The sequence below is a fragment of the Cervus canadensis genome, chromosome 22 (genome assembly GCF_019320065.1).
Source record: "Cervus canadensis isolate Bull #8, Minnesota chromosome 22, ASM1932006v1, whole genome shotgun sequence".
Classification (NCBI taxonomy): Eukaryota; Metazoa; Chordata; class Mammalia; order Artiodactyla; family Cervidae; genus Cervus; species Cervus canadensis.
The window spans coordinates 1,472,169-1,535,383 of NC_057407.1; the positions used below are offsets into that span (position 1 = coordinate 1,472,169).

The 63,215-nt window shown below is 53.4% G+C and overlaps 1 protein-coding gene across 1 annotated transcript; it reads left to right on the forward strand.

The window, feature by feature from the left end:
- Positions 1–17,519: 17,519 nt before the first annotated feature.
- Positions 17,520–60,746, forward strand: RAB7A (RAB7A, member RAS oncogene family). Its single transcript, XM_043441899.1, has 6 exons — positions 17,520–17,653; positions 50,071–50,131; positions 51,962–52,088; positions 56,223–56,441; positions 57,731–57,859; positions 59,500–60,746. Exons 2-6 carry the CDS (start codon positions 50,079–50,081, stop codon positions 59,593–59,595), a joined length of 624 nt encoding a protein of 207 aa, XP_043297834.1. The 5' UTR covers positions 17,520–17,653; positions 50,071–50,078; the 3' UTR covers positions 59,596–60,746.
- The last annotated feature ends 2,469 nt before the right edge of the window (positions 60,747–63,215 follow it).

A 63,215-nucleotide genomic window follows, 5' to 3' on the forward strand; every position in this document is an offset into this window, starting at 1 on the left:
CAGCCCGCGTGTCTCCCGAGCGTGGTGGGCGGGCGCCCGCTGAGCTGGCTGCATCTGCTGGGCACGCGCAGTGCGCTCTCCAGAACGGCGTGCCTGAGCTCAGCCAGCCAGCCAGCCATGTCTGCCTCTGCGACCCAGGGTTCCAGGGTCCCAGGAACGCTTCAGGCCCATCAGGAATTATATCTAAAAAGACAGACATTGAAACGCTTATACACTGCTGGTGGGAATGTAAAACAGCGTGGCTGCTGTGGGAAACAGTGTGAGGTCCCCCCTAAAATTGCCTACAGAATGTCCATATGATCCAGCGATTCCTCTTCTGGGTGTGTTGCTAAAAGAACTGGAAGTAGGTACTCAGACGGGTATTTATACAAGCATGTTCACAGCAGTGCTCCCCAGGTGGCTCGGTGATAAAGAATCCGCCCGCCAGTGGAGGCGCAGGTTTGATCTCTGGCTTGGGAAGGTCCCCTGAAGGAGGAAATGGCAGCCCGCTCTCTTGCCTGAGAAATCCCATGGACACAGGAGTGTGGCAGGCTACAGTCCAGGGAATTGCAGAGTCAGACACAACTGAGCGATCGGACATGGACACCTGGGGCAAGCAGTGAGAAAAGCAGTTGAGAGGGACTGCCCTGAGGAGCAACCTTGGGGTCAGGAAGGGCTGAGGCGGCTGGCTTTTACTAAAGGCCTTTAGTACTACTATTTTTTAACCATATGCATGCATTGCTTTGATTTTTAAAAGGCTTCAAAACCATGCAAAAGATCACACTGCAGAGTAACATGTCATCTCTGACCCCATTTTTAAAGCGAGACCAAACCCCAACAGACCATCCGTCTGTGTACAGAAGATCATCTGAGCACTGGGAGTCGTGGAAGCGGGCGCTGGTGCCCGGGAGGCGGCAGCAGAGGATGTGGGAGAGACCCTCACCTGTCCTCCATGCTGTGCTGTCTGACTTGACCATGGACTGCTTAGGTCACTTTTTTGTCTCTATCATTCCTTCTCTCTAAACCACTTGAGAGTGAATTGAAAACATCTTTGTTTAACCTCTAACTTCAGGGTTTATTTCCTAAGATCACAGGCTGTTTGTTGTTCAGTCGCTAAGTCCTGTCCTTCACTGTCTCCTGGAGCTTGCTCAAACTCATGTCCATTGAGTCGGTGATGCCATCCAACCATCTCATCCTCTGTCGTCCCCTTCTCCTCCTGTCTTCAATCTTTCCCAGCATCAGGGTCTTTTCCAAGGAGTCAGCTCTTCTCATCAGGTGGCCAAAGTGTTGCAGCTTCAGCATCAATCCTTTAAATGAATATTCAGGACTAATTTCCTTTAGGATTGACTGGTTTGATCTCCTGGCAGTCCATGGGACTCTCAAGAGTCTTCTCCAGCACCACAGTTTGAAAGCATCACTTCTTCAGCACTCAGCCTTTATGATGGTCCGAGTCTCACATCTGTACGTGATTATTGGAAAAAACATAAGCTTGACTATACAGATACAGACCTTTGTCAGCAAAGTGGTGTCTCTGCTTTTTAATACACTGTCATAGCTTTCCTTCCAAGGAGTAAGTGTCTTTTTAATTTCATGGCTGCATTCACCATCTGCAGCGATTTTGGAGCCCACAAAAATAAAATCTGTCACTGCTTCCACTTTTTCCTGTCTATTTGCCATGAAGTGATGGCCCGGGATGCCATGATCTTTGTTTATTTCATGGTGAGTTTCAAGCCAGCTTTTCCACTTGCCTCTTTTACCTTCATCAGGAGGCTCTGTAGTTCCTCTTTGATTCTGCCATTAGAGTGGTATCATCTGCATATCTGAGGTTGTTGCTATTTCTCCCAGCAGTCTTGGTTCCAGCTTGTGAGTCATCCAGCCCAGCATTTTGCATGATGTGCTCTGCCTGTAAGTTAAATAAACAGGGTGACAATGTACAGCCTTGTCATACTCCTTTCCCAATTTTGAACCAGTCAGTTTTTCCATGTCTGGTTCTAACTGTTGCTTCTTGACTTGCATACAGGAAATGTAGATGTCTCCTGTTTCTCAGGAGACGGGTAAGGTGGTCTGGTATTCCCATCTCTTTAAGAATTTCACACAGTTTGTTGTGATCCACACAGTCAAAGGCTTTAGCGTAGTCAGTGAAGCAGAAGTAGATGTTTTTCTTGATCTCCCTTGCTTTCTCCACGATCCAGCAAATGTTGATCTCTGGTTCCTCTATCCCTTTGAGGCCTAGCTTATATATCTGGAAGTTCTCAGTCCACATACTGCTAAAGCCTAGCTTGAAGGATTTTGAGCATAACCTTGCTAGCATGTGAAATGAGCACAATTGTGCAGTAGTTTGAGCATTCTTTGGCATTGCCCTTCTTTGGGGTTGGAATGAAAGCTGACTTTTTCCAGTGCTGTGGCCACTGCAGAGTTCTGATACAAAACCAGAGTACTATTATCAAAATCTAGAAATTGGACACTGATAGAATCCTGTTATCTAATGTACAGCCCACGGTCAGGTTCTCCCGTGTCACAAAAAAGTCCTTTCTGGCCTTTTTTGACTCCTGGTCCAAGATCCATAGGGCTTCCCTGGTAGCTCAGTTGGTAAAGAATCCACCTGCAATGCAGGAGACCCCGGTTCCATTCCTGGGTCAGGAAGATCCTCCGGAGAAGGGATAGGCTACCCATTCCAATATTCTTGGGCTTCTCTTGTGTCTCAGCTGGTAAGGAATCCGCCTGCAGTGTGGGAGACCTGGGTTTGATCTCGGGGTTGGGAAGATCCGCAGGAGAAGGAAGCAGCTATACGCTCCAGTGTTCTGGCCTGGAGAATTCCGTGGACTGTGTTCCTGGGGTCGCAAAGAGTGAGACAAGGCTGATTGACTTTCGCTTGCAAGATCCATTCGAGGACCATGTGTTGCATTTCGTTTCCATGTCCCTTAAGTCTGTTGATCAGGAACAGTTTCTTAGCCCTCCTTTGACGTTCTGACCTTGATATTTGTAAAAAGCACAGGTCAGTTACTTTTTAGACTGTCCCTCCTCATGGGTCTACCTGGCGTCTCCTCCTTGTTACACGCCGCCTTTGCACCTTCAGCAGGAGCGCTGTATGTGATATTGTCTGTCTTCGTTCACCTTGTCACGGGGCCCTGGTGCCACTGTACCCCGGTACTGCTGATGTTCGGTGGGGTCACTTGGTTACGCTGGAAGTCCGCCAGCCCTGTCCACTGTAAAGTTCCTGTCTGGTGATGAGTGAGTGAGTGTGGGGCTAAGTTGTTTACGTTACTTTATTTACAGCATGTTAATTTCTGCTGTTCAGCAAAGTGATTGAGTTATACATACATATACTGTTAATATTCTTTCCCATTATGGTTTGTCCCAGGATTCTCATACACAGTAGGATTTGTGGTTTATCCAGTCTGTATACAAAAGCTTATATGTCTACTAACCCCAGTCTCCCACTCCCTCTCCCTCGGCAACTACACATCTGTGATGCTGTTTCCGTTTCATAGATACATTCATTTGTGTCATAGTTTAGATTCCACGTCTAAGTGATAGCACACGGTATTTGTCTTTCTCTTTCCGACTGACTTAGTATGGTCATCTCTAGGTGCCTCCACGTGACTGCAAATGCCATTATTCATTCTTTTTTATGACTAAGTGGTGCTCCACTGTATATGCACATCACATCTTCTGTGTCCATGCCTCTGTTGCTGGGACGTGTAGGTTGTTTTTCGGTTTTGTGTACTTATTTATTTATTTTGGGTACCTGGACAGTGACTTGAACCCTGGACCCTCAGAGTAAAACTCTGATGCTCTGCCGACTGAGCTGCCCAGGCATTCTCTCAGCATGTCTTTTTTAAGCTAGGCGAGAATGACAAGGAAGCACTTCAGAACGGTTTGGTCAAGGCCAGCATCCAGAACCTGCCACCCTTCCCGCTCTCCCGGTCCCTCGGCCACCGCTCGCATCCCGTCCACCTCTGCCCTGGGTACTGCAGAGTCAGGGTCGGAAGGAGGCCCTGCACATAGTTCTTCAAGCCCGAGGCCTCAGTGATGCGAAGGCAGTGTTCCTCCAGCTGTTGGGAGGATCTAAGACGGAGGAAACAGGTGTCGTTTGGGTTGGAGGAGAGCGGAGCTGCAGCCGAGCCCGGCAGAGGTCCGCTTCCCTGCGGGCCGGCCCGCGGGTCCCCAGCCGGCTCCCTGAGCCCGGCGCGGGAGGCGTGCCCGCGCACTGGCTCCTCAGGGGGCTGGCTCCCACAGCTCTGAGCCCGAGTCCTGGGCCGCGCGGGTCCCTGGCTTTTGAGAAGGGACTCAGTCTGTGCTCAGGCAGCCTCCCAACCCCCGCACCACCCCAGCTGCACTTTCTCTCTTCTTTTCCTGGGATATTAACTGCAGCCTCGAGAGGAGGCCGAGAAGCCGAAGAGACTCAGACAGGCCCCTGCCTCCTCTCTGCCGCTGAACCTGAAGGCGCCTGCTTCCTTGTGGCCTGCACACTGGAGGAAGCGGCCAGCGTGGATGTCCAGCCCCCAGACCTGGCACCTCCCCTGGGTGCTCTCTGCAACACACCAGCCCCTTCGAGGGGAACCAGGACCTGGGGGATGCGACAGCCACAGGAGGAAGTGGCCTGGAAGTTTCTCAGTTCTCCAAAGTGTGTTTCAGGGTCTGCCTATGACAAATACGGTGGGGGTGGGAGGGGGCCAAGACCGCAGCAGCCAGGGAAGAATCCCCACTGCGTCATGGCCCGCTGGCAGCCATGTGACACTGACAGGTCACTTCAGGCATCTGAGCCTCACTCTCCATCCTAACGTGGGGGCAGAGTTAAGCAACCCCTGCAGTTGTCACAAGGACCAGAGGTCATCTCGCGGTGGGACTTCCAGATCTTAGGAATCAGCATGCCACCTGCATAACTCCGGCCATCTCTTCATGCCACTTCTGCTATTATTTCCCTAATAATTCTCTGTAATTGGTTTTCCTTTCTAAATGTTCTAAAGAAATATTGCTCATGAAATTTGGTTTGTTTCACATGTCATATTTTCCTACTCCACCTTAAAGTAAGTAGATAATGATTAAATTTTAAAAGTCCTCTGTGGTCCCCAGTGGGGTCCCAGGTGCAGCGTGGGGGCCCCTCCTCTGTGCCCCGCACACCAGCAGTCCCCCCAACAGTCCCCCGGAGGCTCTGATCGTCTGTAGGGACAGAAAGAGGCGCCCAGTCTCCAGGACGACAGGCGTTTTAACGCACTGCATGTGCTGTGGCAGACTCTCATCGGGCCCAGTTGTGACTGGGACGGGATGGCCCTCACCCTGTGTGTGCAGAGGTAGCCCGGCAGCAGCAGGGTTTCCGCAGCACAGGCTGTGTCTGCTCGCCCTGAGCCCCCTCAGAGGGGGCCTGCGCGCCACCGGGGCCGGCCAGGTCAGGGGAGCTGTCTGATGGGGGTGTCCATGTTGCTTCTTCGGCGTTACAGCAGGAGGCCCTCCAGAATGCAGGCAGAGCCTGGACGTGAGCCACCTTTTAGGTGGAATGCGGCTGAATCGCCAGCTCTGACTGCAGGCCTCTGTGTCAGTCAGGGTCCACTTAAGGAAAGAGAAGCCATTCCCGCAATTCTAATCAGAAAGGGATTTAACCCAGGGCGTTAGATGCTTCCGGAGGCACTGCAGGGCCTCCAGGGGTCTCTTGGGGGTGGGGGGGGGAGGGCGGGGGCCCGGCCAGCTGGGCGGCAGGGTACTTGGAGCCTAGTGCCCTGACCCCGGGCCGCTGACAGAGGAGAAGGAATCTTCTGTCAGGTGCACATGTGTCTTGGTTCCGACAGAGCAGCTGCAAGAGCGTCCCGATTATTCCTGGTTCGGAACCACGCAGTGACACGAGCCCTGCTGTCTTGTAGACACGACTTCATCTGGAGGCAGCACGGAAACCCGAAAGGCAGCGCCCGCTTGTGACTGTGTGGGGCCGGCGTGTTCTTCCTGAGTCTCTGCAACAGGGAGGTGGACCCAGAAAAGACCCTCACTGTGTAAAACAGTCAACGATCTAGGAGGTCGTATGTGTGTTTTACTCTGTCTCAGGCTTTCTTGTGGCAAGGTAGCCTGTTCCCAGCCTGTTTCAGGGAGGGTTGTCTTTTTTAATGTATTTAAAAAATTTTAAACTATTTTTTACTTATTTATTTATTTTTGATTGAGCTGAGTCTGTTCTGTTTGTGGGCTTTCTCTAGTTGCAGCAAGTGGGGGCTACTGTCTAGTTGCAGTGTGAAGGCTTCGCCTTGCAGTGGCTTCAGTAGTTGCAGCTCCTGGGCCCTAGAGAGCAGGCTCAGTAGTTGCGGCATGCAGGCTTAGTTGCTCCATGGCATGTAGGATCTTCCTGGACCAGGGATGGAACGTGTCCCCTGCACTGGCAGGCGGATTCTTAACCGCTGGACCACCAGGGAAGTCCTGTTCCCAGCTTTAAAGGAGTTTCAACAAGGTACAGAAAGCTCATTCCATGACAATGTTCATCACCGTGAAATATTGGAAATGATCTAATAATAAATCAACATGGGAGAGATTAAAGAAATTCATTAAGTCAAAGGAAAATTGCATGCATTAAAATAACGACAGTTATGTGTCAATGAATACCGTGCTTTGAAGTTATGCTAAATCAAGAAAGATTATAAAATAAGACTGTTGAGTCTTAGAGATACACAGATTAATAAAACATGGTCTTGGGCTTCCACAGTGGTCCAGTGGTTAAGACTCTGTGCTTCCACTTCAGGGGGCAGAGGTTCAATCCCTGGTGAGAGAACTAAGATCCCAGATGCCACAGCAGCCAAAGAAAAAAAAACTCATGGTCCTGTTGTGGCTCTCCGCTACGAGACCTGCAAGCACTGGTATGCAGTGAAATACATAACCAGCTGCTAGTCAGTTGGGAGTGGGGGAAATATTTTGTAATTTTTGCCAATTTCTGTGGCGTGAGCATTTCCCCCATGGCTGATTTCCAGCTACCAGTGGAACCTTACTAAACGGGGAATTGGGAAGACATGTACACAAGGGGCTCTTGAAAGTCGATACCAGCTGGCTCCTCGTGTCCCGGGAGCCCTCCACCTCTTTTTGTGGACCAGTTGGGAGGGTATTTTAAGTACATAATAATGTATTCATATAATGGAATGCTAATCAGTCCTGAGAGGATGATTCTTTGAAATAATCAGTCATATTTGAGAAAAATTCAGGTTTAGTTGCAAGTTTAAAACACAAGCAAGCGTGAGCGAGATCAGTGAAAATGGCAGTGTAAGGATTACAGACATTGCCTCCTCCATAAAATCAACCAGAAAATGGGCAAAAATTGTCAGAATCAACTTTTTGAAAAGTGTGGAAATTAGCCAAATTGTTGAAACAGCCTGGAGAACATTTATTCAAGAATAAGGTTGAACAGAGAGTGTGCTGACATTTGCCTTTGCCCCAGACTCATCCTGTGTCCTCCAAGTCCACAGTCACCTCAGCAATAACAGCTTGCATTTCCGGTGCTGCCCGCCAGCTGCCAGAGGGACAGGAGTGGAGCTGGAACCCGCTCCAGGGCACGCTCTCAGATGGGGCCCTCGTGTGGCCTGTCCGGGTTCCCTGGAAGCCCTCGGGGGCCAGGCTGACCCGGAGCTCACTCAGCGTGGGCAGGCTTCTCGCTACAGAGGGCATTTTGGAGAAGCCATCACAGGGCTTCCCCGCTGGCTCAGTGGTAAAGAACGCACTGCCAGCGCGGGACACGCAGTTCAGGCCGCAGTCCGGGAGGAGCCCACGCGCCGCCGGGCAGCTAAGCCTGCGCCCTGGAGCCCCGAGGCCGCAGCTCCGGAAGCCCGTGTGCCCTGGGGCCCGCGCCCCGCCGCAAGAGAAGCGCGTGCGCCGCACCTGGAGAAAAGCCCGCACAGCCGAGGCCTAGCGCAGCCACAGATGAAGAAAATTAATTTAAAAAATGAACAATTACAGACAAGCGTCTTAACTGTGTGATTGTTAGAGGCAGCAGATAAGAGTCCGGTCAAGCACCAGACCTAAAAGAAAGAAAAAGCTTGAAAGAGCAGGTCAGGGAACAGAGCCCCTGAGGGCTTTGGAGGCCCTGACCTACTCTGGGGCGCGTGGTGGCCGTGCTCAGCTGTGGGTCTCTGTGCCCAGGGGTTGCACTTGCTCAGAAAAGAGCTCAGAAGGCCCTCCGCGCTCACCTCCGGTTGACCCCAAAGCCTTGCACACACAGGCAATGAAGCCTAAGGTGGAGCCGTAAACTGCCTGCCTGTACCCCGAAAACCTGTCCGAACACGCACTCTGAGCCCCGTGGCAAAGACTGGGAGAACTACTTGTTCCAGGCATTTAAAGAAGACTCAGTCCCACGAGCCGACCACTAACCTAACTGACCAGAGATGGTAGCGGCCTCATGTGACAAAGGATACAGACACTGTAGAGTTAGTTCAGCATGGTTACTGGACAGACAACCGCGGCAACAGCAGGAGTGGTAACAGACCTTGGGGACGGAGAAGGTCTTATTTCTGAAGCTGTACATTCAGTTGCTTAAAACGTTCAGTTTTCAGCAACAACAAAAGGAGAACACTTCCCAGCTCATTTTCTGAAGCCAGCACTACTCTGACACTGAAACCAAAGACACCACAAGAAACTACAGACCAGTATCTTTTGTGATTTAGATCTTGTTGTTGTAATTTAGTCGCTAAGTCGTGTCCGACTCTTTGTGACCCCGTGGACTGTAGCCCACCAGGCTCTTCTGTCCTTGGGATTCTCCAGGCAAGAACACTGGAGTGGGTTGCCATTTCTCGAAAACTGGATCCAGTAGCATATAAAGAGGATTATACATCATGGCCAACTGGGATTTATCTCAGGATGCAAAGCTGGTTCAACATACGAAAATCCAAATTGATCTACATATTCAATGCAATCTGTATCAAAATCCAGCTGCCTTATTTTTTTTTCAGACATTGACAGGCTGATACTAATATTCATATGGAAATGCAAGGGACCCAACATAGTCAAGACAGTCTTGAAAATAAGGACAAAGTTGGAAGACTTCATACTCCCCAGTTTGAGAAGTACCTGTAATCCAGGCAGTGTGGTGCTGGCATCAGAGTAGACATGTGGATTAATGGAACAAGTTGGGGAGTCCAGAAGTAAACCCATACACCCGTAGGCAACTGTTTTCAAGAAGGGTGCCAGGCCATTTACTGGGATCAGAACACGCTTGTCAACAGATGGTGCTGGGGCCACCGTAAGAGAATGAAGTTGACTCCCTAACCATACTGTGTACAAATGTGAATTCAAATTGATCAAAGGCCCAAATGTAACCACGGACACTGTAAAACTTTCAAAAGAAAACATAAGAACTCCCTGGCGGTCCTGGCTGGGGCTTTTGCTTTCACTGCCGAGGTCCCAGGTCCAGTCCCTGGTTGGGGAGTTGGGATCCCACAAGCTGCATGGTGTGGGCCAGAAAACAAAAAAGGAAACATAGACGGAAATGTTTTTGCCTTTAGAGTACACACTGGTTTCTTAGGTATGACATCTAAACCACAAGCAGCCGAGGATAAAATTATTGGGAGTTCATCAAATTTTAAAAGTTTCATATGTCAAAGAACACTGGCAAGACAGTGAAAAAATCCACAGAATGGAAGAAAATATTTGCAAATCATATATATGCAAAAGATATAATACCCAGAATATATAAAGAACAGTTACAACTCAATAATAAGACAACCCAGTTGAAAAATGGGCATAGGATTTGAATGGACATTTCTCCAAAGAAGGTATATAGAAGTTCAGTAAGCACATGAAAATATACAGTTTTATTCATCACTAGGAAAACACAAACCAAAATCACAATGAGAAACCATTTCACACCCACTGGGATGAGTCAAGGAAAAGCAAAGTGGACAGTAACAAGTGTTGTCCAGGATATCAAGACACTAGAACTCTCATTCATTGCTGGGAAGAATGTAAAATGTTGCAGCAGCCTTGGAAAATAACTTGGCAGTTCCTCAAAAAATTAACATAGAGTTACCACATGACCAGCCAGGTGTATACCCAAGAGAGTTGAAAACATAGGTTCACAAACATGTGTACATGAATATTGTTAATAGCAGCATGATTCCCGTTAGCTGGAAAGGAGAACAGATGACCATGGACTGATGACTGAATGAACAAAATGTGTCCATCCACATAGTGGGGCTTTTCCCGGTCATAAAAAGGAATGACGTACTATAACGTGGATGAACCTTGAAAACATTATTGCTAAGAAGCCGAGAACAAACGGCCACAAAATGTATGCAATCCATGTGCACACATATGTGTAATACCCTGGTATTTCATGTGTGCATTTATGTGCAATATTCAGAATAGGCAATGCTTATAGACAAAGTAGATCAGTGGTCTCTGGGCTGGGAAAGAGAGAACAGGAGTGGCTGCTCAGGCAAAGTTTTCTATAGGGTCTTGAAAATGTCGTGGAGTAAGCAGTGGTCTTTCCACAACCCTGTGAATATATCAGAAACCACTGAGTTGCACACTTTAAAACTGGTTTTGTGGAATATGAACTGTCTCCAATGAACAAAAAACAAGTAGGCCTCAAGACAGTCTTGCCTGTAAGTGGTTGGTAGGCAGCCTGCAAAGTGACCCCCGAATGGTTTTCTCCCCCTGGTGTATCCCTCACCCTTCGGCGCAGGCCAGATTTAGCGATTCACTGGTGTTAATAAGACGACAGAGCAGAAGTGGTGGAAGGTCGCCTGTGGCGTTAAGGTGAAAAATGATGGAGCCTCCCCATTGCCCTTTCTTTCATGCACATCCATCCCCCGGGGGGGCAGCTCCACGCCCTGAGCCCTCTGTGGGGCTCCTGCTGCCTCCGACAGGCCGGCTCAGCCCCGCCGCCCGCCAGCAGCCACGTGGGTCAGCACCCAGGGGTCCTTGCCCAGCCAAGCCGAGAGGTGGTCACAGCTTCAGCCAACACTGCGGCTGCAGCCAGGTGACTCGTAGAAACCGTGAGAGCTGAGTGCTCATCTTTTGTAGCTGCTGAGCGTTAAGGTGATTTTTTATATTTTCTGAAGTTAACTAATATGGTATGTTGTGTCAGACATAGACAAAAGACATGGCTGACAAATACTACTTATTATTTTACCAGTTATCTCTAGGTAGAATGATGGTTGGTGCCTCATTTTCCTCCCCACAGACGCCCGATTTTCCTAAAATGTTCAATGATGGACCTACACTGTTTACAGAGTCAGAGAGAGGTGAAAGTGACAGCTAATTTTAGGAGACTTTAGGGACTATTTGGTCACATAAATACATCTGGTACAACATTAGGTAAAATAGGCAGTATAAAAATGGTCTGCATGGAATTCCCTCGTGGCCCAGTGGTTAGGACTCTGCACGCTCATTGGCAAGGGCTTGGGTTCCATCCCTGGCTGGGGAACTAAAAACTCACAAGCTGCTCGGTGTGGGTCTGTATTCTGTTATTATTGCATAAAAATTCCATCTGTGTATGATTGAGGCCTGAACAGGAAACATCAAAACATTTAGTTCTTTTGGAGTCTCTATTTTAAATAGCAAATGCATTGTTAATTGCGATGTTTAATTATTGAGCTGCATTAGCCATAACATGGAAAGTAAAGAAAGCTCCCTCTGGCAGACACTGGAGGGAGACACAGTGGACTCCAGCCCCAAGCGGCCGGGGAATGGGGATGCCATAGGGAATGGGAAGGTTGGGGTTTGGAATGGACCGAAGGATGAACCCGGGAGAGGACTAGGAGAGGACAGCTGGGTCCTGGTGCCTGGCTTCACGCGAGGACAGAGAGATGGTCCAGATAACTGCCCCACACTTGAGAACACAGAAAAGGAAAACGCAGTATTGATACAGCTTCCCCCACTGTTTGAAAGTAAAGCATTCCTAAGAAACCTTTCATGAGCCAAGAGGCATAAAGGGAAGAAGCAGTCACCTTAGGACACATCTTGCTCTCAGATGCACAGAGAAGTCAGGAGCAGACGCTCGCAGACACAGCTCCCAGCTCTGGCGGCTGACTCTGAGATGCTGAGTGCGGCTCCTGGGAAGGACCTGGGGGGCGGGTTGCCGCTCCTGCGGCTCAGAGCTTGCGCTGCCTCTAACAGCTCGCAGCGGAACTCACAGGAAACGCTATTTCCACTTTTTGCCTTTTTCTTATAAAAGTGAAAATCCTCTTTGGATTTCTTTGGTTAGTAAAAACAGGTACTAACGTAGGGCTTTCTTAATATCGGAGTGGTATCAAGCGACCTTTTAAAAAGTGGGGAATACCTGTATCAGTTCATTTTGAAAGTTTTACGTGACTGTCTGTGTTCTGTTTGCCTTGTTTCTTCCAGGAACAGATTAGAGACCTGGCCTTTTAGGGTGCTCACCAGTGCATTCAGAGGCGGAGAAACATGTAACCACGAGATGATGGTCATTAATATTCAATGACTGTCCAAACAGTCAGTGCTGTTCATTAATGCTCAGACTCCTCTCCTTTCAGGGACGTGGGGAGATCCTGCTTCCCTGCCTCCTGGACGTTGCTGTGACCCGGGGTGGGGAGGGGGGAGTGCAGGGAGGCATCGCGGTTCACACGTGGGTGGGGTCTCCAGGGGGCAGCACAGGAGTGGGCCGCACCGCACGTGAGACGCAGCTGGCAGGCGGCCTGCGGTTAGAGACGCCGCAGGGGTGGGGGCTGGCACCCTCGGCCCGGATTCCTGAGATAAGAGTGGCGTTGAAACACAGTTGGGTGACGGTGGATACACAGACCTGCGCGGGGGATGCACTTACATAGCACACGGCGGGCACACACGTGCACACACACGCAGAAGGGAGTACAGGGAAGACTAAGGAGCTCAAAACACCACCAGTGTCAGCGTCCTCAGAGTGATGAGCTGTAGCTTTGCAAATCGCCACCCTTGGGGGATGCCGAGTAGAGTGCAGGCCGTCTCTCTGGACTACTCACACCTGCATGTGGATCTACAGTTAGCTCCAGAAAACCAAAAAGTGACAGAATTATCCCTTTTCCAGTAGTTTTCCAATCTTTCCGATCACCTCAGGGAGAAATTCTTGGTATGCTGGCAATGTGCATGTCGCATTTCTCTGAAACTTGCAAATATGCATTTTGAATAGAGAAAGTGTAGGCTTCCTTCTCAAGACTTTCAGCAGACAACAGCTAGTTATAAGCCAACAATCTTATTTTTGTGATGCTCGCCTTGCCAGTTGTCTTCTCTGTTTGGCAAGAGAGACTCATCCCCTTATGATGCTGATACAAAGGTTTATTTACAAAAAGTTTAAATTTAAAAAAATCAACTCCCTTTCCATAACTAGCAGTATTGATGGCATGGGGTATATCAAAAAAGTCATGAAGATGGTATACAAGTGATAGAATTTGAGGGAACACAGATCCCTTGGGAAAAAAGTGAAGTTTTAAAAGAAGTTTATTGTTAATTGGTTGAAGAATCTTAATGTCTGGTAACATAATTTGAAATATGCCATGAGTTCGATCCCTGGGTTGGGAAGATCCCCTGGAGGAGGGCATGACGACCCACTCCAGTATTCTTGCCTGGAGAATCCCATGGACAGAGAAGTCTGGTGGGGTATGATCCACAGGGTCGCAAAGAGTTGGACACGTCTGAGCAACTTAACACACAAGTGCCATGGGTAGCAGATTTCTTAATGACATTAAATATTTTGAAGTGTTACACATATATGAAAAAGCATTCAAATAATACATAAGTGTACAACTCAATAAAATTCTCCCCACGTGGATCATAAATGCCATATGATTCCAGTCTATAGCAGAATTTTTATGTGGAAATTGACAAGCTGAGTCTAAAATTTATACAGAAATGCAAAGGGCCAATGATCGTGAAGGCCTTCCAGAAGGGGAGGAGGAGAAAGTTGGAGAACTTACCCGCCAGATCTCAGGACCTCCCATGTAAGTATAGTAATTAATCCAGTGTGGTGCTGGTATAAAGTTGGGCAGACAAATCAATGGAACAGGACAGTCTAGAAATAGACCCATAGATCTACAGTCATCTGACTTCTGGGAAAGGTGACAGCCGAGCACCATGGAGGAAGGGCCTCTTTTGAACAGATCCTTCAGGTCGTGGGTGCTTCTCTGTGCTCTGGGAGCCTCGGCACCTGTGCGGGGACCGCACTGTGTACGGGCCATGGGTGAGCTACCCGCAGAGCTCCATGGGCCTTCCCCTCGCTTGGGTCCATGGTGGGGTAGAGACGACCAGGCTAGAACTCTTCTGCCCCTCCAGCTCACCCTCCTCGGGTGCCCTGTGCCTGGCCAGCCCTCCCAGCTGCAGAGCCAGCAGGAGAGCCGTGGTCTGCAGCCTCCACGACAGCCCATGATTCTCCCGCCAGGGGTGCACGCCCTTCTGTGGTCCTCGCGCCCTGAGTCAGAGCTACCCCATGTGAGCCCACCAAGTTCTGTGGAGGTGAGGACACGGGACTTGTGAGGCTCGGTCGGGTCAGAGGCTGCAGCATCACCTCGGCCTGTTGGGTGGTTTTCTCAGGAGGAAGCCAGCTGCCACATTGTGTGGACATCAGCAGCCCGTGCAAAGGCCATGTGGAGAGAAGCCCAGGTGTCAGCACCGGTCACCCGTCGTGTGAGCCAGCCCCAGGCGAGCCCTCAGCTCATCCCTCAGCCGAGTCCCTCTGCCGCGGCCCAGGCAGCGTGGAGGATACAGGGGTCATGCTCATGACCCCCTGTCTGACCTCCTGGCCCAGGAGTCATGAGATAAGAGATGAGCACAGGTTTACGGCACTTAGGCTTGCGGTGTTTGATTTGCAGTGACGGATCGCTGATACAGTGGCTCAAGCTGCTGCCCTTTGGACCGACCTCTCGACTCCAGGACAAGCCTACAGGGTGGCCTCGCCCAGGCCAGGCGGCTGTGCAGGCAGCCACCCTGCAGCCTCCTCTCTGCTTGGAGTCCTCTCCTGCCCCTGGCAGGGCGTGGAGGGCAGGGTCCACTCGGAGATTCCCCAGGAAAGGAGAGTCCCGTGGGTCCCGTTCCCCCCACCCCAGCTGTAAGTCTCACAGAGCCCTCTCACCTTGGTAACCAGGGTGGGGGGCAGCCCAGTGATCACCAGCGGCCCTGTGAATTTTCTCTCTCCCCTCTCCTCAGTGGGGTGGGGGAGGAGGTGAGCCAGGTGGTAGGGCCAGTCCTGCCACTTCCGTCTGCGCCGAGGCAGGGCTGGGTCTCACCCGTCTTAGCCGGTGTCCCAGTCCTCCTAAATGTCAGCTCCTCCACACCGTTTGTCCTCAATTGTGGATCGGGACTGTCGATAGCAGGAAGACAGGAAAAGGCTCCATCAACCTCGGGATCAAAGGCACTCAGGACACACCACCAGCCGGCCTTTGCGCGTGAGTTTCCTCAGGGCTCCTGCTTCCTTCCCTCCAACTCTGTTCTCCAGGAACACTAACCCGTCAGCAATTTCTGGAATGAGTTATGACATGCTCTCTTTTCTCTAAACCTTTGCACACAGCCATCCCTCCAGGGTAGTCACCTTCCTCTTGGCCCAGCAGGTTCTTATTCATCCTTCGTGAATCACCTCGGCACCACCTCTTCTGGGAAGCCCTCCTTGGCTACTCCATCTCCTGCACCGCCCTCATTCCTCGGCGTCCTGTATTCAGTGTTTTCCACGCTGCATCTGCGGCAGGCCAGACAGATACGACCAGGTTCATTCCCTCTTCCGGAGCGCAGAGCTGGCGCCTCGCCTGCCCCCTGTTTTGCAGGTCCTCTTGCATCCAGCTGTGCAGTGCAACTAGCTCTCGCCAGAGGAATGTGAGCAGAGGCGGTGTGTGTCACTTCTGCACCCAGGCGTTTAAGAAGCAGGTGTGCCATCTCTGCAGAACTCCTCCCCTGCTCCCAGCTCTCTACACAGTGCCAAGCCCCTTGTGAACAGTGTGGCTCGGGGTCGCCCAAGTCTGCGTGTGCAGGAGAGCCACCTACTTCTGTCTTGTTTGAAATCTGACTCCTTGGAGGCCTACTGTTAAAGCAGGTAGGGTTACCTTCTGAAATACAGCACCATGACTGCGTGTTTACTAATGTAATCTTGCTGGACTAGTCTCAAGGGAGTGGTGGGAGCTCCTTATGTGAAAGGAGAGAATTAGGGAGATGGCAGAGGAATGAATTTATCAGTTGCTCAGGGAATACTCAGTACCTGTCACAACTCAGGCAGCGTTCCAGGCATTGGAATCTCAGCATCAAACCAGGTAGACAAGGAAGTGGCCTGATTTTGGGAGACAGGGAGGCTGGGGTCACTCCCTACCCGCTGCCACTGCTGTGTTTCTCCTCGTCACACTTTTAAAACAAATATTTATTTATTTGGCTGTGCCAGGCCCTAATTGCAGCATGGAGGATCTTTTATCTTTATGCAGAATTTTTAGTTGCGGGCCACAAAGTCTTAGCTCTGGCATGTAGGATTCTTAGTTCCCCGACCAAGGATCGAGCCTAGGCCCCCTGCATTGGGAGTGGGGAGTCCCAACCATTGGACAATCAGAGAAGTCCCGGGATAGGACCTTTTGGTTGTAAAGCCTTTAGTTTTTATTCTGACCTATGGGAATAGTTGGAGCAGCAACATGACATGTTATTCTGACTGCTGTGTTGAGACTAGATAGGGAATGGGGTGGGAGCAGAAAGCCAAGTTGTTGCCATAATCCAGGTGAGAACGGATGGTGGTTCAGAGTAGGTGGTGGTGGCAGAGAGAGTAAGGGGTCATGTTCTGGGTATCTTTCAAAGGCTGTGGATGAGGGGTCCAAGAGAGAGAGCTTTAGTGTCCTGGAACTGCTGGTGGCTTAAAACAACAGAAATAGATTCTCTCAAATACAAAAGTCAAACTCAGCACCACCCCCCACGCCTTGCTGCTGGCATCCTTTTGATTGTGTCTACTCCATCTCCACGTGGCCTTTCCCTCTTCGTTTGTCTCTTGCAAGGAGTTAAACCAGGAGGGTCTCATCTCCAGATCCTTAATTACACATTCAAATACACTTTTTTCCAAATCAGGTCACATCCACAGGTTCCACGATGTGGACATACCTTTTGGGTCGTCACTATTCAACCCACTACGGTAATCAAGAATGATTCCATAGTTATTGTATCCAGCGACCAAAAGAATGAAGTTTGCAGTAAAAGGCTATGAGACGAGCATGTTGTTGCAGACGGAGCCAAAGTTCTGAGCAGCTCCTACGGTGTGCACGTGGAGCTAGAGCTGGGTGGGATTTCCCACCCTCCGCGGAGCTCTCCGGGTTCCATTTCTTCGCTCCTTTTGATCCTGAGCTGTTTAGGGGCTGAGGCTTCGGTGGGTGGGTCCAGCATGGCGCCGCCCTGCTCCCGGAGGGGCCTCCAATATGGCCGCAGTTACTGGGGGCAGACATGTTTGTGCCACGTGACTCGGGCCGGGGCAGGAGACGGCGGAACGTGACGCACGACTGGGGCGGAGCTCCGCCCCCGCAGCCCTGGCGTCGAGCGTCTCGTGACAGGTACTTCCGTTCGGGGCGGCGGCGGTGGCGGAAGTGGGAGCGGAGCCGGAGTCTTGGCCATAAAGCCCGAGGCGGCGGCGGCGGCGGCGTTGGAGACTTGGACAGGCCCGGGAGTCCGCAGGAGCCTCAGCTTGGACCTCCTCGCGCGCCCGTCAGCCCCCCCGTTTCCTCCTCGGCGGAGCCCTCGCGACGCGCCCGGCCCGGAGCCCAGCGAAGCGGCCGCGGTAAGCGGCGGCCCGGCCCCATCCCCCTCCTTGGCCTCGGTCGCCGGCGCGAGCCGTCCTCGTCTCGGGCAGGCCCGGCCCGGCCTCGCGGGGAGTCCCGCGCCCTCGGGCCCGGAGGCAGGCCGGCCGAGAGGTGGCCGGGTGTGACCGCGACCGGCCGCGACCCGGGCCGGCGCCGCGCACGCCCTCCTCTCGGGCCGGCCGGCCGGAGCGGCCAGGTCTGCGCGCCCGGGCGGTGGCCAGCCGGCCGGCCGCGGGGGCGCCGCCCACCCCGCCCCGATGCCAGGCCGAGCCGTGTGCTCGCCGTCCCGTCCGCCGAACGGCCGGCCGGCCGAGGGTCCCCGACGCCGGGAGTCCGCGGAGAGCCGGTCACGTGCTCCCAGCTGCCCCGGGCTCCCGGGACGCGGAGCTTTTTCTCTTAAACGCGTCGCGGGGAAGCCTGGAAGAACTTTGCAAACTTGCTGGGGGCGAACCGCTGCCGGGTGCAACGCCGTGTTAGGTCTGGACTGCGGCGGGGCCCGCCTGTGCGTTCAGCCCGGGCTTCCCGGCGAGGAACGGTTCGCGAAACTGGGCGATTGAGAATAAAGACAGCGGACACTGGGGCGCTTACTGTCTGTCGGGCGGCGTGGCGAGACCTCTGCACCGATTGTTATATTTGATTCTTAGCGGAGTCTTCTCAAGTACATTGCTGTATCCGCTGGTAGATAGCGAAGTCGAAGATCGAGGAGGTTAAGTCACTGGTCCAAGGTCGCGGAGCGGAGATCGGAGTGCGGGTCCCTGAAGCTTGGGATCTGTCTCTTGCCACCCGGTATCTGCCTCTCCACGTCTTTTCTTGTGATGTGACGTTGGCAGCCTTCTCTGGTAGCATTAGTTCTGCCTTAAAACCACAACATGTTCCGTTTTCAGTTGTGAGTTATAACGCTTTTTTTTTTTTTTTGGTAGTGTCGCGCCAGTCGATTGGAAATTCTAAAATTCTAGTAGAGTTGTTATTTGAGGTTTGAAAATTTTTGTCACCTTGGTCTCCTGTCAAATGAGTTGGGCTGGCCATCTTGCGTGTGGACCTTTCCTGAAGCCTTAGTGCATGGGTGTCCGGCCAGTTGGTTCTTTACTGTTGGAAATTCTGTATCTTCTCTTTGGATTCCAAAAGAACAGGCTCTTGTCTCTTCCTTGTGACTGAAGCAGCTGATTACCCGCATGACTTCTCATCCGTGGATTAATAAAGTCTCCTGTTAGCGTGCTTCTCTATTCAGACTTAGGAGAGTTTGTTCAGTTTTGAGTCAAGAGCTGGAAAGTGAGTCCTGAGTACTTCTCCTGAAGGTCCTGTTCAAGCTAGAAGTTGGTGCCTACTACTTTATCGTAGTCTGATTTCTTTTTTTTGGTTACCCGGTCGGATATATTGAAGTGAGTAATCTGCGTGGTTGCTGTAACTGTTGTTTGTGTTTGGAGCAGAGTAATGGTGATGAGTGGCTTTTCATCCATTCATCAGATGTTTTCAGTATGAACCGAGCATCAGGCATGGCTGAGTATTGACTCGGGGAGATAGGCCTGGTTCTTGTCCTCAAGGACGTTAAAAGCGATGAGTGGTCATGGCCAGGAATTCTCTCGTGGAGTGGCATGATGGTACTGTAGATGTTGAGATTTTTCATAAGGGAGAGTTATTTTTCATCTCAGCAAGTACATCTGTGGTAATCTAGACAGCATGGTGTTCTGCCCTAACTTGAAGGCTTTGTTAATTTTAACAGCAGCGTTTGGTTTGGTTTGCTTTTGAAGAGGGTGTGTAGAAGATAATATCACAGTTTCTAACTGATTGTGCTTTTTTTTTTTGATTGTGCTTTTTAAAGAGTAACTTTTAGCTCTAAACTTGTTCTTTTGCTCTGGGGCATTTGTTGTTCACTCCACATGGAGTTTGTGTCGCCAGAAGCTTCCAGGACGGGTGTTAGCTGTTGGGGGCTCTCTGAGCAGAGATACTCTTGTGGGGCTGAGGCGGCTGCTTTGCCTGATAGCACAGGTTTGATGTACCAGGGTCACCCTAGGTAATCTCCACCAGCCCTCTGGCTCCCTTGGTTCACGGGGGATGCGAGTTTTACATTTGCTGTAGGATTGCCTGAGTAAACAAGCAGAAGGGGGGAGTGGAATGTGGAGGACACTCTAAAAATAGCTTTATTGGTACGTTTTTCCAGGTAATTGTAAGCAATCTCCTGAGGCAGAAATATTTTTTGGTGCCAAACAAGTCTAAGCCACCCCTCCGAACCCCATAATCAAAGGCCATTGCTTTACAGTAAAGTGTGGCTTTGAATCCAGTTCCTTACTCTACCACCAAATAAGGCAAAAAAAAAAAAAAAAAAAGGTTTTGGTTGGTTATTTCCTTAGCTGTTAGTAAATTTCCAAAGGGACCTGTACTCAGTATATACTTGTTCTTTCATTTGGCATTGGTGTTTCTATGTGAGGGTGTAGCAAACCCAGATCCCACACGTGGGACTGTTGTTTTACGAACTGTTTCTCCGAAATTGACCTAAATGTTTGTCTTTACTTCTGTCTTGAGTTGTCTGGTTCTCCACCTAGCAGTTCACATATGACTGAGGGAACTGGACCAGTCACTGGACTGGGAGTTATACAAGCGGGTGTTCTGGGGAAGTCAGGAGGAGTCCCGAGCGAGGCCCAGATGGGGGTTCTCCCAGTGCTGCGGTCATCTGGAAATCGGCTCCCTGCTCCCCACCCCGCTTTGCAGCTCCTGGCTTTGTGTTGCCTCGTGTCTCCCCTGCAGGGTCGCCAGCATCCGCTCCTGTGTGTGATCAGACACACGTCCGGGGATGCCGTCTCCAAACTCTGTGCTTCCGTCTGCAGTTTGCTGCAGTGTGTTCATCTTCTCAGTTATTGGCTCTCATCTCTCCCCTCTGTTTTCTGCCTTTTCCTTCCCATGTACGGCATTAAATACAAAAATAGTTTGCATTTATGTTTTAAAACTTTTTAATGGTGGTTGTGGTCAGTGTGACTTGTGAGTCAAAGGTAAAAGTGATGCAGTGGGGAAATCAGGGCAGGCTCTTCAGCGCTGTCTCCCACTAGTTTCAATTTCAGTACTCCAGGCTGTGATTTCAAAAACAAATTTAAGAATAGCTACTTGCAGAATGCCTCTGTGGGGGAGGAAGTGAGCTCGGCAGCTGGTTCCAGGGGTGACACGCAGTCCTGGCCGAGCTCTCCTGCCTGGAGATGCAGCACTTAATGCAGGGGATCGCAGGCCTCGCCCGGCTGCTCTGTTTCGGTGATGTCATCACTGCTGAGGAGAGCAGTCTGAGTCCCTTGTCCGCTTCCTGGCCTTGCTGGACTGCTCGCTGTCCGGCAGAGCAGCTCCGAGGAGGCCTGTGAGGGGAGCTGGGGGCTGGGCGAGGCTTGCGTGTGAACCTGCCGCCAGGTGCCACACGCTGGCTTCCCTGGTCTCCCCACCCTGTCCGGTGTGAGCGGCTTGCTGCCTGCTACTGGCCTTCCTGGCCTGACCCAGCTCCGCTAGGGAGTCTCTGAAACATGACCCTGTGGACACCATCGGTTTCCCATTCTGGTATGCAATTTTAATTTTTAAAGGCTGATTTCCATTTGAGTTGTTTGCGAGTACACAACAAAGCTACTATGAATTAACCTTTAAAGAACTCGATCATAACAGCACAGAAATTTGGGAAAAACAGTGCCCTTTACATGTGTCTTTCAGTCAGGCTGCCGAGAGTTCTCTGGGCACTTATGGGTCCGGGGCCCCCAGAAATACCTCAGGGTTGCCCCGGCAGCCCGTAGGTTAAAAGACTCACTAAAATCCCCCGACCTGTGCGTTGCTGTGGGTGGTTGTTAAGAGCACTTCTGTGGAAACTTCGCTGCAGATACTCGTTTTGCTAGCATTTGGGTAGTGCGTCCAGGCCCACAGGGTCCCAGCTGGCGCCCGCAGCTGTCTGCAGGTTCAGGGCGGCTGAGCCTGGTGCTCAGGGGGCCCGGCTGCTTGTGCAGGTCGGGATCTCTTGGAACGCACTGAGGCTCTGACACCCCAGCCTGGCTTTTGGGTTTTTCATGATTGCTCTAAAGCCCTCAGCTCTCGACTCCTTATAAAAACGTTATCCTTCCTCCACTGAAAAGTGCTAGTTGCTCGGTTGTGTCTGACTCTTTGCGACGCCGTGGATTGTAGCCCGCCAGGCTCCTCTGTCCATGGGATTTTCAGGCAAGAATGCTGGAGTGGGTTTCCATGCCCTTTTCCAGGGGATCTTCCTGACCCAGGGATCAAACCCAGGTCTCCTGCATGGCAGGTGGATTCTTTACCAGCTGAGCCACCAGGGAAGCCTTACTTTTTATTTAAAGTGGTGTTTCTCTTTTGCTGATTATTAAACTAGTTGCTTCTTTAAAAAAAAAAAAAGCTAGGAAAATACAGAAGTGAAAAAGAAGAGAAATGTAATTCACTATCCGTAGGAAGACCAGAGTGTTAACTGGTAGTTTTACTCTTATGAACGCCTTCCTTTAATGAGATTGAGTTTTAAAGAGATGGTGTGACAAAGCAGCCGTGGGCATTCGTTGGCTCCTCTGACAGGTGGGGGAGCTGGGGGCCAGGGGACAAGCTGTGCGTCCAACTCTGTAGTGGCAGCCAGAGAAGAACCTGGTGAGTCCAGCTGGGTGGTGAGGTTGACTTGCCGTGCTGACAGTGGATCAGTACGGCGTTGCAGCTTGTCTTTTCTACATTTTACTAAACTCCGAATTTGCAGTGGGACGTATGAAGACTGTGCAAGTAAGTGAGAAACTTGGGGAGTTTTCATAGACTCGGAAGGCCCCTTGTGCCTCCTTGAGGTCATTGTCATCCTCTCTTGGTTTTTTCTTTAACTTGTAAGCACTGTGGGGTTTTTTGTCTGTGTCTCTGTTGGTCATACACGCTGCGCCCTCTTGTCTCTGTCTCCGTGTTGTCTGACACTCTCTGCTGGGTGCAGCCCCGACTCCGTTTCCAGTGTTCCCAAGTGCTTCTTCCCTTGGCCCACCGTGATGTTTGTGTTAACTTCGTGATGCGCGTTTGGGTAGCTTGTAGCGCGTGGCTGGTAGAAGTAATGCTGTACTGGGAGCTCCCTGGTGCTCCGGTGGTTAAGACCCCACACTCCCCTGCAGGCGGCCCAGGCTCCATCACTGGCCAGGGAGCTAGAGCAGAGTGGCCAAAAAGAAACTCTGTGTGAATAGTCCTGGATCCGTCTTCTGATGGGCGTGTGTGCACATTTCCATTATGTCAGTACTGAGGAGTGGAAAGGCTGGGTTCTAGCCGGTGTATCTGTAGATTGTTAGGCCACTGTAACAAAACAAACTTACTGGGTCTTAATTTTGGAGCCTGGAAGTCTCAAGTTTGAGTGCTGGCAGAGCTGGTTTCCTCGGAGGCCCCTTCCCTTGAGTTGTGGGGACCATCTGCTCCCTGTTTGCCCACCCTGTCTTTCCTCTGAAGGGTTCTGCGTCCTAACCCCCTCTTCTCGGGACCCCAGTTAGATCCATTAGGGCCCGCAGGACCTCGTCTAATCTCCCTCACCCTGTAAGGGCTCCATCTCCAGCTGCAGTCACGGTCTGACATTGTGAGGTGGTGGGGTTAGATCTGGAGTTGGGGGGCCACAGTCCAGCCACAACCGTGTGTGCGGTGCTGTGGTGGACCCGGCTCGGTTCCCACAGTCCTGCCGCTTCCACGCCCACCAGCCGTGTGTCAGGGTTCTAGATGCTCCGCATCTTTGCTGACGCACCTTCATTTTGCCCCTGGGGTGCTAGCGTTGCACCCCCATCTGGTGCTGGCATGGGCAGTGCTTGAGCGGGTGGGGAGGTTGGTTTTGGACCACAATGCGTCAAAATTTGAGACTGCCTCTTGTGAATGCTTCTTGAATCCACCGGGGATAGAAAAGCAGAGAGGCTTCAGTAGGGGAGCAGGTAGCCCTCCACACTGCCCTGTGGGAGCGTCTGCATTTATCATCTGACTCACTCCTGGGGGTGGAGCTGCCTTCAGATGGTCACCTGTAGGGTATAAAGGTAGCCCTAGGAGAGTTTTTCTTTGACCTGACACTTGGGTTCTTAAAACACTGGACTCCCTGATGTATGCTCAGAATAGGTCTGGATTGCGTGTTCTGACCGAGCACTTAGACGGTAGCTGGTGTTTGACCAGCAGCTTTCGGGCTGAGTGCTGGCTGTAGACCTGGGGTCCCTGGGGTAGTGTTGCCCCGCCCCTCCCCCACACTCACCTTGAGGGCAGGGGTGAGTCACGGCTCCAGGATGAGTTGAGACACTGCTCAGTAGCTTGATATTTCTCCAGTTCTAACTTTGCACACTGGGTTGCTATTTGTGGCATGTAAGTTTTGCTTCTGGGCCAGTGATGAATATGGATAGCCTTCCTGAATGATAAGTTACGCGCTCTGTGTTCGTTGGACGCAGTTTTATTGTCTGCTAAAACAAAGTGCGGCTGACAGCTGCGGGGAGGATCGGATAAGAAGCTCTGGAGGTTTTGGAGTCGTCGTAGAAATGAGACAGATGCCAGTCTCAGAAACGTTAGAGGAGGTCAGTGGCTGGCTCAGAGGGTGCTGCGCAGACGTCCGGGAGAGTACCTCAGAGGGGGGCCGGGGAGAGCCGTTGGAGGGCGCTAGAGGGAGTGGACGGGGGCGGGGGGCATAGGACAGGTGAGGGGCTGTGGCACTGGGACTCGGGAGTGGCCGTCTGTGTGGGGAGCGGACGAGCCCCGGGCACGGTGGGGGGTTGGCCGTGGTCCTTTCCCCTGACCCGCACAGCCTGGTGGGTAAGGAGGACGGTGTCTCAGTCACCCACGAGGAGTGGCTGTGATGGTCCAGTTCACCTAAAGACACACGCTCTCAGAGGTGAGCGGGGTTAGGACTGGAATACAGAGGGCACGCTTCAGCCTTCAGGGATGTACTTCCTCAGACGTGCCTGCAGCACCGTTAAAGTCAGGGGCTGGTTTGGGGGGATTGACTGGAGAAAGAGAGCAGGTAGTTCGGTTTTCTTCTATAGCCGCTCGCCGTGTGGGCTCTTCCGAATGGTTTACGGGTGGTGTTTTATTAGGTAAATGTCTGCAATGGTCTAAAGCTGATGGCAGATGTTCAAACTCCTGAAAAACAGTGTGTGTGGCTTCTCTTGTTTTCCAGTCTTCCTTACCAAAAAGAAAAAGGAAAGGCAGTCATTCCGGTCTCTTGAAAAGGACCCTTAGCTCTTCGTTTGGCACCTGCCTTTAGAACAGTGGGAGCATCCCTTTAAAGACTCTATTGATCAGGGCTGCAAAGTCCTTGTGACAAGAATTGCTTTCCAGGGAGCTTGACTCTCTGAAAAGTGGCTCCATGTGAATGTGACACCTTGGAAAAAAGTATGTGTGTGTGTCTATATATACACAGCCTCTTTACATTTTAGAGAGCTTAGCGCTCACCTTGAAGCAGCATCTGAGTTGTCAGCATCTGTTTCCAGATGAGAGACCCACCAGAAAGAACATGCTTGGTATCACGGTCCAGCGCTGCGTGTTCCAGGTCGGGACGCGTGTCTTTAACCCCAACAGCGCTGAGAACACCTCCTATGGAAGCACAGCCTCTGTGAATTTTAGTGATACGGTGTTGTGTTTATTTAAAAATGTTTTGGAAAGACGGATGCTTTGACAGGTCTGTTTCTTCTGAAGTGTAAATTTCACGCAGAGTCTGACTGAACTGGCTGTGTTGCTCAGCAGTAACACACCACCTCCGAGTGGCCGCAGACCACCGCTCGTTCGCTTTCTGCGGGTGCAGGTGCCCGCTGTGGTCTGCGCCACCCTCCCGCCGCTGGAGGGTCCCAGCCGTTACTTCTGGCTGGAGCGTGTCAGGGCGCCCGGAGCAGGAGGCCTGGGCCGTGCTGGGCAGTGGGGGAGGTTGACCGGCTGCTTCGAGGCCGCGGCTGCTGGGGAGGTGCCTGGTGTGCGGGTTCCCGTCCTGGCCTGCTGGCCTTTTGGGCGCCCGGCACCCCTTTGCGCAGTCCCTCTGTCTCCTTGAGCAGGAGGGCTGAGCTCGGCGTCAGGGGAAGGGAGCGGTGCGCCCGCGTCCTCCCTGCCGTCCGCGCTCTCCGGGCCCGCCCCATCCTCCCTGTCGCGTGCGCCGGTGGTCCTGGCCCTGCATAGCCGTGTCTGTGTCGTCCGGCCTGCCGAGCCTGCCTGCCCTGAGTGCGCTTTGCTCCTGCCCTCGGTCCGGCCCCACCGCGCCCCTCCTGTCCGCGCTCATCGCGCCTACCGCCTCGCCTGGTGCCAGCGGCCTCGCTTCCTAAGCGTTCTGGCCGTGTTCCCCTCAGTCTCACCTCTCACTGAATCCTCGGGTGGCTCTTAGACACCTGTCTTTCACAGGTTCTGTGGGTGCCGCACCTGCTCTCGAAGGCTCTTAGGGGAGACCCTAGACTGCTTGTTTAAACCAGTAAGCCTTTCGGGAGGGGAGCACCGTGCAGCTTGCGGGACCTGAGTTCCCTGACCAGAGGTTGCCCGCGGGCCACAGCAGGGAAAGCCTGGATCCTGAGACTAGGCTGCCAGGAGCTCCACACCCTAGACTGACCTGTGGGTTCCCCCAGAAAGTAGCCACCTGAAAGGAAGAGCTGAAATACATCCCCAAAGTGGCTTTTGATAGACACCCCCCGCCCCGTGGTGCTCCCTGGCTGAAAAGGAGCGCACACCTGTGACTGCCTCCCCTTGCTTGGAATCAGCGGGCCTGGAGCCAGGGGCATTGTCGAGGCTTCCTGAAGCAGCGCCACACGATGGCTCTGAGGAGAGTGGCTGAGCTTCGGTTTCCATGGCTGCACAATGAGAATTCAGCATCCCCCTTTATTCCCAGTTTCACTTTTTGCTGTTTCAGTTACCTTCTGTCAGCCACGGTCCAAAAACACTAGATCGAAGTTTCCAGATGTAAACCGTTGGTCATCTGACAGTGCGTGCTGTTGTCAGCAGCGTGACGGAGCCTCGCGCCCGTCTTGGTCCTCCCCACCTGGGGTCTCAGGCATCCAGGCTTGGAGCCTGCAGTGGGGTCCGCGGGTGGGTCGGGCGCAGGCCCTGCGCCAGGCGGGCAGCTCACCTCTCACCTCTCACGAGGAGGCGGGGGGCATGGTGCGGCCAGAGGCCTTGAGAGAGACCACACTCACGTGCGTTCAGTGCAGTGTGTCGTTAGTAACATTCTGTGCCTAACTTACACGTGACCACAGACGTAGAGGTATGAAGGGCCCACTGTGCGTGGGCTCCGGTCTTCTCCGTGGCTTCTGGCGTCCACTGGGGTCTCGGGGTGTGTCTCCCACGGACGGGGCCCGGACTGCGCACAGGCTCCTTCATACTTTGCCTCTTGGGCTCTTGCTCACCTGTGGTGGCTTTTGCAAGATGATGTCGCTGAAGTGCAAAAGACCCTTCCGGCCATTTGAAAAGCCAGGGCCTCTGTGGAGCCCTGCGCGTTCACTTCCTGCTGGGTGGGGAGGTCTTCCTAAATGGCGCAGCATAGGCGTCTCGGGGAGGGGTCTCCGTTACCCTTCTGGATTACTGGGTGCCCATGCTTCCAGACTCACCCTCTCCTCCAGAAGGGCTCGCTCCGCGCACACACGCTCCGCAGCTGCTTGTGAACCACCCCACCCCCCCCTCACGCAGCACTTTGCCTTGTCGTGCCCACTGCTGCCCCTCTCACACTGCCCACACCAAAATGTAACCGTCCTCTGGCCGTCTCAGTTACTTCCGCCTCTTCTCTGTAACAGAATCACGCACTCTCTGTCCACTTCCGTGATCATGTCCCTAAGATCCCGTGATTGTACGTCCCTAGAATTTGGTACTTGTTATTATTGTGCCCCCAGGAGGGTTGTGTAGTTAGCTATTTGTAGTTGGAAGATTCTATCTATATAGGTGTCACTTTTTTTAGTGGTTGCCAGTGTAACTACTGGGGAAAATTTTAAAAGTGCCTCATTGTTTAACATTTACCTTTCTTTGATTAATGGATAAAATTTTATAAAAAGGGGATTAGCTATTTTTCTTTTGTTATTTGGCTTTTCTTCTTGAAGGCCCAGGGGAAGGTTTTTTTAAAAAAATATATAACAAGGATGTTTTTATGTAATAGCTTTTAAGAGTATTTTTTGTATAGGAAGAACATGATCGGTTTTTCATGTTGCAGTGTTCCTGGTTTCTTTCTCTTGCTTGGTTCAGTTGACGCTGTGTTTTTGTCCTATAGAAAGTTTAAATAGTCACACCTGTTAACTTGTTTCATTTTCTGCATTCTGTTTTATCCTTCGGCCTTCTCCTTCCCTGTGCCAGTTTTTTCCCCTAGTACCTAGCATGTCTGAAAGTTCTGTGTAATGTGGTGTTAGACAGCTCTTTCCATATGTATGCTTGCTCCGGCATTTCACTGCACTGTCATCCTTTTTTCACCAGCTAGACATTTTTTCATCGCACACACTAACTTCCTCCCCACGCGTCTTTCCTAGGTGCTCTGTTCCATTCTTTGTTTCCAGGACATTGCCGCTGTCTTGCTGGCTTCTCTGCTTCGTGGTCCCTTTTGACAAGCTTGTAGTTGCCCGTCTTCATAGACCTCTGTTGAAGCTGTGCTCAGAGACGCGTCTGCTCCTGAGTACATCGGTGCTCCTCCTGCCGCTGTCCTCTGTCCTTGACTAGCTTTTCTGAGAGATTGATTCGTGGGATTGGGGGGATGGCCTGGTGGAGGGAGGAAGGACCGGCCCCCCGGGTCACGTGCCGGGTCTGCCGCAGGAGAGCACCTGGCTCCCGGGCCCAAGCACGAGCCTCAGCCCGGTGTGTCCCGGTCGCCTGGAGAGATGGCCTGGGACGCAGGCGGCCGGGCTTGGTTGTGATCGTGATGCTCTCCAGCGTCTCCCGTGGTGCCGCCTCTGGCCCCCTGCAGCATCTGAGCAGACGCAGTGACCTCATGATGTGCACTCCAGGTGCATTTCTAAAACGTTTTCGTCGTTTAATGTTTGTCCAGGGGTGGCATGTAGGATCTTAGCGCGTTAAAAAATGCTTCTTTTTATGAATTAATTTTCACAAATAAAGGGTAGACTATTGGGCCAGTCTTAATTTTCATGACTTTCAAGGAAATGTTAGCAGTCTGAGTTGGGAAAGCAGTTACCTTTCTGACAGGAGAAAGGAGCCTCGTCACCCAGTCCTCCCCTCTTTCTCTTGCTTGTTGACCTCTAACAGCGCAGCTCACCGTCTGTGCATGTGGACTCCTGTCTGCTCCCCAGACTCGCAGGTACCCGCAGTCTCTGGGGAGGAGGAGGGGAAGGCTCGTGGCCCATGTTAGCCCAGTCGAGAGGCCTGGCAGGGGGTCCCCTGCGGGGGCTGCGGTCAGGTCTGGAAGAGGGACGGCTGTGCTGGGGAGGCCCACGAGTCCCGGAGGGTGTCCTGTGTTGGCCCAGGAGGGGGCCTTGGACACACGTCTGCGTTCCTCGGTCTCTCCACCTGGAAACCATGGTGGACCCTCTGGTGGCTTGTTTTCACTACCAAAGCCATTTGTAGGCTTCAGCTTAACAGAGTGTGAGCCGAATTTGTACCCTTAAAAAAACTAACTGCATTTGGTAGTACATGTGACTCTGCCTGGCATTATTCATGTGTTGTGACTATGTGTTTTGGAGTGAAGACAGAGTCTTCCCTCCGTGGGCTCTTTTTTGGCTGAGATGCGTGGAGGGGAGGAGACGAGGGGACCTGAGACCCTCCGTCCATGTCGTGGTCGTGCCTAGAAGCAGCCCCCTGGGTTCTGGACCTCGCTCAGTGTGAGGTGGTGGTCGGCCGTGAAGAGGGCGGTCTGGCGAGTTGGGGCTGGGTGCAGCGCGTGTGCAGCGTGGGGCGGGGTTGAGGGGGTTGCGCTTTCAGCTGCGTGGTTATTCGAGAGCCCAGGTAGAAATGCTGTAATGGGGCTGAAAGCAGTTTTGTGGTGGTCTTGTTTTCGCCCTGACCACAGTTAGCCACCAGAGCCGATCCACGTTTTCACGTTGAAACACACGGTGATTCCCGTGGTGGAGATGCTCTGCGGCTGGAACGGCGCAGGTGTGATGCGGCCCAGCCTGGTCAGGTCGAAGCTCTGAAAGCAGTGAAGCCTGTTTGACCTGCTTGGGTAGCGGGGGTGGGCAGTCCTGAGAGGAAGCAGGCTCACTGCAAAGGAGGAAGCGGTCCTGCTGGGCGGTGCTGGCGAGCCGGGACCTGGCCACCCCTGCCTCTGGTGACAGAGGGGCTCTCACTTCCCCTGCTGCCTGGCGGTGCTCACGTCACACTCAGGGCCACTGATGGTCAGCTGTTGATGCCGTTTGGCTGTTGTTGCTGGAGGAAGGACTTGTTGGATGGGATTTGCTGGCTGTTAGCACATCAGTTCTTCAAACATTGTAGCCTGTGGGTTGCTCACGGATACAAGTAACTGCTGCAGAAAAAGCTGCTCAGAGAGAAGGTTTCTGGTGGGAGGACTCAGTGCTTCCCCGCAGAGACTGTTGGCTGTGGTTTCTTATGTGTGTTTCCAGAAAGATGTTTAAGGCAAAAGAAGCGGAATATTGTAGCCAATATCCAGGTTCCTAATGTGCTTGGGGTTAGAATATAGAGTTGGAAGTATTGATTTCAGCTGCAGCCTTGGGCCCTAGACAGTTGTCCCGGAATAAAGACTCTAGAGGTAGACTCTGTGCCACGCTCCTCTTAATGCTGGGTCCACCGCCAGTGTTCTGAACAGTGTGTGAAGCCACAGCCTCGGGTTTGATGTTGGGGTCTGTGCTGTTAGAGGAGCGGATCTTTGCTTCATCCCTTCCTGTGGTCACAAGAGTTTTACGGAAGGAGGTACTTTGAAGGAAGGGTGACTCATTCTGATGGTTTGCCAAAACTAGAAACCACATCATACGTTATGCTGGAAGGATATGCATGTACCTGGCATTTTCTGCTGAGAGAATTAGCAGTGATTCAAGGGCTTAGATGAGTTTGATCAAGGTCTAGAAATCGGACAAAATCACTGATAGTTAAAGACTGTAGACCACAGTGATGTTATGCAAAATGGTGGGCTAGGAAACCTGAGCAGCAGCCCCTCTACCAGGTCAGCACTGAGCTGGAAAGAATGGTTGGAATTGGCTGTTTTGGAGCCCCGGGGTCTGGCTGGATGAAGCCTTGCAAGGAGACGGCTGCTGGTCTTGCGAGTGGTGTGCTCAGGGTGAGAGTGGTGTGCTCACGGTGAACGCTTCTAGCTCACAGCAGCCAGCAGCCCTGCAGGGAGGGAGACAGATCTCCAGAACACCACAGTGAAACTCTCAACAACAAAATACGGACCATACAGAGAACCGCAGGAAGAAATGCAAGGAGATCCAGCCAGTCCATCCTAAAGGATCAGTCCTGAATAGTCATTGGAAGGACTGATGCTGAAGCTGAAACTCCAGTACTTTGGCCACCTGATGCGAAGAACTGACTCATTGGAAAAGACCCTGATGCTGGGAAAGACTGAAGGCGGGAGGAGAAGGGGACGGAGGATGAGATGGTTGGATGGCATCACCCACTCGATGAACGTGAGTTTGAATAAGCTCTGGGAGTTGGTGATGGACATGGAGACCTGGCGTGCTGCAGTCCTTGGGGTCGCAAAGAGTCGGAGATGACTGAGCGACTGAACTGAACTGACGGAGAACTGGCAATGTGTGGCCTTTCACAGGAAAAACGAGTTTGAGGGGAACCCTCCCAAAGCAGGCGGTGACATGAGGATGCTAGTCAGAGACGTTGAATCCGGCATGTTAATGCGCTCAAGGAGCCAAAGGAGACGGCGGGCAGAGAAGGAAAGGGAGTTGGGGATAGGTGTCTGAACAAAATGAGGATATCAGGGAAAAGTAATTCTAGACAAGGAAGCAGTTTTGAAACAGAAAAGTACAGTAGCTGAAAGGGGAAGCTTACAGAAGGGTTTAAGAGCCACATGAGCAGGCAGAAGAGTGAGACAGCTGAAGTGATTCCATGTGAGGAGCAGAAAAGCCTGAAGAGAAGTGAGCGCAGCCTGAGTGTACATGGATGAAGCTCTCCTGGTCCAGCTTGGCCTGATGAGGGCGACCGGAGGGAGCCGTGACCCAGCTCAGGCCCGAGGCTCACAGGACAGAGGAGATGGTGTCGTCAGAGCAAAACAAAAGAAACCACAGACAGGAGCAGACCCACAGATGTGTGGTTGCCGGAGGGGAAGGGGGCTGTGGGCGTTGGGAGAGCAGACACAGAGTGTTGTCCAGAGTGGGTAAATGACAGGCCTCTGCACCGCGCGGAGAGCTGCATTCAGTGCCCTGAGATGGCCGCAGTGGAGAAGGGTGTCGGAGAGAGTGTGCGGCAGAGGCGAGCGGCGTGGTGAGTCAGCTGCACTTGAATCAGAAGAGCAGAGTGGAGCTGCCCTGGTGGCGCTGTGGTGAGGAGTCTGCCTGCCAGTGCAGGAGACTTGGGTTTGATCCCCGATCCGGGAAGATCCCACATGCCACAGAGCAACTCACCAAGCCCTCATGCGTGGCCTTCATGGGAAAGTGCCTGGAGGCGGAGGAGCTCTGCTCCTTCCCCTTAATGACCTTGACACTCAGCCGGCCCAGCGTCACCTGGTGAAGCCACATGGGCTGGTGATGTTGAGGAGCTTGGAAGAGTCACGGGAGCCTCCTTGTCAGCAGGGAGGCCTCAGCGAGGCCCAGTACCGTGGTCACCTGCTGACTCTGCTTACTGTTAGTAACTGTGCTGACAGGGCTACCTACCTACCTCATTTTAACACACTTTGCTTTATAGCACTTAGCAAGTTGGCAATCCTGTGTCAAGCGAGTCTGTCAGTACCATTTTCTTCCCACAGCAGTTGCTCAGGTCAGGTCTCTAACATTTTGGTAATTCTCAAAATATTTCAAGCTTTACTACCGTATTTGTTGTGGTGATCTGTGATCACTGATCTTTGATGTTACTGTTGCAGAAAGATTACAACTCCCTGAAGGGTCAGGGGATGCCTGGTAATTTTAGTATTAAGTATTTTGAAATAAAGGCAGGTACATTTTCTTAGACATAGCACTGTTGCACATTTAATAGGTGACAGTGAAGTGTAAACGTAACTTACATGCACCAGAAAGTCCATGTGACTCAATTTAGTGCAGCCTCACTGTTCTGCAGTGGTCAGAACCAAACCTGCAGTGTCTGAGACATACTACTTGTGCTAACTAACAATTCTGATGTTACTAACAAAATGAAAAGTATTTCAATAAAAACAGCTGAAAATCAAAGATTATTGGTAAATTTCTCATCAGAAACCTTGGAGGCTGTGTTGCTCTGTTCAAAATATAGAGGGGGGAAAAACTTGTCAAACAAGAAACCTGTAACTGGCAAAACTGTCCTTCAAAACTGAGAGAGAACTTGAGAGCTTTCCAGAGAAGCCAGAGCTGAGCGAGTTCACCACAGCCCTGCCTGCAGTGAGGGGCTTCCCTCAGAGTGGAGGGTGCTGGACAGTGACCGCAGCCCCGTGAAGAAGTAGAGGTCTGGTGGAAGAGTCACACAGACGATTAGAAAGGCTGGTGCTGTTGTAACTTACCTTTTTGTTTCCACTCGATTTCAGGGACTAACATACTTAGAAACTGAGTTCATCTTTTGGGAGGACGTGATACATAAAGCTGTGGTTTTGTGACATCTGTGAGTGAGAGGGCATGGGGTCTGAGATGTATGGGAACAGCTTTGTATGTTACTGGAGTTAAGCTGGTGTAGAGTGGCCTGTTAAACTGCTGCAGCTTCAGGATGTTAAATGTGGTTCCATGACCACAAGGAAAAAGCTAGCTATGGGATATACTCACAAGGAAATGAGAAGGGAATTGAAAATGTTTTGCTATAAAGAATCAATTAATAACAAAAGAAGATGGCCGTGCAGGAATGGGGGACAAAGAAGCAATAAGGCATATGAAAAACAAGCAGGAAAAGGACTGGAACTGTGACTGCGTTAAACTTGCCAGTCAAAAGACAGATTGGCAGTTTGGATAGAAAAACATGAACCATTTACTTGCTCTCCACAGGAGACTTACTTCAGAGCCAAAGACAGAAAAATGTTCAGTGTGAAAGGATGTGGAAAGGACTCATGCAAATAGTAACCAAAAGAGAGGGCGACTATACTCATCTGAGGTGAAGTACACTTTAAGTCAAAAAAAAAAAAGCTTACAAGACAGCATATTAGTGGAAGATTCGGTACAGCAGGAAGGTTAGGCAGTGATAAACAGGTACACACCATTCCACAGCCATCAAAATACGTGAGGCAGAAATGAACAGAGCTGAAGACGGAGAAGCTTGACAGTAACGCTGACGATGGGTGGGCCCAGACAGCAGGTACGGGAGGAGGAGGACGTGAGTGACACAGTAAACGGACTGCGTCCAGCAGGCACGGGTCTCTGCCCCCCGCCACCAGGACACACATTCTTCTCGATGGACACGGTCGTTCTCCATGTTAGAATACATGTTGAGCCATAGTAAGTCTCAGAAGGTTTGAAAAAGTAGGTTATCATACAAAATACCTTTCTTTCTTTCTTCTTGTGATGGCGACCATTTTTGAAGTCTTTATTGAATTTGTTACAGTTATTGTTTCTGTTTTATGGTTTGAGTTTTTGGCCTTGAGGCATGTGGGATCTGCGCTCCCCAGCTAGGGGTGGAACCTGCACCCCCTGCGCTGGAAAGCAAGGTCTTAACCGCTGGACCGCCAGGGAAGTCCCCAAAGTACCTCTCGGACCACAGTGAGATAAAGTTAGAAGTCAATAACGAGAGGAAAACTAGAAAACCCACAGATACCATAGATGGTAAACAGCACATTCTTACAGAACTAATGGGCCAAAGAAGAAGTCATAGGAGAAATCTTAAAACGCCTAGGGATGGAGGACTCACTGGCAGCAGTTAGGACTCAGCGCTTTCGTTGCTGGAAGCCTAGGCTCAGTCCCTGCTCTGGGAACAGTGACCCTGCAGACACAGCCTAGTAGAACGTAGAGGACCTAGCGAAGTTCTGAGGGGGAAGCTATCGCCATAAGTGCTAACATCGAAACAGATCTCTAATCACCAACCTAACTTCACTTCCCAAGGATCTAGAAAAAGAACAGTTTAAACCCAAAGCTTAAAAGGGAAGGAAATAATCCAGGTAAGAGCAGAAAACCCTTTAGATTAACTGCAAATTTTTTAAAGGCTCAAATCACTAAAATCAGAAAAGAAAGTGGAGATATGACTACCCGTTTTTATGAATAAAAAGGATTCTAAAAGAGTCCTAGGAACACTTGTACTAGAATGAATTGCATAGCTTGGATGAAACAGATTCCTAGAAATACACAAACTGCCAAACTAAATAGAAAATAGGAATCGTACTGTTGTCAACTAGGGGATGGAATCAGTTACCAAAAGCTTCCTGACAGAGAAAAGCCCTGGATCTAATGACTTCACTGGTGAATTCTAACGGTTAAAGATCTAAGACCAGTTCTCAAATTCTTCCCAGATACTGAAGAGGGGAGAACGTTGCCTCTTCTTTTTTTTGTTTTGTGTTGGGACATGGCCTGTTAGCAAAGTTGAGATGGTTTCAGGTGAACAGTGAAGGGCCTCAGCCACACATGTGCATGTATCCATTCTCCCCCAAACGCCCCTCGCACCCAGGCTGCCGCATCACATTGAGCAGAGTGCCCTGTGCTGTGCTAGGGCCTTGTTGGTGATCCGTTGTAAACATAACCCTGCGTACGTGTTCATCCCAAACTGTAACTTCGAGGGGAAAACATTTCTTAGCTCATTCTGTGAGGCCTGTATTGGAAGTGAAGTGTTAGTGACTCCGTTGTGTCCAGCTCCTTGTGACCCCACGGACTGTTGCCCTTCAGACTCCCCGTCCACGGGGTTTCCTAGGCAAGGGTGCTGGCGTGGGCAGCCATTGTCTTCTTCAGGGGATCTTCTTGACGCAGAAGTTGAATCCTGGTCTCCTGCATTGCAGGCAGATTCTTCACCATCTGAGCCACCAAGGAGGCCAGCATTGCTCTCCTACAAAGGTCAGACAACCACTACAAAAAAAGGAAACTATCAGTCAATGTGTCTTAGGACAGTGGTGCAAAAGTCCTTAACAAAATACCTGTAACATTTAATTCGGCAGTCTGTTAAAAGGGTTTATGTGCCAGGACCAAGTGGGATTTATTCCTTGCTTGGATTTATTCCTTGGAATGCTAGGTTGGTTCCACAACCAAAGAGCGATTGTTAATACACCATGTTAACGTAATGAAAGGGGAAAACCATCATCTCAGCTGATGCAGAAGACAGCACCCTTTCAGGATGAAAGCAGTCGAAATACTGGGAATAGGAGGAAATTATTTCAACATAGTAAAAGTCGTATGTGGCAAATCCACAGTGAACATCATGTACAGTGGTGAAGGACACACTTTGTCTTCTAAGATCAGGAACAAGGCACTGATGCCCACTTTACCACTTCTCTTCAAAACCCTACTGGAAGTTCCAGCCAGAGCAGTTCAGCAAGGAAAAGAAAAGACATCCAAATTGGACAGGAAAGAGATACATGATCTTATATGTGGAGTGCCTTACAGAGTTCATACCCCGAAATTAAAAAGCTAAAACCTCTTAGAGCTAATAAACTAATTTAGCAAATTTTAGGATACAATCTGAAAAAGAAATTAAGGAAACAGTTCCATGTACAGCAGCATCAAAAGAAATAAAATACTTTGGAATAAATTTTAACTTGGTAAATGAAAAAGACTTCTAAATGAAAGACTATAAACGTTGCTGAGAGAAGTTAAAGATGTAAGTAAGTGGAAAGACATCTCATTTGTGGATTAGAAAAGTTAATATTGTTGGGAAACCATCTACAGATTCAGTGCCATCCTTGTCAAAATTCCCAATGACTTTTTTTTTCTTTTTGCAGAAATAGAAAAACCTGTCCTGAAAGCCGTGGGACCCTCAGTAGTCAAAATAATTTTGAAAGCTCAAAAGTTGGAGGTCTCCCACGTCCAGATCTTGAAACTGCAAAACTCTGTGGTAATTAGAACAGTGTGATACTGGAATAGGACACACGTGTAAACCAGCGGAACAGACTAGAAAGCCCAGACATTAATCTTCACTTTCAAGGTGAATTGACCTTTGGCAAAGGTGCCAAGTGCGCTCCGGGGCGAAAGCAGTGGCTTCCGTGGCTGGCGATGGTGCCGGGGGAATGTCTGCCTGCAGAGGGGTTTGGACTTGTCGTCACACACAGAGTTAGATCAGAGGCCTGCAGCTGCTTTTTATTGAAGAACCGTTGATTTACCGTCTTGTTGTGACGTCTCCTGTAGGGCACGCGACTCAGCTATACGTCCTGTTCTCTCCCGTCTTCTCCATGGTGGTTTACCGTAGGATGCTGCACGTGTGGTCCCCGCGCTGCACGGCCGGGCCCGCTCCTGCCCGTCCTGCGTGATGGTCTGCCCCGCTCACTCTGGCCTCCCAGTGCAGCCCCTCCGCGCCTCGCTTGCTCCTGGAGCCGCGGAGAAAGCTGCTGGCTCCGTCCTGAGCCTCCTCCGTAGGCGGGTCTCGTGGTGGCTCAGGCCCCGCGTGTAGGTGGTGCGGGGCCGTTTCCCCCGCCTGCCCCCCTTGCCGGGGAGCCCCAGCTGCACCCCTCTCGCCGCGCACGGTGTTGCTCCTCTGCACGTGCCGCGGCCGCCCCGTCCACTCGTCCGCCGCTGGGCACCCGAGTTGTCCCCAGACCCTGACTGCTGTGAGCAGTGCTGCTCTGAGCCTTGGGGTGCCTGTGTCTTTTTGACTTAGAGTTCTGTCTGGATATTCGCCCAGGAGTGGGATTGCTGGATCATATGACAACTCTATTTTTAGCTTTTGAGGAACTTCCCTAGTAGCTGCACCAGCTTATTGATAAATTCCTACCAAGAGTGTGGGAGGGCTCCCTTTTCTCCACACCCCCTCCCAAATTTATTATTTGTAGACTTTTTAGTGATGGCCATTCTGACCAGTGTGAGGTGGTACCTCATTGTAGTTTTGAATTGCATTTCTGGAATAATTAACAATATTGAGCATATTTTTATGTGTCTGTTGGCTGCCTGTATTTCTTTGGAAAAATGTCTATTTAGGTGTTTTGCCCGATTTTTTTTTTTTAAGTTTATTTGGCTGTGTCAGATCTTGTTTGTGGCATGGGGAGTGTTCATTTTGTCACGCCACACCTTTTCATTGCGATGCGCGCACTCTAGTTACGGTGTGTGGACTTAGTTGCTCTGTGGCTACTTGTTTGTTGTGTTTTGTTGTTGTTATTGAGTTGTGAGAGCTGTTTGTATATTTTGGAAGTTAGACCCTTGTCAGTCATATCATTTGCAAATATTTTCTCCCATTCTGTAGATTTTTTTCCCTTTCTTTGTGGTTTCCTTTTCTGTGCAAAAGCTTGTAAGTTTGATTAGTTCCCATTTGTTTATTTCAGTTTTTATTTCTATTGCTGTGGGAGACTGAGCTAAGTTAAGAAAGCATTGGAATGACTTACATCAGAGAATGTTTTGTCTGCATTCTCTCCTAGGAGTTTGATGGTGTTGTGTCTTATATTTCAGTCTCAAAGATCTCAGTCTAAGAGGTAAAAGTAAAAAAGTGAGGGACGTCCTTGGTGGCCCAGTGGTTTTAAGAGTCCACACTTGCACTGCGGGAGACGAGGATTTGATCCCTGGTCAGGGAACCAAGATCCCACATGCTGCTCAGGGCTGCAAAAAAAAAAAAAAGACAGCTGTGAAACACTCAGAAGTAAACAGGGCGAGATTCCTGGTGTTGGATTTGGCGGTGATGCAGTGGCTGTGATACCAAGGGCACCTGCAACAACAGAAAAAATAGATAAATTTGGCTTTGTCAGAATTAAAGCTTTCGTGTTTCCAAGCACAGTTAGGGGAGTAAAAAGACAACCTACAACATAGGGAAGATACTATCAAATTGTACATCTGATAAGGCTTATATTCAGAATACATATTTAAAGTTTGAACAAGTCAACAGCAAACAAGCAACTTGATTATAGATGGTTCAGGATCAGAGTAGACATTTCTTCAAAAAAGATGTGGAAATGGCTGATCCACACAAAAAATAAATACACAGCACCATTAGTTATTAGGGAAATTCAGAACGGTGATACATGCTGCACTTGGATTACGGTGGCTCTTTTCTCCCCCACCCGAAGTAATATTGATTGATTGATTGATTGATTGATGGCTGGCTGTGCTGGGTCTTCGTTGCTGCTCAGGCTGTCTCTGGCTGTGTCGAGCGGGGGCTCTAGTCGCCACGTGCAGGCTTCCTGCAGTGGCCCCTCGCCGGGCGCGGGCTCTGGGCTCTGAGCCGCAGGGGCGAGGCCTGCCCGCCCTGAAGCACAGGCGCAGGAGTCGTGGAGCGCGGGCGTGGTTGCTCCAGAGCATGTGGGATCTCCCTGGACCAGGGGTCAGACCTGTGTCTCTTGCATTGGCAGGTGGATTTTTTACCACTGAGTCACCACGGAAGTCTGGCTCTGTATTTTTAAAATAAATATGTGTTGCTGAGAATTAGGGAAATTGGGACCCTTGCATATTGCTGGTAGGAATGTAAAATGCTGGAGTTGTGGAGAGCAGTGCGCAGATTACAGAAAATTACCATATGTCCTGGCACTTAGGTGCGTCTACCCACCAGGTTTGAAATCAGGATCTCCAGCATAATCCATACACCATGGTTTATGGCAGAATTACTCACAGCAGTCGTCGGGTGGAAAGACTCTGCGTGTTGGTAAACAGATAAGCGAGGCACGGTATCTGGATGCGGGGTGTGTTACTCACCATGTAAAGGAGTGGAGTTCCAGTGTGGGCCGCAAGCTGGACAGCCCTTGAAAGCAGGCCGAGTGAGATACGCCAGGCAGGAGAGGACCCGGTGCCCAAGAGCTGTTTGCAGAAGGCCAGTGCCGAGAGAGAAGTCGGGCCGGGGCGGGCGAGGAGGGCCGCTGCATGCTGCATGCGTGACCCGCGCGGGGCCTCTGCTCGCCCTGACGGAAGGCCCTGGAAGTAGTCACGGTGGCTGCTCACGGGTGAGGCGCTCACAGGTGCTCTCACTGGGGTGTGGGTCTCCGCTCCAGACGCGGCTTCCTCCCAAATCAGAGCCCGACGGCGTCTCAGCTGGCAGGTCTCTGACCTCGAGATGTGATGTTGTGGGCACCTCCTGGGTGGTCACCGCGCCGGCCGGGAAGCTGCGAGCCCTGCTCCAGGGCGGCTGTCCCACTGAGGAGGAGGACCGTGGTCTGCACGCGGCGTGTGCCTTGCAGTGCTGCGTGCACCTGACCTGCGACCGGACGTTCAGCTCTTCTCCTTGCTAGTGGGCGACTGGCGCGTGTCCACCCTGAGTGAGTGTTTAGCAGTGATTTTCCTAAATGTTACTGAAGCAAGCTGGCCGTCAGTGATCTTGGGAGGCAGGTGGATCTGTGTGTTGCCAAATCTTGCATGCACTGCTTTTGAATCCCTGTAAAGCTACACTTGAGTAATGACCTTCGGATAGTAACCTTGGTAGTGGAGGCAGGTAGTGGGCACTTCGGACTTCCTCATCAGCCAGAGGAGCTGAGCTCTCGCTGAGCTCTGAAGTCTGCGGGGCTTTCACACCTGCCTGGTGTGCTGGTGAATTTTCTGTGTCAGCCTGAGCGGCAGGGGTCCCCAGGGGTTAGCCTGAAGCGTGCTTCCAGGGTGTCCATGCTGTGTTTCTGGGTGAGGTGCACAGCTGGGCGTGTGGGCTGAGCAGGGCAGACTGCTCTTGTCCAGGCCTGGGAGGCTTGCCGAGGGCGACAGGCTGAGGGGGAGAATTCTCCCGGTCGGAGGTTTTCCCAGCTCCCCACTCAGCCAAGATCTAACACCAGGTTGCCTGGTTTCCAGGCCTTCAGATTGCCTATCGGGGGGCATCTCAGCCTCCGTAATGTTGTGAGAACTTCCTCTCTAGTCTAAATGCTACATTTCATGTGTGTATTCCGTGATCTTATACATCCTTACAGAAACGTGAATCTCATGTATGTGAAGTTTATTTTTAACAGCACATTTGAAATCTTACTTTAATGGTAAAACATAGGCTTTTATATGGTGCCAACAGAAGCATTAGGTTCTGTTCCTTCATCCTTGGATCCATGGTTCTGTTTCTCTGGAGAATCCTAACTGGTACGTACTCAACTGAATGCAGAGTTCCAGAGAATAGCAAGGAGAGCCTTCTTCAATGAACAGTGCAAAGAAGTAGAGGAAAACAGCAGAGTAGGAAAGACTAGATGCCTCTTCAAGAAGACTGGAGCTATCACAAGAACTTTCCATGGGAGAATAGCACGATAGAGGACAGAAACGGTGTGGACCTAACAGAAGCAGAAGAGATGAAGAAGAGGTGGCAAGAATACACAGCAGTAACGCTACAAAAAAGGTCTTAATGACTGGGATAACTGCAATGGTGTGGTCACTCACCTAGAGCCAGACATCCTGGAGTGTAAAGTGAAGTGGGCCTTAGCATCACTACCAACAAAACTAGGGGAGGTGATGGAATTCCAGCTAAACTATTTAGAATCCTCAAAGATGATGCTGTTGAAGTGTTCCACTCAATATAAAAGTGTTGCACATTTGGAAAACTCAGCAGTGGCCATAGAACTGGAAGATGTCAGTTTTCATTTCAAGCCCAAAGAAAGACAGTGCCGAAGAATGTTCAGACTACTGCGTAATTGCACTCATTTCACATGCTAGCAAGGTAATGCTCAAAACCCTTCAAGCTAGGCTTCAGCCGTAGGTGAGCCAGGAACTTCCAGATGTACAAGCTGGGTTTAGAAAAGGCAGAGGAACCAGAGATCAAGTTGCGAAAATCCTTTGGATCATAGAGAAAGCCTACGGTAAAGCCTTTGACTGTGCTGATCACAACAAACTGTGGAAAATTCTTCAAGAGATGGGAATACCAGACCACCTTACCTGTCTCCTGAGACTCCTTCCTGTATGTGGGTCAAGAAGCAACTGTTAGAACTGGACATGGAACAACGTCTGGTTCCAAATTGAAAAAGAACAACCACAATTAGTACTTTAATAGACTTACTCTTCAGAGACAGGCATCAGAGTAGCCTTGTTTGGAGTGGATATCGGGGGTCTTTTTGTTGTTTGTTTTTAATAATGTGGCTTGTGGGAGATCATAGTTCCCTGACCAGGGATTGAACCTGTGCCCCTTGCAGTGGAAGCTTGGAGTCTTAACCACTGGACCACCAGGGAAGTCCCTAGGTGATGGGTATTGCTAAAAGACAATTTTCAAGAAAAGATGGTATCATGACTGTCACTTACAAAATGAACAAAGAGCAGATATGCATGGGAGGTCAGCAGTGTTGTAAGGAACCTGCAGCTGGTGACAAAGCTGGCTTTTCCACGCCAGAAGCTTGTCCTGGTAGAACCCGTTTGTGTGTCTGAGAGTCGTGTGTTCCGCCATCGTGTCCACACGTTCAGCTGGTCGGGACAGTGAAGGCCTGGAGTGAGGCCCAGGGCGCTCTGGGCTCTGGGCCCCGAGCCGTGCACCGTTCCCCGCAGGAGGCATCCCGCGCCCTCTTAACTGTAGGTCTCCGTACGGAATATGAGCTCATAATGCTAAATTGGGCTACTTTTTCATTTAATACTGAAATTTTTGAACACTTGTTTCAAAATGTTTTGGTGAGGAGGCTTTGTGAATTAAAGCCCCAGTGGTTACATATTTGGTTTAATGTAGTTTGATGACTTGATATGCAATGTGGTCTTTGCTCCAGGGGTCTGTTCTGAGGACAGTGGCCCTGGGACAAAGTGTGGGGCTCCTGGGGCTCCTGTATTCCTGGTGCCTAACTTGGACGCAGGCAGTGCTCGAGGATCGGAGACTGGGACCCCAAACGTTGGGCGAGAGTTGCTGCTCTAATTTGTCTTTCCCTGGGGGTAGCGCCCCACTTCATGCCAAAGCAGTAAATGCTGCGAGCCACAGGTGTGTGGTCCTGTGATCTTGTTCCCTGAAGTGGTGGTGGGATGAGGGTGGCCTGGCAGTGGGCACGGGGGACTGAGATTCACGGTGGGAGAGACAAGCCAGTCCTGAGCTGGCGCATCTTCAGAACGGAAGGGCCCTTGGATACCCGTCCAGGGGCCCAGCGGCCACCGAGAGCCTCCATTGAGGAGGGGGCGCCGCCGGCAGGGCGAGCTTGTTGGGGCCTGTGGGCCGGAGAACAGCAGGCGCGCTGGGAGGAGCCGGAGCCCTGACGGGGCTTGGCCTTGGTTGGGGAGGGTGCTGCCGGCCGAGGGAAGCTCTCCGCTGGCTCGCCGCCCCCCCGTGGGTGCTGCTGGGGTCTGTCCGTCCCGGTTCCCACCCTTCCATTTCGCTGATGAAACGTGCCCTGCCTCTCTGGCTGCTGTCCTGGTGGTGGCGGTGTACCGCGTGACCTGGGCCTCCCTGTCTGAACTCCGGGTCGTAGATCCGTGGCCGGTGGCATTAACTTGTCGGCATCTAACCTGACCGCACGTGTGATATGATGCATTCTGTGCTCTGTGTGATGTGGAGCCTTAAAAACTGCCCAGTGTGGAGACAGACTGTCACTTAGCTGACTGGGTTTTTTTAACTTCGGCGTCTGGACTGGGACGTGGTCGGGAAGGAGTTGTTCAGGAGCCGGTCTAGCCCTGTCGTGGCACACCTCAGCCACCACGGTTCCTGCCAGAGTCCTTGAGAAGAAGTGCGCGTGACGCCTTACACAGACACCTGCAGGCGGAGGGTCTGCTGGGGCGCTCAGCACCGTCAGGAGCGGACGTCCACGCCTGGTCCCGGAGGTTCTGAGGTCTGCGCGACGTTCCCTAGTCTGACCTTCTGCAGGCCGCCTGCCCCGGATCAGTGCGGTCTGTCTGGCCCTTCATGCTCCCGGTGTCGTCCACAGTGCTGTGGCTTTCAGACGGGCCCCGGGGGTACAGAGGGCCTGGGGGACCGTGTGGACGCTCCTGGTCAGCCAGGACCAGTGGCTCTGAGTACTTTGAAGTGGTTAGGATGCAGCCAGTGTACTCCTGTGGCGTTGTGATGAAAGCCCACGTGTGCACTGGTGCCTGAGGTTGCTGGTGAAGAGCTAGTGCTTACTGTGTTTTCAAGAGGGAAAGAAGAGGGGCCAGGTGGTGCTGGACGCCATCCGCTGCGGCGGGAGGCGTGTGACGACCGCCGACAGTGCCGGTGGGACCCCAGGGCTGCGAGAGCGGCGCCGCGCAGACACCGCAGGACGCTGCAGCTGTGGGGACGCAAGTGCTCTCTGCAGGCGGGCCGGCGGGCGGGCGCGGCTGCTGCCGAGGACTGCCCGGTTTAGACCAGCCTTCTCCCACCGCTTTCATGATCACATCTCCCTTCTGCCCCCCAGGCCTTTGCAGATCCAACCCCCACCCCTGCCCCGCCAACTGTCTCCCCTGCCCCAGTGAATTTTTTTTTTTTTTTCCCCCAGTGAAATTTTAATACCATGGATGTCCTGTGTCGTTATGCTTGGCTTTTGGAGGGCCACAGACCATGGTTAGTAACACCCGCACGGGGAATGGGTGGCCTGGACCAGCAGAGGGTTGGCATGGTCGTGAAGCTTAGCCCAGTGGCAGTATACTTCGTGGGCGTTTGGGATGACTGCTGAGGCTGCTGGTACCTTCCTGTGCGTTAAGGACTTCCACGCTGAGGGAGCTCTTAGACGTTTGTAAAATTCTCCACGTTCTTACGGCGTCACCGTGTTTCACTAATGGATGATGCATGTACGATGAGGCAGGTGTCGTGAGAAGCGCAGTGAGTCTGATCCAGGCAGAGGGCGGCAGCGGGAGGCTGCGGATCCGGAGGCAGGCTGCGTGGGCAGGAGTTGAGGGAGGGTGTTGAGAGCGGTGCTGGAGGGTGTGTGCGTGTCTGGCCCTGCTGCGGGCTGAGAACAGCTCCCTGCGCGGGAGGTAGCTCGTGGTCTCTGGGTGTGCATGCGGGAGCCCGGCGGGGTGTGGGTGCCCCGGCTGTCTCTCCCAGCACAGGGTGGGGTAAAGTGACTCCTGAGGGCCCATTACGGTGTTGGGTGCTTGGACTCATTCTGCACGTGGCCTCCCCGTGTATGGCGTCACACCAAAGCCCTTGTCCAGTGAGGTGTGAAATAGCCAGCTGCATCTGGCCCCTGGAGCTCCCAGTTGACCACCCAAAAGCTACAGAAGAGAACGCTTTATTCAGCTCACAAGGAGTCGTTGCGGCCTTCTTGTTTGTTTGACTGCCCCAGGTGCTTCCTGACCAGAACCTGGACCCCCTGCGTTGAAAGCATGAAGTCTTAACCACTGATCACCAGGGATAGGTCAACCCCAACGTCCAGCCCAGTAACTGACACTTCACTGCACCCTCAGCAGGTGTCTGAGCCAAAGTGGGTGTGCTTACTCCCCGAGGTCGCGGCTAGTGACCAGTGTCCTGAAAGGGACAGGGGTCGTGAGTGCATGTGGTTAAGTGTGAGGCATGGAGGAGGGTGTCAGGACATAGGCCTTAGTCTGAGGTCGTCTGATCAGCTGGGTTAGGATCTCGAGAGCGGGGAGCCGTGCTTCTCGGGCGCACAGGTCTGAACTGTTAGCGCAGAACAGCAGGCGGACGCGGAGGCGAGAACCCGAGTGGAGTCGCTGCGCGCCCACTCTGCAGCTGTGCTTTTTCTCCTCTGGCGCGGGCACGCGCCTTCCTCCAGCGACTGCTCCGCCGCAGCGTTCGCTGGTTGGCGCGGTCCCAGTGGGCGCGGTGTGACGGACTGCAAGATGCACGTAAGCGAAGCTGTGAGTTGTCTTAGACGTTTCTCTAGGACCTCAGACACACGTGTTAACATGCGAGTGTCGCAGAGGCCAGCGAGTTAGTGTGAGAGGCTGCGGTGATGAGATTTGGAAGGTGAAGTAACAATACTAGGAATACTGGTTGACTAGGTACGTTTTTCACACTGTTAGAAAAGCCCTCATAGGGACTTCCCCAGTGGTCCAGCGGCTAAGAATCCGCCTTTCAGGGCAGGGGGTGCAGGTTCAATTTCTGGTCGGGCAACTGAGATCTCACGTGGTGCAACAACTGAACCTACTCCACTGCTAGAGAGTCTGCACTGCAGCTCGAGGCCCCACCCCACACCCGAGAGGCCGCGCCCCACACTCCAGAGGCCCCGCCCCACACCCCAGAGGCCCCGCCCCACACTCCAGAGGCCCCGCCCCACGGCTATAGCTCCCCCATGATGTAAGTTGATGCTGTGGCAGCTCCAGAGAATGTGCCCTGGTGAGAATGCCAGCCAGGCCTTTCCTGCTGAGTGATGGGCAGGGGCTTAGGAGTCTTCCTCTCAGACAGTGCTGACCTTGTGCTTGTGTGGAGACCCTGGCACGTCGCTGCGGGCCAAGCCTAGGAGGAGGTGCTCGGGGCCTCCCCGGACCTGCATTCTCAGGTCCGTCGCCGGGACTGTTCCCCGTCCTCCTGTGCGGAGGGCACCTGGGGGGCAGCGTGGCGTGGCAGGAACACCCTGGAAGGAGCACCGGGGGAGACGGGGCGTGTTGGGGCAGTGTTGGCGGTCAGCGGGTCGTCCTGCCTGGGACATCCTGGCGCCCTTCCCCTCCTTCCAGTCCAGGCTCAGTCGTCCCCTCCTGGAGCAGAGCGCGTCTCACTCCCCAGCTGAGGTCGCGGCCTTGGAAGCGCCCGCGCGGCTCGGCGGTGTGCTGCTCCCTGGCGTCTCTCCTGCGTCTTCTCGAGCGCTCCCAGCGTCCTCTTGAAGCCCTCTGGTAGCTCTTTGCTGCTGAGTTTCCCCTGGGGGTGCTGGCTGTAAACGGGACATCAGACCAGCAGGCTGTTAGCTGACACCATCACAGCGGAAGGCTTGCTTGGAGCACACAGGCTGCATGATGAGAGGACCCCAAGATTCAAGTTGCATAAACCTCGGGGACTCGGCGTGGGGTGCGCCCCCGCGTGGCCGGCACGGGGGCAGCGCCCTGGTTGAGGGGCTGCCCTCCGGTTGGCGGCAGAGGTGGAGGTGGCCCGGCTTCCTGCTCCTCCCCTCCCCGTCCCTTTGTCCCCGGGCCCCCGCCCACCTTCTCCGGCAGTCCTCACTGGCCGTGCACAGCCCAGAGTCTGGGCTGGGTCACGGTGTTTTCCTGATGGTTCTGCCTGCTTGCGGCTTCCTTATTGGCTCTGCTTTTATGGCCAGTTGGCTGCTCAGCTTCAGAAATGAGAGCGGTGACTCCAGGTGTGTGTGTGGGAGTCTAGCTTTTGATTTCCCACCGGAGAAACAGTGTCCCTGGGGAAGGAATCCCTGCAGCACGTGGAACAGTGATGCGCACTGATCATGCTGGGTTTGAGGACAGAAGGAGAGGATGTGCCATGAGTATCCCTTCTTCTAGAAAGACACTGGGAGAGATTCCTGGGCTGGTGGGTGTTCTCTCAGGGCCTGTTCCCAGGCCCCGGGGTTGTAGGGTTTTTCAGAGCGGTCTGCGTCTCCAGCAGTCCGTGGAGATGCTGTTGGTCGAGGGTAACAAGGCAGGTGCTGCCAGAGAGGGCTCTGGAGGCTCTGCTCCTTGCGCAGACCTGTGTTCCAGGTTTGCCTTGGTTTTGTTTTTTCCTTCGCTCTTGTCTAGAAACAAGTGTCCCGCTCTTCGATCCTAGAGAACATTATGTACAAAAACATAGCTCTTAGTGGTTGCCAGTGTGAAGCCGGTGGCGTCCTCTGGGTTGGCCCTGGCCGCGACCCCCCCTCGCCTGTTGACAGGCGCTGCGTGGGGGTGCGTGTCCTGGAGGTCAGGAATGCTCTTGGAAGCAGAACCAAGTGGAAAAATCAACAGTGGACGTTTTCCTCCAAAATGGAAATAACTTTTTTGAGTTTGAAGGTCGTTTGCCCCTGGAAAGATGACGGTAAGCGAATATGAAGAAAAGGAAGTCGTTTGTGATCCCCCCTCCAGGAGAGACCTGCTGGTTTGTGCGTTGCTTACCTTCCCACCTCTGTCCTGTGTTGGAAGATGAGCTGCAGGGCTGTTAACCCCGCGCTCTCCACTGAGTGGGGGTCAGCCTTGTACTGCTGAGTTCTGCAACACTGGAATTCCAGCCCATCATGTTAATGCTGTATTTTTATAACGTACTTTCCAAGATGGTTAGGCCAGTTCCCTGTCACCACTCTTTTTTGAAAGGATTGGGAGGGACTCTTGTTCATTTTTTACTAAGAGAGATAGAATGACTTCATCACATTCCCCCCAAATCCTTGGAATTATTTAAATAGGGAAGAACTTTTATCTTTACATTAAGGCTTCCTATAGGAGGTATCTCTTCATTTATTCTGATTTTCTTTGTCTCAGTAAAATTTTTCTCATTTAGATCCTATATCTGTTAACTACTGCAACAGTGGCTGCAGTTAAATTTGGAAAATCCTTCAGGAAAGTGAATTAGCAAAAGTCATAAAAGTGCTTTTATACTTTTGACTCAGTAATCCCAGTCTTAAACAGTTAATCCCATTCTTAATCTCAGTAATCCCATTCTTTTTTTTTTTTTTTTTTCTTTTCTTTTATTTTTTTTTTTTAATTTTTTTATTAGTTGGAGGCTAATTACTTCACAACATTTCAGTGGGTTTTGTCAAGTAATCCCATTCTTAAACATCTTGGGTTAAGATGGACAGAAACCTTTCCCTTGAGTGAGAATTGACCTTTCATTGACTTCCTGGAACCCTTTGGGAACCCTGTTGAAGGCACATGAGCGCCTCTGTTGTGGGAAGCTTTGCTTATGGTCACGTGTCTCCACTTGGCGATTGCATCTGATGGGTGGGGAGGGGCTGGGCGTACTTGATGGGCCCCCAGCCTTGGGCTTCGTGGAGCACAGTGGCTCTTGTGCTGGATGTGTCTCTCGTGGGGAGCCCCCAGAAATGAGGGCTCAAGAGTCGGGGTGTTGAGGCCAGGCCGCCTCATCCAGGCCTGACACCCTTCCTCTGGCTTAAGAGCTGTTTTCCTTCTCCCAGCAGAGAGGTTGACCGGTGTGTCCGAGGTCACAGCGCTGGGGAGTGTGGGGCCAGGAATTCCCTTCTTCCCCTTTTTGAGTCACGGCCCTGTGGCAGCCAGTGCCGTCAGCCTCAGCCTTCAGGAATCCAGGCAGGTGAAGAGCCAGAAGTGGCTTTTGTCAGGCCCCGTCCGGAGAGTCTTGTCTGCCTGGACTGGAAGGACACCAGGGTCTGTCGAGTGCATGCCCTCCCTGCTCGGTCCCGTGTAAGCCCCGAGGCCCCCCGAGGTCCCCGCTCCGCTGACGGTGGGAGGCGGACGCCGCCCCTGCTGGTTCCCAGTCGTCTCTGCCCGGCCTGTCCAGTGTCTCCTGAGGAGGGCCAGGGCTTCGGGTCCCTGGAAGGTGTGGGGTCCTTTCTGAGGACACTTGTGCTCTGGAGGCGGTGGCAGCCCCCAGCCCTCTCGGGATCAGCGCCGAGGGGAGCTCATCGTGGTCCTCAGGTGCAGCCCCGACACCGGTGCAGGGTCGGGACTGCTGCCCTCCTGACGCTGCTCTTCCCCTGAAAGTCTCTGAGGCATTACTGAGGACCACGAGGCCCGTGACCGTAAGGAAAGTGATCCGGGGTCAGGGTGAGGCAGGAGGTTGAGCACCAGTGGGGCCTCTTCCATGCTCTGTGGTCCAGGCTCCGGAAGACTTCCTGAAGGGCTTTCTGGGGAAACATGGTCTCGAGCTGCAAAATCAAATGTTGTTTCTGCCAATATTTGGTAACTGCTGAGCACTGGAGATAGAGAAGAAAACGGTCTAGACAGAAACCATTAGGAGAAGAGAGATCAGTGTAATAACATTAAAATGTCGAGTCCAGGTGACCCTCGCACGTGCAGCCCTGAGCCGCGTGTCCGCTTGCAGGAGGGTTTCTGGCTGAGCCGCGCGCCCCGTCGCCGCAGAGGCTCTCCTCGGTGCGGAGCTCGGCTCTGGGCGCAGCGGCCGTGGCTCCTGGGCCGCTCAGGGTCAGTTGCTCCGCTGCACGTGGGAACTTCCTGGGCCAGGGCTGGAAACCCTGTCTCCTGCATTGGCTGGTGGATTAATAACCCCTGGACCACCAGGGACGCCCTTGAGGGTGTTTTAAGGACTGCGGAGCCCGCGTGGTTGAAGTGCAGGGGCAGGACCGCGGGTGCCGACGCCCGGCTGTGAGGTGGTCCGCGGTCTCCGGCTGTGTGCAGGGTCCGTGCTTTGAAGACAGGCGGCATCAGGGGGAGAGGCGTCCTGCTTCACGGTGGACGAAGGGCTCGCCCCTGAGGAGGCGTGCGTGAGCAGCACTGAGGCTCACCCGCGCCGCCTCAGCGTCCCGGAGGGCCGTGTGCGCCTGCAGGCTCCCCTGGGTGCTGCCTGGTGTGCTCCTGGCCCGAGTCCCGTGCTGAGTTGGGCGCTCCGTCCAGGCCCTAGGCGGCAGGGGGAAGCCAGCCGGAAGGCTTGGGCGCCGAGCTCCCAGGCCGCATCGGTGCATGTGCCGAGGGCGGGGCGCCCCTCGCAGTTCTGTCCTGCTCATGTGCCTTCTCCTTTCTTCCAGCTTGAAGGATGACCTCGAGGAAGAAAGTGCTGTTGAAGGTGATCATCCTGGGAGACTCTGGGTAAGCGTCCCTCCTGCACTTGAGCTGACACCCTGGTGGAGCTCTCGCGCTGGTCTCCGTGGGGCCGGGTCTCCCTGCCGTGGGGGCACAGCAGAACCCACGCTGCAGGTTTGGGGGGCGCTGCAGCACAGGCGGAGCCCGAGACCCTGCAGGTGCTTACAGACCACCTCCGCGGCGTCGGCATCGCAGGGAAGGGAGCCACGGGACCGTCTGCTTTCTCGGGGCACAGAAAAGGCATGTTTGCACCGCGCCGTCACCACTTACACGAGCAGTAACCGGATGTCTAAAGGGCATCGCACATACTGTAATTTAAAAATCATTTACTGCCAGGAAATGCTAACCATCAGCTGACCCTTCGGTGAGACGTCATGTTTTTGCAGTAGCAACATCAAAGATCACTGATCACAGATCATAACAAAGTAATGATGGAAGAGTTATAACTACTGCGAGAATTGTCAAAATGTGACAGACGTGAAGGGAGCAGAGGTCCTTGGCAAAGCGGTGCCAGCTGACGAGCTTGACAGAGGGCTGCCGCAGACATGCAGTCTGCAAGAGAGCAAACGCAAGCGGAAGGCAGTTTCTGCAGACCGCCTGAGAGTGAGGCGTGCCTGCACCCGCCTCCGGCTGGGCCTGAGTCTCCAGTGACCAAGTAACTGATTAGTTCTGTGATCACTGGAAAGATTCCAGGGGGTGTGGGGGGCGCTTTTCAGACTTGGCATCTGAAATGACCCTTGAAAACTTAGACCAGAGGCTGCATACTTTTGAAAATCATATAATAAATGCAAATGTGCCTCCTGTTCCAAAGTTCTTTTAAAAAGGCAGTGCTTTTCCTACCCTGGCTGGCTTCCTTAATCACCTGGTTTTAAAAGTGAGGGTCCCTCCTGAGCTGCGGGCCAGCGCTGGCCGGCATCCGTGAATCCGCACTCCCGGCCCGTCTCCGCTCTCCCTGCCGCCCCTCCCGCACTCACTCGCTCCGGTCCCTCCGCCCCACCGTCAGTACTGAAAGTGCTGCTTTCCGGCCCATTCCCCAGACTCGCCTGCTGACAGATTTCCTGGCGTCTTCCGCTGGACATTCGGGCGCAGGTGGCCGGGCGGGGAGCACTGCCCTGGGCTGTCCTCCCAGGTCCTCTGCCAGTGAAGCAAGTGTTTTCCTTGGTGGAAAGGAAGGTGTTACTCAGCTGGGCACTTGCTGAGTTCTCTTACTGAAACACCTCTCGGGAGCCTGCTTTGGTGGATTCCGATTTGGCGGAATATTGGTGCTTTTTCTGCTCCAGATTTTAAGCTCGGTTTGGGCTTCCCTCATAGCTCAGTCAGTAAAGGATCTGCCTGCAATGCAGGAGATCCGGGTTGGATTCCTGGGTTGGTAAGATCCCCTGGAGAAGGAAATGGCAACCCACTCCAGTGTTCTTGCCTGGAGAATCCCATGGACAGAGGGGCTACAGTCCATGGGGTCGCAAGAGTCGGACACGACTTACTGACTAAACCAACAGCAGCAGATTGTCTGGCTGGTGTGAATGTGTGCTGGGAGCCAGTGGCTTCCTCTGACCATTACTCTCTTGGACTGAATAACCACCACTAAACGGAGAGACCCAGGATGGCAGAGACACTTATGAACGAGTGGGCGATCTTACTGCTGGAGCTTCTTTTAGGAGGAGGGCGTTGGTTGGCCTCTGTCCGTGACCGTCACTTGGTGAACTGGAGGCTTCCCCGCGTTGGGAGGGGCCCGCCCTGTTCTGCAGGACAGACAGTCCTTCCAGACTGCACGCGTCAGAGGCAGTGTGCGGTCCCGTCCTGCCTGACTTAACACTTGTGGTTTTTCTCCAATTTCAGAGTCGGGAAGACCTCACTCATGAACCAGTATGTGAACAAGAAGTTCAGTAACCAGTACAAAGCCACAATAGGGGCAGACTTCCTGACGAAGGAGGTGATGGTGGACGACAGGCTAGTGACCATGCAGGTGAGCGCCTCCCCTCCACGGCCCGGCCTGCTCGTGTGGTCTGGGCGCCGGCCTCTGCCCTGGCGCCGCCCTCCCTTTGGTCAGGCCTCATGGTTATGTTCACAGGCAGTCCCCTTCCAGTGGCCTGCCCGATACAGCCTGAGACACCGAGGGCGTCCTCAATACTGCAAGCCACACCAGCAGTTTTCCTTTTTTTCCCAAAGTTAGAATTGAACTGGACTTCCTGGGTTTTGTTGTTGTTTCGGTCTAGTTTTTTGCTATAAAGTTGGCAGCTTACAGGTTTCAGTCTTGCGTCTCCAAAGCATCTAAGTCGTCTCTCTCTCAGCACGCCTGCCTCGTGCTTTAGGCTGAAGAGCCCTTGCGTCTCTCCTGGGTCCTCACAGCACCCATTATAGTGATTTTCCTGGCTTCTCATCTGTGCTCTCCATGGCCCTTTGAGTTGAGTTTTGTTCAGGGAGTCTGGCTTTGTCATGTAGCAGTTTAATCTGATTTCCAGGGCTTCCCTTTCAACACTCGGGGTAAACACGATTCCTTCACTTTGCTCCTTAAGAGGCTTCACGTTCTGGGGCTTCCCTGGCGGTCTAGTGGTTCCAACCACGCGTCCAGTACAGGGGCCTGGGCTTGATCCCTGGGGAGGAGCTAAGCTCCCACCAGCCTCGCGTGCCCTCGCTCAGGGCTCTGCCGGCCAGGCCTTTCCGCCCCAGCTTCTGGCATCCTGACGTCGCCAGCTTTCAGCCCAGGTGTTGTGTTCGGAAGCCGCTGCCTCCACAGCAGTTGCGCCCTGTTCTCTGCCCTGAATGCTGTCCTGGGGAGACCACGCCGTGTGGTCCTGGCTGACACCTGGCTTGCTGAGAGTCTGGATGGTACGGGCTGCAGTGGGAGCGTCTACCCGTGTTCACCTCGAGCTGCATCTTGGGCTCCCGGGGCACGCGCTGCTCCAGGTGGTGCCGATGTGGCTGCCGCCGCACCGTGTCAGACACAGCGGCCTGCGGGGGTGGGCAGGCAGGTCCGGTGTCCAGAGGTGCGGGCCTCTGGCTGCACAGTAAGCAGGTGGGGGGCTGTGGGGTGCTCTCCAGGTGGCAGAACTGTAACCACTGGATGTTGTGGGGGCCCTTCTGTGACATAAAAGTGTAAAACCACAAGGTGGTACACCGGAAGCAAACGTGACGTTGTGGTCAGGGAAACCTCAGTCTGTGTGTGTGACGAAAGTTTGCGTAAGCCAAGCTTGAGAGAAAAGATTTCCAGATAGAGAGAAGCGGAAGCTGCTGATAAGCTCAGGCTCCTGCGGCGGTGGTTTGTGGAGTTACAGCAGGGATGGCATTCTGTCAGTCTTCAGGACGAGACATGGCCTGCACGGGGCGGGCTGCGGAGCTGAGGCCCCGTTGGACACACAGACACGCAGGGCTCCTGGGGCCTGGGAGGGCTGTGGAAACAGGACTCCAGGCCTCAGCCCCCGGGAGGGGTGATGCTGGCCTGTGGGGTGCACCTGGGGCTCTGCTGCCCTGCCCCTGGTGGGGGACACGCCGTCTCGCTGTACATGTCTCTGCTCCACGGGGCACAGAGAGCTTTGCAGGATCTGACATAACCCTCTGTCACTCCTGCCGAAGACAAAGGTAAGCCCACCCTGTCGGGAGATGCACAACTTCCGGACAGAAGATGAGTTCTTGAGGGGAGTAGTGAGGAGACGGGAGGCTTCTGGACAAGGGCTGGAGACTGAGGAAGACAGCGCCTGAGAGATGGACGTGTGGGAGGCTTAGAAAACGCAGACAGACTGCACAGGTAAACCTCAGGTTACACTCAGCGGGGGAAACCGTGAACTTCAGCACTGAGCTGAGCAAATCACCTCAAAGAAAACTGGAATGCCAGAAGCCAGAATCCTTAGAGCACTTGGGGAGAGAGGACGGGTACGGACAGGTGAGTTCTCAGCTTTGCGGCGCGGCCGGGGGCTACATCCGGGTCCCGGGCTCAGGTGTTGCCTGAAGACCCCCGTGTCCTGGCGCAGACAGACAGCCGTGGTTCTCGTAGCCACGAGGGCTTGCAGAAGGGAGGCCCAGCTCCTCCCAGCTCGGGGCCAGTCTGATGAAGCCCCATAAGCTCAGATCTTAAGAGTTTCCTGAAGTCGGTGCACCCGCCGAGAACCCAGGGCACCGAGCAGAGTCTGGAAAGAGTGCGAAAGAAAACGTGGTCCTCGGGTTGGAACAGAGGCGCGCTCAGGCTTCTGCGGCCAGCGTAAAAGGCTGGAAGTGAATGAAAACACCATCTCCGGACAAAGGCATCCTCATTCCAGGTCTGGAGGAATCCTCCTGTTTCTCTCCAGCAACATGCCGAAGAGAGATGATTCAGAGAAGGCAGCACAGCAAGGACCAGCGGGAACCTCCCTGGCAGCTCGAGCGGATTTGTTTGAAAGAAATGCAGCGTCCGTGCGTCTGCGGAGAAGCAGCTAAGCAGGTGGCATGGGTCAGTAGGGTTGCTGAGAGTGAAACACGGAAACCCAGAATTAGAAGTTAGACAGTGTTGGCAGATGGGACACAGCAGTCGCGGGCTGAGAGGAAGGAGAGTGATGGGAAGGGGAGCAGGTAGAAGCAGGACTGGGTGAGCAGCTCCGACTTTTCATTGCCTCGGAAGAGCGGGTAGATCAGAGATGCGTACTTGCTAGGAAGTTTCCACAGCAGGTGTGGTACCAGTCCACAGATTCAGGGAGGCCCACATTCCAAGAGGGGTAAATTAAGAAGACTGGAAAAACCATGTTGAAAGAAACACCTTTTTGAGACAAACTTGAAAGCAGCCAGAGGAGCAGGAACGACCGGGAAGCGCAGTGGCGAGGCTGAACGAGGCTGCAGTGGGTCCGGCGGCTGCGGCTTGTTCTCCGGGCGGGCTGCTCTGCCCCCGGGTGCCTGGCTGTGAGGAGGAGGGCGCACCTCCCTCGACTCCGGGGCAGAGAGCCTCAGAGGCGCACCCCAGGCAGGAGCGGCAGGTCCGCGATGTGACTGCAGCTTGCTGGCGTGACGGGGCCCCCGCACGGCCCCGTGCCCCGGGTTGTCCGCGTGCGGGCTCGCTGCCTCTGGGCAGACATCGGCCCGGATTTGTGCAGGAGGCCGTCCGTGCGGCCCTGGGAGGTTGGCGTGTTCCGCGAGTGCTGCGGTCTCAGGAGGCCGGGCCGGCTGCACGGAGTCTTAGATGAGACGGGTGGCTCAGTCTGCACTCCATGTTGACCTAAAACCCAGGCCTTGAGTCCCAGCCGGCGCTGTGGGCATCGTTTTTACTCGGGCTGTGAGGATGGTTCAGATTCTCGTGCTGTTCTGAAGCTAAGTGCTTTCCTGCAGACAGACAGACAGAGGGTCCAGCAGGTGGCAACTGCTGTCAGCGGAGGTAACCGCGTGCCTTCTGCCCCGGCACTGGGGCCTGTCCTGGGAACACCGGCTGTCCCTCCCGGCGACCAGGGCCCTGCTGGGGTCCGGGGCTTCGAGGAGGTGTGCCCTGCACCCCGGCCTGGCGGAGCAGTGCCTGATGGGAAGCTCTGAGAGCTGAGTGCCCTGTGCGCTCGGTCAGCACCTGCCCTCTGTGCTGGGTCCTCACTGCCTTCCCTTCGTTCCTCTCCCCCTCCCTTGCCCTCCTCACACAGTGCTTCTGTTTCGTCTCTTGAGATATAATAAAAATAAGTTTGTTTTTTTTAAGGTAAATGTTATATACAGTAAGATACTTAAATGTAAACAAATGTACAATTTGGGAGTTCCCTGCTGGCCTGGTAGTTAGGATCTGTGTTCTCACTGCTGAGGGCCCAGGTTCAGTCCCTGGCTGGGGAACTAAAATCCTGCAAGCCTCACGGTGTAGCCAAATAAGCAAAAGTAAACGTACACTGAACAGATGATCCCCCGCGGGAAGCTCTGCGAGTATGGAGCTCCTCGGGTTACGGCGCAGCTTTCCCCTGCATGCCTCCCCGTGTGACCTCCACCTGGATCAGGACCCGCAGTTTGGAGCGTCTCCGGGCTTCGGGCGCGTGCACTCAGCTGCCGGCGGTCAGGGTGCTCCGCCCCCGCCCTGAGCCCTGAGGTGCTCATCTTGGGGTGGCCCTGGTGTCCCCCGCGCCCCCTGTCCTGGGCCGCGCCCCTAGGAGTGACGGTGTGTCTTGGGCAGATCTGGGACACGGCTGGACAGGAGCGGTTCCAGTCCCTGGGCGTGGCCTTCTACAGAGGTGCCGACTGCTGCGTTCTGGTGTTCGACGTGACCGCCCCCAACACCTTCAAGACCCTTGACAGCTGGAGAGACGAGTTTCTCATCCAGGCCAGTCCCCGGGACCCCGAGAACTTCCCCTTTGTCGTGTTGGGAAACAAGATTGATCTCGAAAACAGACAGGTGCGTGCTGGCGACAGTGGGGTCTTTGGTGGGGGCCGCCTTTAAAGGGGGCGTGAGGCCCCGGGGACAGTGCCAGAGTTCAGGTTTGACTGGTGAAGAACCACGTGCCCCGAGGATCACCCCACCTTTCTGTCTGCGTGTGACCCCTGCAGGGGCAGAGTACAACTAACACGGGGGCTCCTGGCTGCCCTTGGGTGGGGCCCGGCTCCCTGGGAGCAGAGCGGGGAGGGTGTGCGGGGTCGGAGCGCCCCGGGGAGCGGCCCCCTGCCAGTCCTCCTGGCTCCTGTCTGGGATTGACCTCTAGGCCCCGTGGGACCTCGGTCTTCTGGCCTCGTGGCTCTGGGCGTGCACCGTCTCCAGGCCGGCTGCCCTTGGGGACTGGGGCCCAGGAGGCCCGTTGAGACCCCCACACCGCCCGCATGGCCATGACTTGGGCTTGTTGGCACCTCTGCCTCTGACCCGGGAGGAGGGTTCGGTTGCCCTCAGCTGTCGTCCTAGCGCTCCGGGGGCCTCCCCAGATCCCGTGGGTGAGGGCGTTGCTTTGGGATTTGAGTAAAACTGCTCTGGCTTCCTTTCCAGTAGCATCTCTCTGGGGAATGTAGATCAAGTTTTCTTAAGTATCAGTTCAGTTCAGTCGCTCAGTCGCGTCCGACTCTTTGAGACCCCAAGAATGGCAGCACACCAGGCCTCCCTGTCCATCACCAACTCCCGGAGTTTACTCAAACTCATGTCCATTGAGTCGGTGATGCCATCCAGCCATCTCATCCTCTGTCGTCCCCTTCTCTTCCTGCCCCCAATCCCTCCCAGCATCAGGGTCTTTTCCAATGAGTCAACTCTTCGCATCAGGTGGCCAAAGTATTGGAGTTTCAGCTTCAGCATCAGTCCTTCCAATGAACACCCAGGACTCCTTCAGGATGGACTGGTTGGATCTCCTTATAGCCCCATTTATTTTTGACCAGTCAGCTCTCTCCTCAGTGAATTATTCCTTCTCTCGTGCCTGAAAACAGGCTCGGGTGCGGGGTGGGGAGGAGTCAGGAAACAGGAGGGGACTGGGTTGGGGGCTCTGGGGTCTGGGTGTGCGATCAGGCCAGGGGCCCAGGCAGGTGCGTTGAGCAGTCACAGGAGGGGCTGCAGACCTGGAGACGGAGTCCTGGGACAGGGGCGGGGCTGGTGGGCGGTGCCCGGGGGCGGGGCTGGCGCGCGGCGGGGTGGGGGCGGGGGGGGTGTCCCAGGGGTCCTCCGGTGGGATGCCTGCTCTTCCTGGCACCTGTGCCCTGCCTGTCCTTCAGGTGGCCACCAAGCGGGCACAGGCCTGGTGCTACAGCAAAAACAACATTCCCTACTTCGAGACCAGCGCCAAGGAGGCCATCAACGTGGAGCAGGCCTTCCAGACGATCGCCCGGAACGCGCTCAAGCAGGTGGGTGTCTGCAGCCATCGGCGCCTGTGGGGACGGAGCTCCGGCCTGGCCCCCTCCGCCTGCACCTCTCCCCGCGGGCCCTCTGCAGCCAGGGGCGGTGGCGGGCCTTGGAGAGCGGCCTATCCCGTCGTCTGAGTCAGCTCCACGGGCACCGAGGCCCCTCGGGAGGGCCTGCCCTGCTTGGCACGCTCCTCCTGTTCGGAGTTATCCTAAACGATTCTCATAAAGGTTAACCCCAAAGGCTCTAGGAAGCGTATTCCTTGGAGAAGGTTCCCCTGCGTTTCCTCTGTGCTGTTTGTTCAGCACCCCCCCCCCCAGTACCAGGGGCGTCTTGCTGACACGCGCCCGGTGAAGGCTCTTCCGATCCCGGCGGCAGGGCAGTGCTCTCCCCCGAGCGCTCATGCCCCTAGAGCTGGGGTTGCGGGCGGCAGACCGTCCGGCTGTCCCTGGGGACAGCGGTGCCCCTCGGTTCCGGCACTGCGGCGGCCCCCCGGAGCAGCGCCCACGCTCCGCAGAGGGGCCGTCGCCCCGGACTCGCCGTGCGCAGAGCTGAGGGGTGAGCCGTGTGTGGCGGGCCTTCCTCAGCCCCTGTGGCCGCAGTGGAGAACTTCCCTCTGCTGGAGCCCGCCCCCCGTGCGTCGGGGCCCCTCTGCAGTCTGCGTGCTCCCTGCGCGGGCCGTCCCGGTCCCACTGCCTCTGCCCTCACCAGCTCTGTCTGCTTGGCTGTGTGTGGTTCATTATCCATTTAAACTAAGGCTTGTACTCCAGGTGCAACTTCTTCCTCCTCCATCCTCCCCCCCCCCCCCAAATAAATGAACCTTCCCGAGGTTCTGACTGAACCGCACAACTGTCAGTCAGCAGCAGGCATCAGACAGACTCCACAGACCGTGTGGCTCAAGGACACACTTTTATTTTCTGTCGGTTTCGGGGCCACAGGTCCTCAATCGAGGGGCCAGCGAACCTGGCCTCTGCTGAGGCCTCCGTTAAGACAGAAAGCAGATGAGCGCCGCTCAGGGCGGGGAGCAGCAGGCGGGATAGGCCACTGCTGCTGGAGCCGCTCGCCTCTGGGGCGGGAAGGTCCTGGTGGCGCTGAGCTGTGAGCGGAGCAGCCCGCAGGCGCTTGCCCCTCAGGGAGAGAGCGCTTCACAATACGGGCAGTCCTGGGCGTGGCCAGCACTGTGATCGGAGCAGGTTCCCTGGAGGACCTCGACCGCGCGTGCTCGTGTCTAAGGGACAGGTGAATTTTCTTCCCTAGGAAGCAGGAAGCTGCCCCTCGCTGGGAACATGTTAATTCAGCCCGCGTCCCCGTGAAATGACCCCAGTCCCTGTCCCGTGGGCCCCACGGTGAGGGAGTTGTCCCGGGCAGGCCCTGCGTGTGCAGCCGTGGGAGCGCGCTCTCCTGAAGGCCTGGAAGAGACAGCAACAGACTTGGGTCCAGAGAGAGGCGCGCAGGGCGAGCTCGCGGGGGCGAGGGCCGGGGCCCCAGACCGTGGCTTTGTCGGGCGCTGGCAGAAGCCCCCAGAGTGGGCGCCTGCGGGCAGAGGGCGTCAGCCTGTTCCTCGTCACCCGTCCTGCCCGCCCGGCCCCTCCGCTGCGGGGTCCGCCCCTGGCCCAGGGTCATCACCTCTCTCCCTGCCCAGGAAACTGAGGTGGAGCTGTACAACGAGTTCCCCGAGCCCATCAAACTGGACAAGAACGACCGCACCAAGCCCGCGGCCGAGGGCTGCAGCTGCTGAGGGGGCGGGCGAACGGAGCACGGAGCCCTCACGACCGAGAACACACGCAGGCCTTCTTCCACGAGCCCCCCTCTCCACACAGACAGTCATCTCTCACCCCACTGCCCGGAGAGCCCAGCACACCGCCGACCCCCGCACACGCCCGACAGACCCACCGCCCGCCCCCGGGCTCCACGGCAGCAGGGCCGGCGGCAGACCCCCGCCTGGGGTGGAGTCTGCGTGGGAAGCTTCTTCCTTTTGTCCACTGGAGAGAGAACTGTTTACAGTTAATCTGTGTCTAATTAGTTCTGATTTTTTTAACCGTCTTGTGGTCTTTTTACCCCCCCCCCTCCTGTGAAGGCCGCCACGTGGGAAGGCTGGTGCCCTGCGCTCCATCACAGGCTCACACCCAGTCTGATCAGGCTGAGTTTTGTATGTATCTGTTAATGCTTGTTACTTTTAACTAATCAGATCTTTTTACAGTATCCATTTATTATGTAATGCTTCGTAGAAAAGAATCTTATAGTACATGTTAATATATGCAACCAATTAAAATGTATAAATCAGTGTAAGAAATTCTTGGGTTATGTGTTTAAGTCCTGTGATGCAGGCGTAGAGACAGAGGGCTGAACCTGGTCTGGATCTCAGCGTGTTCAGCACCTCAAGAGTTGAAGTCCAGCAGGAGGCAGTATTCTGTACAGTAGACAGGAGAATCATGTACGCCTTTTATCAAAGACTTCAGAGCCAAACAGCTTTGCATCTCTCCAGGGGAAACTGTCCCGTTCCCTTCTGTGTACCAATTTTCCAAGAGGTGATTTGCATAATACTTTGGTGTGTGCAATGGAGAAACAGCTGTTTCACAAAACTCTCATTTTCCCTTTTTCTTTCCTGCTCCACACTTTAAAACTCCTGTTAGATTAGCATCCACGTCCAAGAGGGAGAGGAGGCCCTCCCAGACCTGTCCTAGCGACGGTACCTTTGTTCTAGAAGGCGCTCCTCGGGGTGTGGCGTCCTCGGTGAGCACACCTTCCCCCCGCCCCCCACTCCCCAGTGTAGCCCCCGAGCCCCCCGCCCCCGCACTGTAGCCTGCTTCACAGGGCCTGCGTCCCAGGGTGTGGGCCAAGTTCTGTAAAGAGACGAACGTGATGCCAATAAAATGTACCAAGAACAAAGACCGTCTGTCTTCGCCCCGTCTTTTCCTCCAGGCCTGGGCTCAGGGGCGGCCCTGCAGCTGGTCGCCCTCACGGCGCTTCCTCTCGAGCGGCACCGCAGCACGTCTGCGGGCCTCCCTGCATCCAGCCCCTCAGCACGGCCCCCGGTGTGTGCCGTCTATGTTTCTGATCACAGTGCGGGGTGGGACCCCGGCTGGAGAGCGCGCTGTCCGTGCAGAGGCGGGGCCGTGAGCGGCCTTTGGGTTTGCTGTGGTTTAACCTGCGTGGTCGTTGACACGCGGCCTTTGCGTGGTTCTGGGTTTCTGACTCTTGACAGGACAGGAGGGTTGGGCAGCAGGGCCCACGTTCCAGTACAGATGAGCCATCCTGGGACGGCAGATGCCGCGAGGACCAGTGTTAGAAACGGCCCCGTGTCAGTCGCTGGAGGCTGGAGGCTGGCAGACCGCGCCTTGGGCGCTACCCGCCGCGCTTCTCAGGCCCCCGGCGGTTTGCTTCCTCCGGCCGCTCTGGGCTCACACCCCGGACACTCAGGACCACGACGGCTCCCCGCGCTCTGGCCCTGCCTCCTGCGCTGGGCGTGGGGGGCCCGGTGCCGGGCCACGGTGAGTGGACCCTGAGTGGTGCTCACTTCACAAACCAGGCTGCAGCCCTCTGGTCCTGACCGTGAACAAGATAGGGAAACGGACTTTGCCCTCTGACCTCAACCACCTCCAAAAAGCAATGATTATCCTTACAGTGACCTGCCTTGTTTTTAAAATATATTTAATAGTGCTATAACCATGTATGTATTAAAGTCACCTTTAGACAGAATAAAAAGGTAAGCCAAACATAGAAACTATTTGCAAATCATGTATCTTACGGAGACCTTGCATCTAGAGTATGAAAAATAATAACTATTATGACTCAATAGTAAGAAAACAAAATGGGCAAAAGACTAGAATTAACATAAACATTTTATCAAAACATTCAAACTGTTTTCTGAGAATTAGAAAATGTTCTCAAAATTGTTAGTCACTAGGAAAATGCCAATTAAAACCGTGATGGGTGCTCCCTGCGGCAGCGCATGCACTAAAACCGTGATGGGGGAACTTGACCCCCTGGTTGTCAGTGGCGGGAGTCTGCCATCCAGCACGGGGGCGTGGGTTCAGTGCCCGGTCTGGGAACTGAGACCCGACGTGCGTCCAGGGAAGTAACCCCACGCGCTGCAACTGCTGAGCCCGCACGCCACAGCTCAGACCCGATGCAGCCCGATAAATATTTAATAAAACAAACACACACAGAGGAGTTTCACTACACATGGACCAGGGTCACTATAATACAAAAAAGACAATACCAAGCATTATGAGGACTTCAAGAAAATGGAACCTCCCCACAGTACTGGTGGGAATGAAAATAGTACAATCCCTGCTGGAAAAATCTGCCGTTTCTTAAGCTAAACATACGCTTAGCGTATGACCCAACAACTTCACTCCTGTGAATCTAAGAGAAATAAAATCATACCCTCTCAAACCCTCCTCCTATGCCACTGCTCTTGGCAGCATTGTTCATAACAGGTGAAATACGGAAGCAAAGAACTGGACACAACTGAGCAAGTCACCTGAACTGATGGAAGCAACTCCACTAGCAAATGGATACACAAGTGTGGGATCACACAAGTGTCCGTGCAGTGGATGTACTCTGCAGAAACAAGAAACTGATGAGCAACACGGACGGGCCTCAGCCTCAGCAGAGGAGGAGGATGCAGAACATTACACACCGTGTGACTTCATGTGCAATGTTCAGAATAGACAAATTTAAACAGAAGTCAGACCTGCAGGGACCTGGGGCTGAGTGGGGTGGGGGCAGGATCCTGGCTTCAGACAGGCTCAGTGGAGTTGTGTGGAGTGATGAAGGCATTGTTCGAGTGGACCACGGTGACTTCATAGCACTATAAACTCACCAACTTATTTTAAATAACAAATGTATTGGATCAAAAGTTTCTTCAAAGAAGTTATTAAAATTATCTTGGGAAAATAAGTGTGAAGAGACATAGAGAAAGTCCGTTTACTCAGATAATATTAGATGGTAGACCACGCTTACAATACGGCTCATTCTGCATGCTCCCGCACAGGCCTGCCATGCTCTGGAATGAGCTTGAACATAACTTCGTGGCCCTGAACCCAACCACAGCCAGTCAATTTTAAATCAGATTTGACTTTGAACTGAATTTGACTCAGTCCTCAGTTTCCTCTCCTCACTGACAAATCATCCTAAGCATGGTCCCCTTGAAATGACCTTGAATCTGACCCTGTTATATTCCCACTTTCAAGCCCACCGTGACAACTTCCTCTCCAGCCTGGGACTCACCCATCCTAACGTCCCGTCAGCCCAGCGTCATCTTGTGCGCCGCACACACGCAGCTACACTTGCCTGGATTTGGTTTGTCCACAGTAAGAAGTAGGCGGAGGCTGAACTCCACTAGTGCCGTGT

What these genes read in the sequence shown, in the direction of transcription:
- RAB7A (XM_043441899.1), top strand. Translation starts at nt 50,079, where the DNA reads ATGACCTCGAGGAAGAAAGTGCTGTTGAAGGTGATCATCCTGGGAGAC. An exon ending in ACAGGCTAGTGACCATGCAG is followed by an intron (nt 52,089 to 56,222) that starts GTGAGCGCCTCC and finishes TGTCTTGGGCAG; the next exon opens with ATCTGGGACACGGCTGGACA. An exon ending in TTGATCTCGAAAACAGACAG is followed by an intron (nt 56,442 to 57,730) that starts GTGCGTGCTGGC and finishes CCTGTCCTTCAG; the next exon opens with GTGGCCACCAAGCGGGCACA.